Source organism: Nansenia antarctica, assembly GCF_963989245.1.
Source record: "Nansenia antarctica genome assembly, chromosome: 15".
Lineage (NCBI taxonomy): Eukaryota > Metazoa > Chordata > Actinopteri > Argentiniformes > Microstomatidae > Nansenia > Nansenia antarctica.
The window spans coordinates 18,490,077-18,562,165 of NC_137685.1; the positions used below are offsets into that span (position 1 = coordinate 18,490,077).

The 72,089-nt window shown below is 43.5% G+C and overlaps 1 protein-coding gene across 1 annotated transcript; it reads right to left on the reverse strand.

The window, feature by feature from the left end:
- Window positions 1-10,334: 10,334 nt before the first annotated feature.
- Window positions 10,335-36,715, reverse strand: LOC308171215 (beta-1,4 N-acetylgalactosaminyltransferase 2-like; the record flags this gene model as incomplete). Its single annotated transcript, XM_080546059.1, has 8 exons — window positions 10,335-10,519; window positions 10,924-11,152; window positions 11,523-11,666; window positions 32,132-32,313; window positions 34,851-34,937; window positions 35,552-35,729; window positions 36,256-36,400; window positions 36,576-36,715. The coding sequence occupies 8 exons, from the start codon at window positions 36,713-36,715 to the stop codon at window positions 10,335-10,337; spliced, it is 1,290 nt and encodes a 429-aa protein (XP_080402185.1).
- Window positions 36,716-72,089: the final 35,374 nt, after the last annotated feature.

A 72,089-nucleotide genomic window follows, 5' to 3' on the forward strand; every position in this document is an offset into this window, starting at 1 on the left:
GTGTTGGCTCGCACCCTTTCCCGCCAACAGGTCGCCATGACTGTGGCCACCAAGATTGCCCTGCAGATGAACTGCAAGATGGGAGGAGAGCTCTGGAGTGTGGAGATCCCAGTAAGTCGCACAGTGAATTGAAATAAACCCAAAGTCACAAATGTTGTTGGGGCCCAATATATAAAAAAACGGCTGTGCACATACAGACCAATGCTCATGATAAGTTTAAAGTGGAATTTTATTATTTGTTGTTTTCATTATTTAATAGACACATTAAAAACGATGAAGATATATATATATATAAACGGTCAAGATATCTCGCTTTGAATGCCGTCATCAGTCCTGATGTTCCAAATTGCTCAAGATTCCCGATTCCAGATTATATTAACTCTGGGGCTTTTTTAGGAAGTAAACATAGACTTTGAGTTTTGATAGCTATGATACGTTTTGAAATTATGATAGTTTGAGACGGTATGCATTATGGATTGACCAGAAATACACATGAACATGAATTTTGGGTAAACTTTCCCTTTTTAATGTGGATAACATTTATCTGACTGACTACCTCACATGGGTGCAGGTACAATTTCTACAGCGTGTTCTATTTCTACAACCACACATTTCACACCTATGTGATCTCCATCCACAATCTTATGTTCCACCCCATGTATCTCAATAGAAGCATGTGCTAAACCAAACTTTGTAAGGTGTAACTTCACCTGCCTCTGTTTCACAGCTCCAGCAGCTGATGATCGTGGGCATTGACTGCTACCACGACATAGCTGCAGGGAAGAGGTCCATTGGAGCTCTGGTGGCCAGTCTCAACAAGGGCATGTCCAGGTATGTGGATGAGCATGGAGAAGCATGGCCTTGGGTTATGAATGTGCTCTTTACCACCAATGTTGGTAGCCAGTACCAACTGATTCCTCTTGTTTTCCAGGTGGTTCTCCAAGTGTGTGGTTCAGAGCCGTGGTCAGGAGATCATGGATGGCTTGAAAGTGGCTCTGCAAGGCAAGTTCAATGAAACAACAAAGCATTTCAAATAAGATACCATATCAAAATTGACCACTGACTGCCACATTGTAACAATGTCTTCCAAGTCTTCTTTTCAACATAATCCCTCAGAGAAGCATGAGAATGATCCCTAGTATCCTAAGTGCAGGCTCTCTTTCCCAGGTGCACTGAAGGCCTGGCTGAAGCACAACCAGTGCCTGCCCTCACGCATCATTATCTACAGAGACGGAGTGGGAGACGGGATGCTGCAGAGTGTGGTCAACTACGAAGTGCCACAGATCATGGACTCAATCAGCACCATGGGAAAGGACTACACGTAAGAGGACCCTAAGGACCTACACCTTAATTGAGGATTTCTAACATAATCAAAAATGTTCATGTCTTTCTACCAACATATTTTAGTACGAGATGGCAATTAGAGCGTATTAAGGCCTACATGTCTTCAGTGTTTCCTCTAGGATTTTTCACATTAGTGGCGGAGTGGTAAAAAATATATATATATTGCACGCGCATGAAACGCGCACTGGCGCTCAAAACAAATACGTAATTTCACCAAAAACTAAAGGGTGGCAACATAAAAAAAAAAAACGAACCGGTGATTTTTATATAGAAGGTGATCAAATACCAAGATATCCTACAGCTGCAGCAGAACATGCGGAACGCGCATACAGCACTGAACATATACATGTGACTGACAGATACGCCCAAGACACACACACACACACACAGAGAAAGATCATCAGCTCATCGAATATGAAGTACACAGGGAACCGGGAACGCGCATACAGCACTGAACAACATCCGTAGAATATAAACTTGCGACTGACAGTCACAATGAAAGATCAGCTCATCAATACAAAGTATTGCAAGACTACATGAGAGTACACGCACAAAACCGTCTAACGTTACTCATTAACTGTTTACACAAGTAAAATCACAGTGTGACAGTCAGATGGAGCATTCGGTAAACAACCAACAGCAAGGTAATGCTATCAGCTGAGTTAAAGAAAACCAACTTTTACCTTTGATGACACCGACATGAGCCCTGCTTACCCGTACCTCTGCCGTTCTGTTCATGGTGATTTTAGAGGCTATAGATAATTTTTGCCCCGCGCATATTGCCCTGTAATTAGACCATGCGACCACACCTTGTGTCTCTTATTGTCCAAATGTTCCCTGAATTTTAGCTGCATGTTTTTCCAGCATCCGTTGTCAATAAAAATTAGACTCCCCTTCTTTTCCCCTGCCAATACTGTGTCGTTTATGACATTTACCAACGTTTATGCTATGAATAGTTCGATGCTAGCGTTAGGTGCGAGGCTGCTCGGTTAACCCATTTGCGGGAACATTATTTGTTTCACAAAATAGCCTGATTTAGTTGACCATGAACATCAGAGACTACATTACGATGTTCATTTAAAATACTTGTATACTGAGCACTGGTATAAGCACATGAACCAGAGAACAGCAGTAAATGCAATAACCCACAGTCGTCGCTGATGTTGCATTTTCAATTAGGATACGGGATTAAAGGGACCGGCGAAGGGAGAGGAGAGGGATTTCCTGAAATCCGCGAAATTCTGACCAATCACAAAATTGCTTTGCAAGCGCGTTGCCGACGAGGTTAATTGCAACATCGGAACGAAATCGGAACGAAATGTAGGTCTGAAAGCGGCCTAAATCTAGCTTAAATCTGCTTTTTCTTTTTCTATTCTCCGATCATAATTCCTCGCTGCCGTTCTCGTTGCGCAGCCTGAATCAATTAGTGGCGGAGAAAATGTATTTGTGGCGGCCCGCCACGAATCAATGCATAGAGGAAACACTGTGTCTTAATAACCAGGGTTCCCTTTAACACATTCAATCACCAATCATTCTGATCGTATTTTCTCTCTTCCCCACCTAGACCCAAACTCACAGAGGTCTGGGTCCGGATTGGACGGCGTCCGGGTTCCGGGTTCCACCTATTAGTGACCACTGTTGTTTCTTTTTCTATTCTCAAGAAGTGACAGGAGCGCAAAATCATCCTCACTGCTTGATGACTCCATTTTAGCATATTGCGAAATTTCGCAACGTCAATATAGCCTAATATAATACGCACCGGACGTCAGTGTGCAAGGTCTCTATGCGTGATGTTTTTCTTCGGATGACGGATTTTAAAATACGCATACGCCTATACGAAAAAAACGCATCAATGTGCAAAGACCTTAGAAACAACCTTGATGCACAGTGAAGTGATCAGTGGAGAGAGGAAATGTACTTGATCTAATAGCTCTGGAAAGTTAGTATAGGAAATCAAACCAAAATTATATTATTATTATTATTATTATTATAATTATTATTGTTATTGTTATTGTTATTATTATTATTGTTATTATTATTGTTATTGTTATTATTATTGTTGTTATTATTATTGTTATTGTTATTATTATTATTGTTGTTATTATTATTGTTATTGTTGTTATTATTATTGTTGTTGTTGTTGTTGTTGTTGTTGTTATTATTATTATTATTATTATTATAGAGGCAAGGACATATCAGAGAATCATATAATTTTTCAACATAATGACACAAGGCATTTGCTTATTGACTCCAAAAACAAGCATATGCTGTTACTTGAGTAATTGCAATGTTACAACATGCCCCGCTGTGGCGATAGAGGGTAAACTTCTGCCTATTCAATGTGTCACCCAGAATTAACAAGGCATCTACCAAAGGCTTTGAAGAGGATGTGGGGACCAGAACCACTCACCACATCATGTACCCAGAGAGTGCTGTGGACCTGGACAACACCACTCATCTGGTTTTGTTCCCTTTCAAGACTCTGGACCTCCAGTGGCTCCTCGGTGCCTTAACCACAGGCTCTCCTGTCAAGCAGTGAGTGACCATGGACTTCTAACTTTCTCTGAATTCAGAAGTTCATTTACTGATACCCTATTCATAGCTTTCATGTGACGTCACAGCATAGTGGAAACGCCCACCTGACGGGCAAAAGGCACTTTTTGCGGGCAAAACCCACGGGCAAAACCCACTTTTTGTGGGTTAATAACTTTGATTTCCCGTGGGTTAGGAAAATAATTCCAACGTGTCCGGATAGAGTAGAAGACAGGGAATCCAACACCATTTGAATGGAGTCGATCCTCCACTCCTATCACCGTGGACACAGCAAGGAGCGAATTCCCGGATATAAATATTCCCTCGCCTCGCTGACAGCGGGAGTTGGGAGTTTCGTCCAGCAGCCGGTGAACGCCCGGTTGATCGAGTTTCATATTAAAAGTATATCTTCTCGGGGTGTCAGCGCGGTGGTTAAGGGCTCAAAATGACCGTATACTGATGGTGAATTTAGCAATAATAGTCTTATGTTTGTACCACCTCCATAACCGGTGTTATTCACGGGAAAAGCCGGTCAAGGAGGCACCCTTTGCAGGTCAATAACTTTGATTCTCCGGGGGTTATGATAATAATTCCAACGTGTCCGGATAGAGTAGAAGACAGGGAATCCAACACTATTTGAAAGGTGTCAATCCTCCACTCCTATCACCGTCGTGTATCTTGATAGTTCTTCATGGGTGAGGTGGTCTAAATAGTAGGCAGCCATGTTGAGCGATGTTGCTATGATACTTTTTGCCCGTCAGGTTGGTGGTTGCTAGGGAAGAAACCACGTGACTGAAAGCTATGAATTGTTAATTACATGTTTTGAAGATCTTTAAATGCTCTTTTAGAACATTATGACAGGTATACACTAAAAGCCATGATTACACAAAAAGGACATCACATCAAAATGATCAACTGAAGTGTTTTTGTTGTATTCAACAGCACATATGCACCAATTAAATAAACGATCAAAGCCAACAAGGACTTGGTGAGTCAATAAGAAATAGTTCCTGTATGGTTTCTCTAGAGTTGAAGATGTCAAATGAATGAGAAAATATGACCTCCTCTTAATTAAATGAGTTAGCAATGTCTCAGATGAATCAACTACTATATGGTCCATAAATTGAGGTTAAAAGTTTATTTTGCCAATAGAAATGAATTACATTACTTTAACTGCAGAGTGATTCTCTACTACGGTACTTTCTCCCTGACAAAATATCAACAGGACAAAATATGTTGTTATCTCCATTTTGATGCATTGTGTGTCCATCATTCTAATGTTGTGCACACAACCACCTTTTAGGGTGTACAGTCTATAGCTTCTGTGGAATAACTGCACTGATTGAGATAGCTAATGTAATTTATAATTCATGAAGGTAATGGTCCTGCATCCAACTTTCATGAAATATGTTCGTGAGATTTGGCTTAAAAAACATGGCCGATATCCATCCACTGGATTCATGGCACTGATACTTGCCATACACACATGTGATGAGGTAAGCCTTCCTTTCCATAAAAGTAAGAATGTTTTGCTAGTAATATGTTTATGTACAGCTCAGCTCAGGTAACAGCCCAGCTAAGGTAACTTGTATACAACCTGCACTGGGAATAGAACAATGACTAATTGTGACTGTCTAATGATGAGCATCATCCATAGAGATACAGTATATGACTAGAGAAGGCACTGGCCATCTTTCCCATTTATTACATTTGTGACATCATGAAGGGTGCCATGTAGTCAACTAGGGTGGGAAGGCATCAGCCAATTGGATCAACACATGGTTTATGTAGAGATTATGAATGGTTTATGGTTTTATAGGTTTATGTATAGATTATAAATGGCTTTCTTGTGTAGGATGCATATTTTCACTGTGAGAGATGCAGTGCCCCATATTTTGCTGATATTGACCCTGAATCTGATTCTTATTGACTGTGCTGTAAACTGGCCAGTCTGCCATTTGTTTTGTTTAGTTTTTATATGGCATTGGGCACATTTATGTTATATTTTGTTAATACCTGTGGTATTCCAGTTTACTGGTAATCTGATTGTTATTACGATAACTTAACTGTGAAGTTAATGCATTTGCTTTGTGTTTGGTTTGTGCAATGTCAGGAAATGAAGGGATTATGTACATGAGAGTTTCATTTTAAGAAATAAAGGCCTCCCTCTAATATAAGCCTGCCTCCAACAAAGGCCTGGTGCTCTCTGCGCCTCTGTAAATAAAGGCCCGGGACAATATTAGAGGATTTACGGTAAGTCACTTGTTTTTTTTCTTTTCAGGTGAATGTTTATGGATTTGGGGCAGACAGATTTGGAAACTGGAACCACTACTGGGATCCACTACCAACCAAGTTGATACGTATGGCTTCAGATCATAGTAGAAATTATGAGCATGCTGTAATAATGCAGCTCTTTAATAGGCAAAAAATCCAGATATTCAAAGGATCGTGATGAAGCTGCTTTTGGCATGGCATTGAACAATCGCCACTATGTAGATTTTGTTGTGAGGAAACCAATGCAGCAGAACATCTGCTTTAGTATTGTGCACTCCCCATGTGTCTGACTTTTGGTCTAATGTTCAGGAATAGCTGGCAAAAAGACAATATTAATTTAAAAAATATCCTTACAAAAAGCACTATTGGGTGACTAATACTCAATCAATACTCAATCTGTGCAGGCTCTAAGTGTTTAAAGTTTCAGGTAATATGTGACATATCACAGCACAAATGAAAAATATATCTATCAAAAATCTATTTCACTCGGTATAACCATGTCATGACGATTTTGTTCAGTCATACACGGTTCAATTATTATGTTATGATTAGACATTGTTGGGTGATTTTGTTATGATCAGTATTATACTCATTTATGACTTTGTGTAAAACTAGAATTACTGTGTATCAGGTGAATATAATTATTTCTATTTCTCCAAATAACTCCCTCTTTTGATGTATTTTTTGGGTGTGGCTGTGTTCGGAATAGCATACTAGCGTACTATTCATACTATGTATGACGTAGATTTGAGTATGTAGTGCGTTCACACTGCATAGGATGTGAAATTTGTGCACGCGAGAAATGCTCGGATGGTATATTAGATTCGCCTATATTTCTGATTATGCGGCGTGAGGATCATTTTCATACATAATTGAAAATGCATTGCGCGTCTATTCAGGCTCGTCAAACTGCGTCATACAAAGTTGTCATGCAGCTATTGTTTACATAGCTGCATGATGCTGCTTTGACTCTATTTGATACTCTTCAGCTGCAGCACCTTAGCTAAAGCCTGGTACACACATAAAGATAATCTGACCGATTTTGGCCCAATTTCCCCCCTTCCGACCAAGGACAGCAAACACCCGATTATCGGATGGCTCTAAAGATTATCCTAAACACCCGATTATCGGATGGCTCTAAAGGCCGATTTAAAGTTCTGCGTAAAGTCGACCCGTAGGCTACGCGTAAGCTTACGTAGTCCCGCGTGACCGTGCGTAGCCTTGACGCGCTCCTCTCAAAAAATCTAAGTACGCGTCAGCTCTGTGATTGGTCCGCTTGGTAGCACATGATTCAGACAAGATTCCGACTCTCTCGTCGGCCAAAATGCGGAAGCCATGATAGAAATGTAATTTACTTTTTCTGTAATTACTTATTAATAAAGATTTGAAAAATTATGATAACCATCGTATTATCTTAGTTTAATGTCATTTCAATGCATCATAGAACTTTTATTTACAACAAGCATAACAACAAAAAGGTCGCTATTATGCGCTTTGAGCTTTGAGCTCCGTTGCGTTCCTAACCGGAAGAGGCACAGCACAGGGGCATAGAAAACACACTGCCACCTAGCGATGTGACGGTGTAATTGCAGCGCGGCCTACGCAGAAGTGTAAAGTGCGTGAGCCCTTACGTAGGGAACGTAACTTACTTACTTACGCCTATCGCTCCTTTTGGAGGAGCATAGGCCGTCGACAACAGTTCGCCAGGGTCCTCTGTCCTGTGCTTTGCTTTCCAGCTGTTTCCATGTTAGTCCACTCTGTGTGATGTCTGTCTCCAAGTCCCTGCGCCAGGTGTTCTTGGGCCGGCCTCTCTTCCTTTTGCCTTGGGGGTTCCATCTAAGGGCCTGTCTGGTGGTGCTGGTGTTTGGTTTGCGTAGTGTGTGGCCGATCCATCCCCACCTTCTTCTCTTGATTTGTTCTTCCACTGGTTGTTCGCCCGTTCTCTGCCAGAGATCGTTGTTACTGATGGTATCTGGCCAGTGGATGTTCAGGATCCGCCTCAGGCATCTGTTGATGAATGACTGCACTCTAGTCATTGTGATCTTGGTTGTCCTCCACGTCTCTGATCCGTATAGGAGTACTGGCTTGATGTTGGATTTGAAGAGTCTGATCTTTGTCCGCTGACTGATTACCTTGGAGCTCCAGATGTTCTTTAGTTGGATGTATGAGGCCCTTGCCTTGCTGATTCTTGCTCTGACATCTGCATCCGTGCCACCCTTCTTGTCTATGATGCTACCTAGGTAGGTGAAGGATTCTACTTCCTCGAGTGCTGTTCCCTCCAGGTTTACTGGGTCTTCGTTGTTTGTGTTGATCTTTAGGATTTTGGTCTTTGCTTGGTGGATGTTGAGGCCTAGTTGTGTTGAGGTGTCTGCCAGTATGTTTGTCTTCTCCTGCATCTGTTGTCGACTGTGGGATAGTAGGGCAAGGTCGTCTGCGAAGTCTAGGTCCAGTTGTGTTGTGAGGGAACGTAAGCTACGCAGTAAATTCGACGCAGAACTTTAAATCGGCCTTAAAGATTATCCTAAACACCCGATTATCTTATTAATTTGATTAATTATTACATTTATATTTAATATAAATACATTATTATATATAATTATTATTATTAAATTATTATTATTAAATAATAATATATATTTATATTATTATATTATTATTAAATTATATACATTTATATACATTTATTTGTTATTTTATTTACTATCAAAAGTCTTCTTGTCTGTGGTCAAAACTGACAACTCCAGAGTCTTTTGCCTTTCTCCCAAGTCTATTTGCCCTGTTGCACATGGCTGCCTCATACAGGTCAGTCAGCGTACTACTACCCTGATCACGCGAGATTTCTGGCTTGGGGGACGAAACTCTAGACTGTTGTAGGACAGATCTTTATGTATGTGGTGTTAGGGTTAGGGTTAGGGAATATCGGAGCACACCACACACAATACGATCAAAACGGTTAAATCCATGATTTTTTATTTACATGTGTGGGGTCTCTATCAGATAAAGAAATCTGTTAAGATTTAGAAAATCTTTATATGTGTGTATCAGGCTTAAGTATGATCACGGATGAGCGGTGGTATTTTCAATATTTTGGGAATTTACATGGTGAAATGCATTCTTAGACATGTCTACGTTGTGATGATTACAAAGATGCCACTTGAAATGCTTTATTCATTTATTTGTGTGTTACACACACACATACACTTGTTTGCCTAGTATTTGACTGCCTGTAGTCTCACGAATGGTCCCAGTATTGTAGCTGTAACAAGATGTTTACTTTATTCTCTTATTGTGATTGTGTATCCTGCTGCAATGCCAATGTTGAAGGACCTATGCCAAAGAGTTTTACTGTTGTGTACCTGTACATTGGATGTAATAAAAGCTATTCTTTTTTTGGTAATAAATTATTTATTACAAAACAGTACACATGAAAAAAACAATTATAACACCAAACAAAATAAGTGTCTGTCCTGATCATTATTATGTTTTCCTTATCTTACCCCCCCCCCCATGGCGATAACATCCCTTCCACCCCCCCACCCCCCATAGTTCTTCATTACACTATATTTGGTATATCATACAATCATAATAGAACATCAATTACAGGTTACATTCACATACAACACATCCTACAAACACAGTCTGACACTGACTCCATCAGCTCTTTTATCTTTTGCACAGACATTTTTACACCTCTTTTATCTATTGCAGAGGTCCATGTTTGAATTGTCCTTTCTTTAGCTCCATGTATTCTGGCTATAGATTGTTCCATGTATAGTATGTCCAGGAAAGACAGCAGCCATTGTTTACGCGTAAGAGTATGTGGAGGGTTCCATCGTAATGCTAACATCTTTTTGGCTGCGGTAAGACCAGCAAATAAAACACGAGACATGGAGGCTGACAGATCCAATGATGAAGTATCATTCAAAATCAACAATCTCGGACAACAAGGTATATGGATCCCCAATAGATTAGATAAAGTGGAAGATATTAGTTTCCAAAATGCCTCCACCCCAGGACATTCCCAGTACATGTGTAAAAAGGAGTAATAAAAGCTATTCTGATTCTGATTCTGATTCAGGACAGTTGGCTGACGTGGACAGAATGTTTGGGGCGTAAAACTAAAATAACCAGAGAAATTCCTCATGCCACATATGAATATATTTCCTGGGACACTAGACTTATATCTATCCATAACGAATGCATTTCAGATGGTTCTTGAAGAAGTGATGGCCCAGTTTGAATTCACGATCATCCTTCAGGTAACGGAAGTTAGAGTACAGCTTGTTTCCTGCCTTCTTGGGCTGATGTGCGATGTTGACATGACTACAGGTGGCCACCAGGAGGCTGCCCAGGCCGTCCATGAAGAACTCTGAAACAGAGGGAGGGAGGGATGAGGAGAAAGAAGAAGGATGGATGAGTATACTGTAGCGATAATTCCCAATAACTGAATAATACCTGAAGCATTCGTAATGGGGTTAAAACAACAACTTGTTCAAGGTCAAGCAAAAAATATATATTTAAAAGAGACAATCTGGGATTGCTATATCCATATTTTATTTTTTTGTATTGGTACTTTGATTCCCAGATTGCCCCTTTCATAAAACCTTGGTGACTTTAAATAAACCGTTAGCATGGGAAGAGAGTGCAACTAAATTAGATGATTTGTGTGGACCCCAGGAAGAGCAGCCCTGCTGTTGCTTATGGAATAGATAATGAGGATAAACAAATAAAATATTATATTATATAATTTTATAATATATAATAATATTTCACCCGAGTGTGCCACTCTCTTCAGCAGGGGGTCGAAGCCAACTCTCCTTATAGCGTCTGTGCGACCCAGGAGGAAGTTGACCACCCCGTCGGTGAAAGAGCATTGTGGGAAACCAGGAAGGCTTTGGTATTTGATCTTTGACTTCCTATACAGACAGCCGCCATCTTCCCCGTCGCCTTCCTCGTAGACCAGGGAGAAGTGGAAGGTGTTGCCGGCCACAGACGCGCCCACCTGCTCACACACAGAGAGAGGTAACAGATTGAGTTGGTGAAAAGGTCAATGCTTGCAAGACAGACTGGGTTTGAATCCAGGTTTTATTTTTTGGTCATGGTATTGTAGTAGAAACCATTGGCATTTTTGTTGAAAACAATAAGAGTGTCATGTTTGTTAGTACAGACTAGTAAAGACCAGTAAAGACGGATAAAGACCAGTAGAGTCCAGTGAAGACCAGTAACACCAATCAAGACCAGTAAAGACGGATAAAGACCAGTAGAGTCCAGTAAAGACCAGTAAAGACAGATAAAGACTGATAAAGACCAGTAGAGTCCAGTAAAGACCAGTAAAGACCAGTAAAGACCGATAAAGACCAGTTTTTCCTCACCACGTCCAGTTCAGGCATCGCCTCCATCACCTCCACCAGACTCTCGATCTTGGTCTGCGCTGTAAACAGGAAGTCATCATCCACCCACAGCAGGTACTTTGTGGTTACCTGGGAGACGCCCAGGGTCCTGCCAGCGAACCAGCCCTGAAGACAACAGAGCCACCAGGAAACAGTTAATATAAATAGTTATTATTATAATACAAATTCTAATTTGTATTATTAGGGGACTAATACTACCTAATATTGGCCTAATGGGGGTGCTATAGCAAGTGTTAGAAATTGCCAACTTTGAAAGGCCTATGTCCTAGTGTTGTGTCAATGCCATATAATACCATGTAGAAATAGATAATCTTACTAGTGAATTTTGTGTTAGAAAAATTTGATTCTGCAGACAATTTTTAATAGTAAATTACAGTAATAAGTGGAATTGACCTCATCGTCATATGCAGGCTGCAGGATTTGACGATGAGCCACAAGAGAGACAGCATTTGCTCATCTGACTCCCTGCTTGTCCAGGCTCTCAGTCCCTTCCCATTTGATCCAGAGGTATGATCTTGTATTCTTAATTACATTATTTGTATGTGTGAGCGTGATGATCTTAGTTGCACTGTGTGATTACCACTTTTTGCACTATTTGCTTGCTGTATTTCAGAGTGTGTATACACGTGATGTGGTAAGTTGCACAAGTGGATAGCCCCCAGCTTGTATAGCTAGTATACCTCCCCCCAGTTAGCCCAGTATTTTTGTTTATTGTAATAAAGTAGTGTTAGCATTTTGCCAAGTGTTTGTGTAACAGAGTTGGGAATGTATGTTTAGCTGTGGTGAATGTAGATGAGTTTCGCCGTGCTTTGAGCAGCCCTGGTTGTTGTTGGAGCCCCCCTTTGGAGTTTGGGTGTACTGCAGGTCTGCACGTTCTTTGTCCTTCTCTTGTTGCCGTACTTGCGGTGGTGCGTCAGAACATGGCCGCCACCTCAATGGGTATGTGCGCTATGTAAAATGCTCCTCGTGTTTTGTTGTTTGTATGAAGAATCTTGTAATGTAGGGTGAAGGTGTTGGTGTAGTACTGTGCTGTTTGTTTTTACATGTATTGTGATGATGTGATGTATTGTGATGATGTGAAACAGAACATTTATTGTATGTTGTTTTGAACATGCAGATTCACAAGCAGACCAGAGAAGAATTGTGTTCTATATGTCTTCTCTGCAGGTATGTCGCTCCACATGTTGTTTGTAATTGTTATTTGTAATGTTTGAGGGAAGTTTGTGTTCTTTCTGTGAACAAATTGTCCTGATGTGAAATGTACATAGATGGTGGTGGTAGAACATGGCCGCCACCTCAATGGATTCACAAGCAGACCAGAGAAGAATTGTGTTCTATATGTCTTCTCTGCAGGTCAAATAAACGAATTAAATGAAAGAAGTTTGGCTGTTTGACCATCGTTACACTGGTGCCGTGACCCGGATCTCAAGATCAGCTGAACGCCGATCTCCGTGGATGCTGCGTGGATGCCAGGTCTTAGTGTGATAGATCAAGTGTGGTCAGAGTATTATAGTAAATGGTCATTCAGTCTGAGGTCTGTGATTACATCAGTTTAAAAAGTGCTTTGATTGTTTTGGTTTTTATGTCCTGCTGTAACTTTATATATTTTTTTAAACATTATTATTATTATTATTTTTTTCATTCAGTAATATTACACAACGCAAGTCTGTACCACTATGGCTCAGAGGCCAGGTTTTAATGATGAGATTTTTGCCAGTCCAGTGTTGCCTATGGGGAGGGGTGCATGGGGGGCATGTCAGAGCAGAGCAGACAGTGCTGTCATAGACATTGACAGTGCTGTCAATAGTAGGGAGGTGGGGTGTTCCCAGTTGTTTACTGACAGTGGTAGAGGCACAGGGTCAGGTCAGGACCCAGGTTGTGCTGCTGTCGGACAGTTTACAGGGGAGGCTCCTCCCACATCCACACCCAGTGTTAATGACACTGAAGCTCTTCATCACCTTTCAGACATGATGGGTCAGCTAGGTGCTCAGATTGGCGAGTCCATTGTAACCAAGTTAATTTCAGCTGGTGTAGTTCACTCAAGTAGTATGAGCAGTGCACACCTCAACTGCACATCGCCTCCAGATCCTGTAACTGATCCTAATGTTGTTAGACAGGAGGTTCCGTGCGTTACTGTGAATGTAACATCAGACAGGGAACCACCAATGTTCCGAGGTGATAGTTCTGATAAGTGTTCAGTCCAGGACTGGATTGACATGTCTAAAGCTTATCTGAGAAAGCAGAAATGTCCAATGCATGAACAGGCTGAGGAGATACTGGCAAGGCTGATGGGTAAGGCAAAGGATGTTGTGAGGGTTGGTTTGCGAAGCGATCAGACACTTGATGTGAAGCAGAACCCTGATCTCATCTATGATATCCTTCTCAAGTACTTCAGTGATGTGTCATCATGCCTCCCGTTGTCAGATTTCTATGCCACTCTACCCAGACCCAATGAGAACCCTGTAGACTACTGGTTGAGGATCAACAAAGCAGCTGATGTAGCTGGTGAGGGCCTTCGCAGACAAGGTAGGAGGATGGAGAACGTGGGTGAAGAGGTAGCACGGATGTTTGTCAGGCATTGCCCGGACTCTGGACTATCCCGTATTCTGGAATGCAAGTGTCACGGCCAGGCTCATGACCATGACAAAAACGGGAGACACACACACGATCTTAGTAAGTAATGATAAGAAAATGTTTATTGTAAACTAAATGAGGCCAATAATAAGATGAGGTGTGGTAGTCAGTAAATCAGTGGTGTAATGTGAGTGTAGTGGAAAGTGGTGAGGTGAGTGTTGCATGGTGTGAAACAAGGAACAAACAAAGAATAGAAAATAATGGTGCCTAGAAGGGGGCCTCAATACTGAGGCCTGCATAGATCTTTTATGCCCTGGATCCTGGAACCAGGTGGGGCACAATCAGCTGTCCACCAGCTGACCTGCATTCTACTGATTAGTAACCCTGTCCAGCAGGAGTACTCTCTGCAGACAGGGAAACAGATGTTTATTACAGGCCAGGACACAATATGGGGCCAGGGCCGTCACACCCCCTCCCATAGAAACAGGGTCCCAAAGGGAACACTGAACAACAGGGAAACACACCACAGTAAAATAATATATAAACGAACAAACCCAGATCACCTGTATTCAGGACCAACCACCATTACTCCAACCTCGGCAACAGGTACCTATGAAGCCATAATTAAGAGGAGCAGGAACAGTAGAAGGGTAAAAACAGGAAATGAGTTAACACAAAAACAATTTTAACAAGGGGCCCTGGACAATGCATCTGCCACTACAATGTCCTTCCCTTTTATGTGACGTAAAAATGGATGGATAATCCTTAACAAGATGCAGCAGTTGGGTACGTTCAACCTCTGTTAAATGCCCCAACGAGCTCCCAAGATCACGAAGGGACTCTGAATTTTTCAATCTTCCAGTCAACAACTCCTGGCCGGGACTGGATAGGCCATCCTCCTCAGGCTCTGCCACCACCTGAGGGGAATCCCCTACTGTACTGGCTACACACGCCGGACGAACAGGAACTGACGCCTGCTCCACAGAATCAGACACACGGTCATAATACGGTTTCAATAAATTAATGTGGCAGAGCTGATTAGGCTTCCTACGCAAAGGTGTAGCAATCAGGTAATTAAGATCAGACACTTGCTTTACTACAGTATGTGGACCAGTAAATTTAGCACAAAAGGGGGAATCAACCATGGGCAAGAGTGCCAGAACCTGATCACCCGGGCTAAACTTCCGTGGCTCAGTTCGGCGGTCATAAAGGCGTTTCATTTTCTTTTGTGCACTAGCTAGTTTTTCTTTTGCCAGCTCACCGGCTTCATAAAGCCTATGCTTAAAGCCGAGTACGTAACTAAGCAAGTTTTTTGGTGGTTCGGACTCTTTCCAATCATCTTGGATAACGGCCAAGGGGCCACGTACTGTGTGTCCGAACACCAGATCATTGGGACTAAAACCCGTACTTTCCTGGCTCACCTCCCTGGCGGCTAACATCATCCAAGGAAGCCCCTCCTCCCAATCTCCGTCCAGCTCAGTACAGTAGGCGCGCAACAAAGATTTCAAAGTTGCATGGAATCGCTCCAATGCGCCCTGGCTCTGCGCGTGATAGGCTGACGCCCTGTTGTGCTTAACGCGCAGCTGTTTCAGGACCTGAGCGAACAGATGGGAAGAGAAATTAGAACCCTGGTCAGACTGGATGATTTTTGGTATGCCAAAGATTGAAATGAACTGAGTCAAGGCACGGACTACAGACTTGGTGGTGATATTGCGTAAGGGATAAGCTGCAGGATACCTGGTAGCCTGGCACATAACTGTCAGCAAATACTTAGCCCCAGTACGAGACGGAGGGAGGGGACCTACACAATCAATAATGAGATGGTCAAACGGTTGACTGGTTGCCTGAATCGGACTCAATGGAGCCGGTGTAATGCTCTGATTCGGCTTTCCTGTCAACTGACATGTATGACATGTTTTTACATAGGCTGCCACATCCCTCTTAAGGCGAGGCCAAACGAAGTAACGGAGGATGCGATCATAGGTCTTAGAAACTCCTAGGTGTCCACCCTCATCATGTGACACCTGCAGAACCAAGCTGCGATACTTGGAGGGCACAACAATTTGGTAAATGGGGTCTCCCACAAACTCAACGCCATGGGGAACCCACTTCCTCACCAATACCTCATTGTGAATGAAATAGGCATGGGCGCTGTTCCTCACCCCCCCAGCAGGGAGAGCTCCCTCAAACAGCTCTTTCAGACTTGGATCTGCCCGCTGCTCTCTCACCAGTTCACTGTGAGGGACAGACAGGGGAAAATCAGACAGTGATATCACATGCTCCACATCATCCACCATTTTGTCAGGGTCAGGCGTGGCACGGCTCATGGCACGAGTTACGGCACACGCAGTGAACACCTCAGGAAACTCCCGTTCACTTTCATCAGGCTTGCTTTTAAATACTGGCACAGACGTAACCACCACAGGTGGCGCCACATCTGCCCACACTCGTGCACCAACCAAGCCATTACCCATGATCATGGTCACCCCCTCACAGGGCAACGCTGGGCGCACACCCACAGTCATCTCACCCTGAAACAAATCAGATGAAAGAATTATTCTGTGCAGAGGAACATGCAATACAGCCAAACCCATACCACGAATGGGAATGGAGTCACCTGTGTCAGAGGCATCAGAAAATGGCAAAGCAGAAGCTAAAATAAACGAATCAAATGCCCCAGTATCCCGTAAAATGTTTACTGGGACCTTCTCATCCCCACCGACGAGGGACACCAAACCATCTGTAAGGAATGGCAAGTAAGATTCAAGGTCAGAGGATTGTGGAGACTCAACATGTGTAGAGCGCACCTGGGACAGCGAATCACAGGCTTGGGCAGCAGACTTAACCCGCTGCACCACCGGCGCCGCGCAACCAGCCCCTTTAGCCCCATCCCCATGAGACACTGGAGCCCAAGGCTTACCTCTAGACTTTAAAGCATAGCATTCAGATTTAACATGCCCCTTTTTATGGCAGTGACTGCACACTTTCTCATAACTCCTTGAACTATTCTGATTCTCATAACTCCTTGAACTATTCTGATTCTCATAACTCCTTGAACTATTCTGACCTCTACGACTAAAATCAGTTGCAACTGACTGACCAGCAGGTGGCATATCAAAACCAAAGGTACTCCTCTGAAACCCAGACTCTGGCACATAAGCGCGAGACTCACCAAACATGCGCGGCTCTCCAAACTTACCCCTGCTATGAGTCAATGTAAAATCATCTGCCAACGCAGCAGCTTCAGCAGGAGTAGTCACCTGCTTTTCACTAATATAAGTGGCTATATTCTGGGGAATAGCATTTTTAAATTGCTCCAGTACAATCAGATCACACAAATCATCAAAATCATCTACATCAGACGCCTTGCACCAGCGATTGAAATGCAAAACTAATTCTCTTGCAAACTCAAGATGTGTCTGACTCTTGTTTCTCCTCCAATTCCTAAATTTCTGTCTGTAGGCCTCCGGAACCTGTTCATAAGATTTAAGCACTGCAGACTTCACTTTCTCATAAATCAGAGAATCCTCACGGCTCAGGGACGAATATGCCAACTGTGCTCGACCTGTAAAAACACATTGTAACATGAGGGTGCGTTCAGCATCTGGCCAACCACGAGTGTCAGCGACGCGCTCAAACAACGAAAAAAACAAGTCAGGATCCCTTTCATTAAATTTAGGTAAAAGTTTCAAGTTTCCTGCTATATCAAATAAGCCTCTATTTGCTCCCCTGGAAGCAAAAGAACCCCCACTACTTAAGACTTCACTACTGATTTTACCGCCTTCAATCAAATTCAACCTATGTCTCTCTAACTCCACAGTTTGCATTTGGATTTCACATTTCATTTTCTCAAGTGCAAATTCCTGGTCTAATCTCAGTTTGAGCAATTCTTTTTCCTGGTCAAATGTAAAAGGGTGCTTAGCAACAGGCGAAGATGAACCCTTGACAGGCTGTGGCAAAATTGCCATCTCGACCAGTTTCGACTCTAAACATGCCCTAAGCTCATGTTTCTTTTGTTCTACCACCGCTACATCATAATGTTTTGCAACCAATAACAATTGAGCTTTAGTAAAACGGTACAATAAGTCATAGGATGGAGCTGCTATAAACCCCTCTACTCCAGACATTTTTATTTAATTAAATCACAATATTAAGTACAGGACAATGTAGGCCTATGGACCCAAGATGACGTATACACTGACAACTCAGCGCGCATCAGAGGAAATTGACAACCTCGCAACGGAGCATGCCCCTATCTGACTGCCTACCCCAGGACCTGACTGAGTAAGCTCAACCCTAGTCTTCATGCGTTAGCGGGAGGATCTTTAAACACTAACTCGTCAGCCCGGTTAGACCCCCAGCAAGCTGGTCGCCCACCTGACAGCTAAGAATGTGTCCCCGAGACAATTGCTCTAGCCGCCGTACCGCAACACTACAGAAAAACGCTCAGCCAGACTCAAAGGAGAGAGACCGTAAGCCTACCAGGGCAGCCCCGTAGCCTACATGTGCGCAACTGACAGCCAATTGTATACACCCTCTTGCCCCAATAGAAAAAAAACTATCTAAGCACCATTACAAACAAAACGATCGCGCAGATCAATTAACAATAGGCTATTATATACAAAAATGCGATAAGTGTGTCTCCAAAATGCTTAATATGCCACTCAAGGCTTTCAAAAAAAAACACCCGCAGGCGATAATTTTGAACTGGTGGGGAATCGACTACGACACCAGTTTGCAGTTCATTCACCAAAATCTCTGCCTAGGCTACTAACAGAGACACGCGCTTATTAACTTAACAAGGCACCCCCTGCCAATCAAGGCAACAAGCCATGGGAGTCGCACCACAAGTAATGATGAACCACAATGTTTTAACTATCAATTAAGCAAAAAAGTACCGGGTAGAATTCAATAGAAAAAAAAGCAATATTTACTTACCAAAAGGTGATCAAAAATAATGCTAGAAAAACGAAAACGGACGAAGCCCCCAATTTGTCACGGCCAGGCTCATGACCATGACAAAAACGGGAGACACACACACGATCTTAGTAAGTAATGATAAGAAAATGTTTATTGTAAACTAAATGAGGCCAATAATAAGATGAGGTGTGGTAGTCAGTAAATCAGTGGTGTAATGTGAGTGTAGTGGAAAGTGGTGAGGTGAGTGTTGCATGGTGTGAAACAAGGAACAAACAAAGAATAGAAAATAATGGTGCCTAGAAGGGGGCCTCAATACTGAGGCCTGCATAGATCTTTTATGCCCTGGATCCTGGAACCAGGTGGGGCACAATCAGCTGTCCACCAGCTGACCTGCATTCTACTGATTAGTAACCCTGTCCAGCAGGAGTACTCTCTGCAGACAGGGAAACAGATGTTTATTACAGGCCAGGACACAATATGGGGCCAGGGCCGTCACACAAGGCTATTGAGGAGTGGAGCTCACGAGACATACAGTTGAAGATTGATAATTATCAGAGAGAGCTGAGAGCCTCTGGCAGGACCGGTAGTTCTGTGCCATTGAAGAGCCATGCCACCGCCCTCCACACTGTGCAGTCTCATTCAGAGCCTTCGATTCAGTCTGTGTCTGAGCAGTGTTCCACCCAGTACCCCCCTGCTCCTGCCCATAGTCCAGTGTACCACACACAGTGTCCGCCTTCTACCCTCATTCCTTCCCAGGGCCATGCTTTAGGCCAGCTTCCGTACCACTCCTCCGCGACTGCTGTGGCCCAGAACACTCAGCAATCTGAAGACAGGATTCTTGCTCGCATTATGGAGAGGCTGGAGCAGATGATGGGGAAAGTGCAGCAGCGTGACAGTGCTCCTCGTGGCGGAAGATACCAGGGTGGCGCCCGTGAGAAGGCCTGCCGAGTCTGTGATGACAGTAGACACACTACCATCTCACACTGCATGTCAGAGAGGCTGTGCTTTGTCTGTTTAGCCCCAGGTCACACAAAAGTTGAGTGTCCCACCAGGTCGTCCCGAGCACCTCAGCCTCAGGGAAACTAGGTGGCCTGTATTCAGAGGGAGAAAGTATAGGTCGCCAAGTAAACTCCCATTGTGAGGACGAATCTAGTGCTGAGACAGTGTATATAGCTCTCAAAAGCTCAAGTGATAACTCTGAAGATATTGTTTATCAGAATACGCATACAATTAGTGGTAGTGACAGCCTTTTCTACACACCTGTGACAGTTGGTAATACAGTGACTCTAAATGCTATGCTAGACAGTGGGTCTATGGCTTGTACAATGAGTAAGACGGCAGAGGGAAAGCTTAGAGAGGTTGGAGTTGCTACAGAGCATAACCAGTTCAGTTCAAATGTGGTGCTTGTTGGCTGTGGTGGTCGCCGTGTCAAGCCTGAGTCAGCTTTCAACGTGGAAATGGAGGTGTATGGCTGTAGGATTATGGTTCCCACTCTGGTAGTTGAAGGCCAGCATGATGAGTTGATACTAGGCACCAATGTTATTAAATATATCCTCCGGCAGTATAAGCAATGTGATGGCTACTGGAAGGCTGTGTCTACGCCCTGTCCTGCTGGCGATCCAGAATCTGAACAGTTTCTCTCGATGCTCGCTGGTCTGAACCGTTGGCGAGGTGACGTCATACCTGACAAGATAGGCACAGTCAGGTGCAACTCAGCCGTGTGTCTTGAGCCTGGTCGGGAGTACCTGATGTGGGGCAAGCTACCCAAGTCCACTATTGTGTCTCCTGGTAGCGCTGTGATGACAGAGCCCACATCGTGTCGCTCAGCTCCAAGAGGGGTTCTGGTGGCCAGAGTTGTTACTCCTTTGTGGGGAGACGGATGGGTTCCATTGAAGCTGATCAACTCGTCCGACAGGCCCGTCTTGGTAAGACGCAATGCTAAATTGGCCGACGTCTTCTCCTGCATTGCGCTCGAGGACATGGATGAGACCGGACCTGCTGAGGTCCCACTACTCAGTTGCTGTCAAGTAACCCCGTCCAGTGAAAATGCGGCCCGCACTGTTGATGAGGAACTGAAGTACATGGGATTGAGTGGGCTCGACATACACTCCTGTGACGTGTCTGAACAGTGTAGAAGCAAGATGGCTGACCTGGTTGTGCGCTACAAGGACATCTTCTCACGCCATCACCTGGATTGTGGAGAGGCAAAGGGCTTCATACATCGCATTCACCTCTCAGATCACAGGCCATTCCGGCTCCCATTCAGACGAGTGCCCCCCAGTCAGTATCAGAAGTTGCGCCAAGTACTGAGTGAGATGGAGGAGAAAGATATAATCAGGAAGTCAACCAGTGAATATGCATCTCCGTTGGTTCTTGTATGGAAAAAGAACGGAGATCTCCGTATCTGTACAGACTTTCGCTGGCTGAACAAGAGGACCCTGAAGGATGCTCACCCTCTCCCTCACCAGGCCGACTGCTTAGCTGCACTTGGAGGTAACTCCTTGTTTAGTACTATGGATCTAACCTCAGGGTTTTATAACATGCCACTACACGAGGATGACAGAAAGTACTCTGCCTTTACAACACCTATGGGCTTGTATGAGTATAATCGCCTCCCGCAGGGCCTCTGTAATAGTCCTGGGAGCTTCATGCGTATGATGACTAGCATTTTCGGAGACCAGAACTATCTGAGCTTACTGGTTTATCTGGATGATTTATTGGTGTACGCCCCTGATGAGAGGACAGCTCTGGAACGCTTGGAGATGGTGTTCAGTAGACTGCGTGGTCATAACCTGAAATTGGCCCCCAAGAAGTGTTTTTTTCTCCGGAAATCCGTCAAATTCCTCGGCCACATAATTAATGACAACGGTGTGTTGACTGATCCTAGCAAAGTTGAGAGCATCGCAAAGATGACAAGTGCTGACCTGATGGAAGCGGACGGTGTAACCCCCTCACAGAAACGAATCAGATCTTTCTTGGGGATGATCAATTATTACCAGCACTTTGTGCCTAGCTTCTCCGCTATTGCAAAGCCTCTCTTCTCTCTGTTGACGGGCCAGAAGAGAAAAGGGAAGGTGAAACAGTCCAAACAAAGGTCACAAAGCAGGAAGTTGAAGGTTACTGACTGGACCCCCGAAACGGAGCAGGCTTTCCAGAAGCTGAAAACGGCGCTGGTTGAGACGGCTGTCCTGGCTCACCCTGATTTCAGCCGTCCCTTCATGCTGTCAACGGACGCGTCCCTTGATGGCATCGGTGCTGTCCTGTCGCAGATCCAAGAGGGTGAAGACCGAGCGAGGCCAATCGCATTCGCCAGCAAGTCCCTCTCTCAGTCTCAGAGAAACTACCCAGCCCATCGGTTGGAATTCCTAGCCTTGAAGTGGAGTGTCTGTGACAAGTTTAGCCATTGGTTGAAGGGGCATGATTTCACTGTTTGGACGGACAATAATCCATTGACTCATATCATGACGAAGCCCAAGCTGGACTGCTGCGAGCAACGATGGGTGGCTAAGTTAGCGAGCTATAACTTCGACATCAAGTACGTGCCAGGCCCACAGAATGTTGTCGCTGATGCCTTGAGTCGTGTGCCTTTCGTCAAGCAGAGAGTCAGTCACAGATTACTTGAAGAGCCCTACAAGAATCTCCTCTCCGAAGTCCAGGATGTGTCGAGTGCTTCTGTACAGGACGCCTTCCGGTCGTCCAATGATAGTGGTGACACTCCACGCCAGGCAGAGAGTTACGCTCAAAGTGTCCCATCACCTCTGCATGTCCACGCTCAGTCTATGGAGATGGATGAAGTGTCTGTTGTTCTACAGTCATATGACGATCTGTGGGAGGTCGGAGCAAGAACGCGTGCTGTAGCAGTCTTGCACCATTTGCCTCAGTTAGTCCCAGGTGGTCAGGACTCACTTCCTGCTTACAGTGAGAAGGAACTCCGGGATGAACAGCTCAGAGACAGAACTCTCTCTCGAGTCTTGTACTATGTGGAGAGACATCGGAGACCCTCCAGGAGAGAGAGAGATAAGGAATCAGTCACAGTCATGAGGTACCTGAAGCACTGGGAGAAACTTGTTGTGAGCAATGGGATACTCTACAGAGTCTCGAGGGATCAAGTCGTGAAGTCAAAACGCCGCCAGTATGTGGTTCCTGAGTCTAAGAAAGTTGAAGTTCTGAGAGGTGTTCATGACCATGCTGGCCATCAAGGTCAGTTCAGGAGTCTTGGCTTGGCCAGACAGAGGTTCTTCTGGCTCAACCTCGACAGAGACGTAAGAGACTACGTCCGTAACTGCCAGCGGTGTATTGTCAGTAAGACTGTTGAACCTGCTGCGAGGGCGCCTTTGCAGAGTATCACATCAACCAGGCCACTTCAGCTGGTTTGCATTGATTTCTGGTCAGCGGAGGACTCAAGGAACAAGTCAGTTGATGTGTTAGTTGTTACTGACCATTTTACAAGAATGGCCCAGGCATTCCCCTGCAAAGATCAGTCAGCCAAACAGGTGGCGAGAGTTCTATGGGACAAGTTCTTCTGCGTCTTTGGGTTCCCAGAACGTATCCACAGCGACCAGGGAGCTAGCTTCGAGAGTCAACTAGTGAGTGAGCTGCTCAGAGTCTCCGGTGTCAGAAAGTCGCACACAACCCCGTATCACCCGATGGGTAACGGTAGTGTGGAACGTTTCAATAGAACTCTCGGTAACATGATCCGAGCGCTTGAACCAGAGGCAAAAATCAACTGGCCGAGGCGTTTGCAAACTCTGACGTTTATGTACAATAGCACAGCGCATGAGTCAACTGGCTATGCACCTTTCTATCTGATGTTTGGGCGTACTCCTCGTCTCCCTGTCGATATACTCTTCCGGACAGTCCTGAATGATCCAGCTGTGGTCAGCTACGACAAGTATGTGATGTCTCTCACGAAGGATCTGAGAGAAGCTATGGTCATAGCCCAGGAACATGTCATAAAAGAACAGCACCGTCACACAGAGCTCTACAACAGACGAGTAAAAGGGCCCACCATTGACGTCGGAGACCGTGTGCTGTTGGCGAACAAGAGAGAGAGAGGAAAGAGAAAGGTGGCTGATCGTTGGGAGTCTACTGTATACACTGTGGTGGATAGGAACTCTGAGACTCACACATATAGGATACAAGACACTGTCACTGGACGAGAGAAGGTAGTCCACCGTAATCTATTGTTGTTGGTGAACTTTCTGCCGGTGTATGATACGAGTGTGATCTCTGACCCAGTTTCATCCCTGTCTGCTGTTCATACATCAAATGAGCCAAGTGATATGTCCGTGTCGGAAGTGGAACAGGATTCCTTGCCTGGGGAAGTGAGTAGAGGAACCGCGTTCGAGTCGGAGAGAGTGGATTCCTGTCCTGGGAGTGAGGGAGGGGAGGTTGAAGACATGGAGTATGGGGGAAGAGCTGTTCGGGAGAGGGATGTTCCCTTGACTGTTCCAGAGCCCAAGGATCCCAAGGGAAGAACCCTGGAGTGGGTCACCCAGTTACCATTCCCTGACCACTCACGGACAGAGGCTACTAACACTGTAGTGTCTTCAGTCTCGTTTGCCCCTCAGAGGGTTCCCGAGCAGATGGCTGAGGAGCAAATGGTAGATCAGTCCATTAACTCTGATTCTAGATTTGTGGTTAGCGCTGATGATTGTACTGATGTTTCTGGTAACACAAATCAGACAGATGATGCTAGTGACACACAGCGTACTGACACTTTAGCTTCTGTCACACAGTGTGAACATCCTAGTACAGTCACACAGGTCAAGTCCAAGTTTGGTCGCCTTATCAAACCGGTTGACAGATTGATATATACTATGTCAGGACAAGACATTATTCAAGACACTAAGTCAAACATTCGAGCTGTTTGCAGGTCAGTGTTCCAGGCTTCCCACAGTTAGATAAGCCGAAGCTCAGTTCAGTGCATGTATACACTGTGCACACTGACATCCTATGACATATAGGTTTGTTCGTTATTCTGATTGTTTCATAAGAGGTTGTGGCCTCTTGAAGGCTAGTAATACACAGTGAAAATAGGGTCTTGTGGGGTGTAGAACGCATCCTACCGCCAGTAGTTGGTTGGAGAGGTAGTTTACCTCTCTTTCCACTTCATCCTTATAGGATACTTTTCAAGTTGGCTGTCCTGTCCTTTGGCGGCCCTATGTAATAGTGTAAAAAGTAAAAAGTAGTATTTAAATGTATAGTTGCTGCTCAAGGTTGGCGAAATTCAGGGGAGGTGGGTGTAACAGAGTTGGGAATGTATGTTTAGCTGTGGTGAATGTAGATGAGTTTCGCCGTGCTTTGAGCAGCCCTGGTTGTTGTTGGAGCCCCCCTTTGGAGTTTGGGTGTACTGCAGGTCTGCACGTTCTTTGTCCTTCTCTTGTTGCCGTACTTGCGGTGGTGCGTCAGAACATGGCCGCCACCTCAATGGGTATGTGCGCTATGTAAAATGCTCCTCGTGTTTTGTTGTTTGTATGAAGAATCTTGTAATGTAGGGTGAAGGTGTTGGTGTAGTACTGTGCTGTTTGTTTTTACATGTATTGTGATGATGTGATGTATTGTGATGATGTGAAACAGAACATTTATTGTATGTTGTTTTGAACATGCAGATTCACAAGCAGACCAGAGAAGAATTGTGTTCTATATGTCTTCTCTGCAGGTATGTCACTCCACATGTTGTTTGTAATTGTTATTTGTAATGTTTGAGGGAAGTTTGTGTTCTTTCTGTGAACAAATTGTCCTGATGTGAAATGTACATAGATGGTGGTGGTAGAACATGGCCGCCACCTCAATGGATTCACAAGCAGACCAGAGAAGAATTGTGTTCTATATGTCTTCTCTGCAGGTCAAATAAACGAATTAAATGAAAGAAGTTTGGCTGTTTGACCATCGTTACATTTGCTGGAACCCAGTTGTTATATGCCCTGTGTGGCTGGAACATTTCTGTGGTTACTGTACGTCAAAGCAAACTCCAATGGCATTCTATCAAACTCCAATAAAACTTTTTTATGGGTGTAATTCCCACGGTGGCATTGTCTTGCTAAGGTTGGTCCCCCAACCGCACCCTCCTGTTACATAGGTACAGTTACATTAAAAACTGGTCAGATTGGGAGTCACGTGACCTGCAGAAGAGATGGCTGCGTAGCGCGCTCGCTCCTGCCCTATTTCCCTTATTTCTTTTGAAACTACTCATAGTAAACTTTTATTTAATAATTCTGATACAGTAAATGTTATTTAACAACTCATAGCTCAAAATGCCGCACACAAGAAAGTCCAAGCCATCCTCTCCTGACCCAGAATCTTCTCAAGACGAAGTGGAGACAAACGAGCTAGCGAACATGCTGAGTAAGGCTATGGCGGACCAACGTCTTTTCATTGAAAACCAATTCTCTGGTATGAACGGCAAACTTGATGCAATCAAGACCGACCTAGCTAACTGTACAAAAGACGTGCAGAAACTCCGCGGTGAATGCACTGAACTTCGCAAAAAGATGGAGAAAGCTGAGGAAACTACATTTGATAACAAGGCTAACCTCGAAACTAAGCTAGCTGATTTAGAGGACCGTAGCCGACGTGACAACATACGCATTATGGGAATACCTGAGGGAAACGAGGGTTCCAATGCGGTCCAATACATCTCCTCCAATCTTCCCAAATGGTTCCCCAACTTGAGCGGAGAGGCGTTAGAAGTCATGAGGGCACATCGTCTCCCTCTTCCCCGTAATGCCAATGCCAATGGCTCACGGACCCTCATTTGCAAGATGTTACGATTCACAGACCGCGACAGAATCCTCAAAGCTGCCCGGCTGACACCGCTCAACCTCGGCGAGAGGAGCATCCGCTTCTCCGCTGACTACAGCCAACACACCATCGCTCGGCGCCGACTCTTCTCTACTGCCATGGACATCGCGAAGAGGCGAGGGTTCCAATCTTTCCTCCTTTATCCGGCCAGGCTTAAAGTGATCCACGGTTCCCATCAGCGTGTCTTCGACTCGCATGCCGAAGCAGAGGACTTCCTCAACGCACAGAAGCCATTGGAGGCTGGGGACTGAACGCAATTTTGTGATCGTTCTCGCACACGCAGGAGTACAGGTTGGATGGTTGGTGTTAAACCACTGAGCGGACCGAAAATACAGCAATTATTAAGTCTATCATAGAAAATTATGCATCAGAATAATATCGTTTTTTATTTTTATGGGATAGTTACCCAATACTGCCTATGTAGGCAACTGTTTTGGTTAAGGGAACGGGCTAGGTGACTGTGTTTATAGCCCCCGTTCTCAGCGTCAGGTTTCTAATGTTTTTTGGGGATATGGGGAATATGTTTGTTTATTTTATTATTATTTTTATTGTCACACGTTATTTGGTGGCATTTCTGGGTATTTTGGCGATATGGGTGGGGGGTGTTATAGTTCTTCTTGTTCTCACTATATTGATGTTCATTACAATGTACTGTCTTTGTTTACCAGACCCACAGGTCTACTCCTGTTGTTCATTTCTAGGGAGTGGGTAATTCCTACTGTTGCCCCTCTTTCTACACAGCCCAACTCTCATCTAGTATGACAACTCTTCAAATAGCCAGCTGGAATGTGAATGGTTTAAATGGCCCGATCAAACGTGCGGCATGTCTAGATTACCTCTATAGGAAGAAGGTTGATATAGCATTTGTACAGGAGTCACATCTTAAAGCAGCTGATGTACGTAGTTTTGCTAACAGACACTACTGTATAGCAGCGTCGGCTTCATATAATTCCAAATCCCGTGGTTCTCTTATTGTAACAAAACGCTCCCTATCTATAAATGTTCTGGAGAAGTCTGGCAGTGCTGATGGGCGGGTCTCACTGATCAAAACCATTATTGCTGGGCGAAAGCTGGCGTTCTTGTCTGTTTATGCCCCCAACCCTTTTGACAAAGAGTTTTTCCAACAACTGTCAGTGATAATGTCAGAGTTACAGGACTATGCTTTGATCATGGGTGGGGACATGAATGCGACCCTGGACCCTGCCTTAGATCGCTCACATCCTCAGGACCAACATTCTCACTCCCAAAATTCAGCATCGGCCTTTCTGTCACGTTTTATATCAGACTTTAACCTCCTGGACACATTCAGAGTTATTAACCCCTCGGTTAAACAATACAGCTTCTTTTCCAACAGACATAAAACATACTCGCGTATAGATTACATTTTCATTTCTCCATCCATTTCTGAATTACATGATGCATTAATGTTTCCTTGTCCACTTTCTGATCACTGTGTCATTATGGTCAAATTGACTTTAGCTAATACACCAACTAAAGCATCACGCTGGCGCTTCAATACAACCCTTCTGAAAAATATTGATTATTGTACTTATTTTAGGAGCGAGCTTGATAAATTTGTATCTGAGAATGTTGGTAGTGTTGATGACCCTCGTATCTTTTGGTATGCGTTGAAAGGGTGTATCAGGAACGTTTCAATATCTTTTTCATCCCACCTTAACAAGACTCGGTTGGGCAGAATTGATGAGATGGAATCCGATCTTGCAACACTGGAAAAACAGCAGCAGATATCTTTCTCTGAAACTAGGGACCGGAATATCCGTATTACCAAATTAGGACTTAACTCTCTTCTTAGACGACGAGCTGAATTCTTAATCCATAAGACTAGACGAAATTATTATTTTAACGGCCCCAGACCTAGCCACCTCCTAGCCCTTAGACTGAAACACGACGAAAAGTTCTCAACCATATCAACTATCAAGCCTAGTGATTCTCATGATACCATCTTCGACCCCAAAGCAATTAACTCTGAATTCCGTAACTTCTATTGTAAGCTATATTCTTCCGAGGTCATTCTAGACAGGGACAATTGTAAAACTTTTTTGCAGAGCCTAGATCTTCCCTCCCTGAATAAGGACGAATCTGACCAGCTGCAGACTCCAATATCCCTGGAACTGATAAACGCTATTCAAAAGATGAAGAAGGGTAAATCGCCGGGTTGGGATGGCATCCCTCCTGAATTCTACCTTACCTTCTGGGATGTGTTAGGCCAATTCATGTTAGACATGATTACTACTTCTGTTGAGAAAGGGTGTTTCAATAGGGACACCAACTCTGCCATTCTATCTCTCCTTCTAAAACCTAACAAGGACCCCACCCTCTGTAGCAGCTACAGAGCATTATCAATATTGAATGCCGATGTAAAGATTTATGCCAAGGTGCTGGCCTCTAGACTTGACGTGCATATGACCAAACTCGTTCATCATGACCAAACAGGCTTCATAAAAACTCGCCAAGCTGCGGACAATATTCGTAGATTGCTCCATGTACTCCACTTCTCTCAGGATATTAAGTCTCCATGTGCAGTCCTATCATTAGACGCTGAAAAAGCTTTTGACAGCCTGGAATGGGACTATCTGTGGCTGGTACTAGACAAATTTGGCTTAGGTTCAGACTTCACTAAATTGATCAAAGTTTTGTATTCAAACCCCTCAGCTATGGTCTCTACAGGAAATATAATTTCACCTTCTTTTAAAATTTCAAGGGGCTCTAGGCAGGGATGTCCGCTCTCGCCAATCCTATTCTGTCTCTCACTCGAGCCATTAGCTCAAAAGATTCGGCAACACCCTCTTATCTCCTCTATCAAGTTTTGTAATACATCACACCACATTTCATTATTTGCCGACGATATTCTGTTATATATGGATAAGGCTCCAGCATCCATTCCCAGAGTGTTGGACACTTTTGAAGAGTTTGGCACTCTGTCAGGCTACAAGATCAATTGGTCCAAGTCTTCATTAATGCCTCTCAGTACTTCTCTTGATCCATCTACCCTACCATCTCACATTCCAGTCGTTAAGTCTTTTAAATACCTCGGGGTAGATATCTTTCCCTCTCTGTATTCAGTTGTAACCAAAAACTTCCAAGGCATCTTAAGCAGAGTGGAGGCAGACATGAATAGATGGTCACTTCATCCACACTCCCTACAAGCACGTGTCTCCATTGTCAAAATGGATGTGCTTCCCAGGGTAAATTTTTATTCCAATATGTTGCCAATCTCACCTCCCAAGGGTTACTGGGACAAGATCCATAGTCTTATATCAAAATGTATTTGGAAAGGCAAGCGCCCTCGCTTAAAACTATCCACTCTACAGCGCAGCAGACAGGATGGAGGTCTAGCTGTCCCCAATTTTAAAATGTATTTTTGGGCGTATGTGCTGCGCCCTTTATCAACCTGGTTAGATTGTAATGCATCGGTTTCATGGCGAGCGATAGAGGAAAATTTGGCTTCCCCTCACCGCTTACAGGACTTAGTGTACTCAAGTCTATCTACTAAACAATCCAAATCTAAGCTGGGCCCTATAATGTCCTCTCTTTTATCAGTATGGCTGGCTGTCGAGAAGGCAACTCACTCTCAGTTAAAGTGGCACACCCATACTCCTATCTTCCACAATTTCGCTCTTCTAACCGGAAAAGTTCCCTTTTCATATCCCCAATGGAGTGATAAAGGTATACATGTTCTTTCTGACATTTCTAATGATGAGGGTCTTAGAATGTTTAATGATCTGCGTATGACCTACAATTTACCAGGGTTCTCATTTTTTCTTTACCTGCAACTTAGATCTTCCATGCGTGCATATGGTGTTCCCTGGGGACAATCTCTATATACCCATGAGCTTCACACGATGTTAGATGTGGGAGTACAGACAAGGGGTTTAGTCTCTAAATTATACACTAATTTACTAGAAGCTTCCTGTAAACCTCTTGCTGTTCACCAGGTATGGGAGAGAGACCTTGATTTTTCTGATGGGGATATTGATTGGATGACTGTTTGGGACAATCTGGATATCACATCTAAAAATCCTAATCATAAGCTTATTCACTTTAACTTCTTACACAGGTTATACCTCACTCCGAGAAGACGCCACCTCATGAAAATCATACCCTCCTCAATTTGTGATCTGTGTTCACTCGGTCATGTGGGCTCCTTTTTACACATGTACTGGGAATGTCCTGGGGTGGCGGCATTTTGGAAACTAATATCTTCCACTTTATCTAATCTATTGGGGATCCATATACCTTGTTGTCCGAGATTATTGATCTTGAATGATACTTCATCGTTAGATCTGTCAGCTTCCATGTTTCGTGTTTTATTTGCTGGTCTTACCGCAGCCAAAAAGATGTTAGCATTACGATGGAATCCTCCACATACTCTTACGCGTAAACAATGGCTGCTGTCTTTCCTGGACATACTATACATGGAACAATCTATAGCCAGAATACATGGAGCTAAAGAAAGGACAATTCAAACATGGACCTCTGCAATACATAGGATAAAAGAGTTGATGGAGTGACTGTGTTGTAGGCTGTGTTGTATGTGAAGTTAACCTGTAATTGTTGTATTATTATGATTGTATGATATACCAAATATAGTGTAATGAAGAACTATGGGGGGGGGTGGAAGGGATGTTATCGCCATGGGGGGGGGGGGGGGGGGGTTACTCATGTGTTTATAGTGTGTGAGGGGGGGGAGTTAAGATAAGGGGGGGGGGGAATCAGGGCAGACACTTATTTTGTTTGGTGTATTAATGTGAGTTTTTCATGTGTACTGTTTTGCAATAAATAATTGATTACAAAAAAAAAAAAATGGTCAGATTGAGGATGGTTTCACAACAACTCTAATGGCATTCTAACAATGAGGACACTGCTTTGATAGAATGCTGCGGAAGTGGTTTGCTTTGATGTATAGTAGCTGGTGGAACGAGAACTGTAGAATCAAACTTGGTATGTAGTATCAATAGAGTGAAGTGCTCCCAGGTTCCATTTTGTTTACTATTTGAACAAACAACATGGTCGCTTTTAATTATGAATTGCCATGGGGCCTCTCACATAAATTGTGAATAAGGCCCTGTTAATTGCTATTATTTTTACTTGTATTATTATTATTATTATTATTATTACATATGTTATTATTGTTATGATTATGTGTCACTTCTGAAACTTACAATTAACAATTAAACAATTAACCGTTTTTTCCACATCATTTTCCACACTCAAATAAATGATTAAACAAGAAACATTTGTGTGGTTTGTACCTGTGCCGGGGGCATGATGTACTGCTCTATATTGGATCTGTTGACTTTCTGAGGCTTCAGGCTGTCGTCAGCGATGATGATCTTCATGACTGGGTAGAAGGTCCTGATGCTGCTGATGAGGCGTTGGAGCTCGCTGTACCGCAGGAACGTCTTGGTCACGATGGTCACCTGGGAGTTGATGTCTACAGGGACAGATTATCACTGTGGTTAGATGCTGTAGTGATGTCTACAGGGACAGATTATCACTCTGGTTAGACGCTGTAGTGATGTCTACAGGGACAGATTATCACTCTGGTTAGATGCTGTAGTGACGTCTACAGGGACAGATTATCACTCTGGTTAGATGCTGTAGTGATGTCTACAGGAACAGATTATCACTCTGGTTAGATGCTGTAGTGATGTCTACAGGGACAGATTATCACTCTGGTTAGATGCTGTAGTGATGTCTACAGGGACAGATTATCACACTGGTTAGACGCTGTAGTGATGTCTACAGGGACAGATTATCACTCTGGTTAGACGCTGTAGTGATGTCAAACACATCACATTGGAAGGTGGAGATCCTGTTTGATTTAAAGGTAGATATTTTGACAATAGTTTGTTTTGTCCTCCCTTCAATCCTATCATGTGGTAACAGGTTACAATTAGGATACTAGGATACAGGTCTGTTGAAATTGTTGTTGTGACTGTCCAGGAACATTTTGTCTTAAATAAAACAAAACACATTTTGTTCACCAAAAAAAAGCTGCCAGTAATCCTATATTTGTGTTAATTTACTTAGCAAAAATTACATTGCATACAGAGCTCTTGGTAAAAGCAGTCACACCAAGATACAAAGACTGAAACAAAATCAACATGTCTAGTACACACTGTGATGGAAAAAGACTGCATCAATAGTTTGCAAATTCAGCTAGGATACTGTAATTAAGTTCAGCTAAGATACTGTATTTAAGTTCAGCTAAGATACTGTATTTAAGCGGTCCATTTAGTGATATGGCCCGCTTAGGGGAGGGGGTGGCATCTACGTATGATTCAGAGTTCAGTGGGGCAGATGGGAGGAGGCGATACTATGGAGGCTCAGGCTGGGTGTTACGTCCACATGTGTTCTTGTTGTGTTTCCTTCCACTTCTATGTTCTCCTCTGTCATTCTCCATCCAGGTGTTGTCAATTGGCCAATCATTCCCTCATTCATCATCCCACTCCTGTGTTGTGCCTCCTAATCTGACACGCCCCCGTGAGCCTCGTTCTGGCGCCCCCTCCCGGCCGGATTGAGTGGGCCGGATCTCTGGCTCTGTTTGCAGCAGGTGTGGGCTATTACCTTTCAGCCCAGCTGTCCCAATCACCACCTGGACAGCCGCCTACTTAACCCTGCTACAGACGGAGATCCAACGCTTGAACATAACTATCTGTATGGCTCCCTCCTTACCCCTGTGTCTCGTTCCGCCCGAGCTACCCTCTCCTGTGTCTCCCTGGACCCTCTCGGACTGATCTCCCTGGCTCGACCCCTGGACCCCCTCTGACTACTCTCTTCTGGATTTCCCTCCCTGGCTCGACCCCTGGACTCCCCTCTGGACTACTCTCTCCTGGATCACTCTCCCTGGCCCGACCCCTGGACATTCCCCTTGACTACCCCCTCTGGATCTCGGACTTTGCTCACTAGGGTAGTATCGCAGCACATAATACAACACCCCTGACCTCATACACGCACACACACATAGTATAATTACACACCCCATAACTATCGCCTGCATCACACCTTGTGTTTGTTTTTCCACTAGTTAGTGTAGGGCCTATTTCTTTGTGTATATCATCCTTAATAAATCATTGTATATTCTCCTGGCCTCTGTCTCTGTTTCTCTGGGGTTCCACCACATTTGGCTTTTCCAGTTTTAAGGTGTGCATAACATCCTGTCCAATCAGAAGGCTGCTCATCATCCAATCAGAGGGCTGCCTGTCTGTTTAAATGTTCCTCATTGTGTCTCCTTGTTAGTTGACTGTTTGGTTGTGTTTTGTTTGTTAGTTTGTCAACTCTTAGTTTCTTAGGTTGTTTGTGTTATTTCGTGCGTATCTTTTCCATTTTCCATTTAGTTGTTTGTTTAGATGATTTAGTATTTGACTACAGTTTATTTTCTATTTGTATTGTCACACACTAGCCATAGGAAACAGGCGTAGGTGAGACCCTTGGGTATACATTACATCACGTAGGCTCATCTATGTTAAATACATTAGGCAAAGGAGCAGCTGTCATTATGTAGAATTGTAATCACTGGTAGGGTCTCACTTTATAATTTTGTTTCTTTGGGTTGACACCGCTCATAGTCTACCTGTTGTCCTATGGCTTGTGTTTTTGTACACCACCATTTGTTTATTAAATCATTGCACTTTAGTTCGTTCGTGTTGTGCCTTTCTTTAGTTATTTTCCCTCCCACATCTAAGTGGCAACTTACTTACACCCTTTATGTTACGGCTCCCCCCCTACACCCCCTAGACGTAGAGCCATAAGATCTGGGGTTCGTAACACTGGGGCACATGGGGTTAAACATCAATGACACCTTGAGAATAATTGGGAAACATCTGACTGGAGAGTGTGATCCTTGCTAACAGAAAGAGACAATTGAACATGTTTTTTGCTTTTGTTTTGCTTCCTTAGAGGGACAGGTCCTTGCGTACCGGGTGGCAAAGGTAACAGCCCCTTCTATCCACCAGTAAAACAATCTACCTTTTCCCATGTCATATAAAACAGGAATCGATGGTCGCTCGATGACTATGGGGAAGACTGCCTCGTGCTGTTCATATGTGAAGTGAGCTGGGGAGAGAGGAGAGGAGAGATGACAAGTCTAATCATGTACAGAAGGATATATTTTAAGTACATTCAAACAGGCCCCTTGTTTCTTTTTACATTTACATTCATTTAGCAGATGCTCTTATCCAGAGTGACTAAAACAACAAAGTGCATTTGTCTAGACTAGGAAGTGAAACAACTACATATCACAATCATCAGCAGTATGACCTTCTATAGGAAACAACTGCATATCACAATCATCACCAGTATGACCTTCTATAGGAAACAACTGCATATCACAATCATCACCAGTATGACCTATGACCTTCTGATGCCGGTAGCAGATTCATATACAGGTCCGGTATAACCCAGGTTCTAAACCAGGTTCTAACCCAGGTATAACCTAGTTCTAACCTAGGTCTAACCTAGTTCTAGCCCAGTTCTAATCTTGATCTAACCTAGATTTAACCCAGATCTTACCCAGGACTATATAACCCACGTCTAACCTAGTTCTAACCCAGGTTTAACCCAGTTCTAACATAGTTCTAACCTAGGTCTTACCCAGGACTATACTAATTCTAACCCAGTTCTAACCCAGGTCTAACTCAGATCTAACCCAGTTCTAACCCAGGTCTTACCCAGGTCTCCAGTGTGTATGTGGTACACAGTGCTGGTGTAGGTGAGTCGTTCCAGGAGGTTGTTGAGGTCAGCGAGGCTGGGGGACTGGAGAGTGATCCGACCCTGACCCTGACCCTCCACCTGGCCAGGCCCAGGGGCCTCTACAGCCAGGACACCGCTGGACACACGAACACTCACCTGCAGGTACAGAACAGGGCTCACACCATAGACCGCTTATATTCCCTGGATGAGACCCACCATAGACATCTTATATTCCCTGGATGAGACCCACCATAGACATCTTATACTTCCTGGATGAGACCCACCATAGACAGTAATAGCGAAGCACTGTACTATAAGGGTCAATCATAGACATAATTTCAGTAAAAGCATTTATGTATCATTCATTCATTCAATGTATTTTCAGTATCCATGTTGAAAAACCTTTACTGAAAACAGGTTTTAAGATTCCGAACCATCACCAACTAACGTGTTGTTTTTACACCCGGTAGCGACGAAGACCCTTGAAGCCCCTTGAGTTTCCAACCAACCTGGTAATTTGTTGTTGTTGTTGTTGTTGTTGCATGCAGAGCTAAACCTGAAATGATGTTGAAAATAAAGTTACCTGAATAACAAGTTTATTAATTTCCTTTGAAGGAAATGCCATTGATAACTAGTTTAGGAAGTAACGATGACTAGTGGTGTGTGTGTGTGTGTGTGTGTGTGTGTGTGTGTGTGTGTGTGTGTGTGTGTGTGAGAGACCTGGTATGAGGCTCTTCTGGAGAGGGACCACAGTGAATCCCTGGATGGGGTACTGTAAAGGGGAGTTAGACGGAGCGAAGAGCAGCCTGTTCAGACTGGACTTGGTCCTACAAGAGACAGACATGGTATATTTGGTAGATTTTAATTCAAATATTTGTACACACACACACACACACACAACCACAACCACACACACACACACACACACACACACCATAATAAATGCCATCCTGCGCTCATAACAAGTCTCTACAGTTACACTATAAATGCCATCTCTCCCACCTGAGGAGGTGTTTCCTGTACTCCTCTGCTCTCCGTTGGACGAGGTCCTCATACTGGCCTTTGGGAAGGTGATCTCTCAGTATGTACGAGCCTGCTGGACAGGAGCACGGGGACGGTGGTGTGGAGCTGGTGGATGGCATGGCGCTGGAAATACACAGGAATGAGCTAAACAGCATGACATACAGTGCCCTACATAAGTATTGGAAAGAGTTTATTTTTAGATCTATACTCCAACAGTTTGGATTTGAAATCAAACAATTACTATGAGGTTAAAGTAAAAAAAAAAAATCTGCGCAAGATTTATAATTATAGCATACCACCTCGTTTGTGAACCTTGGCCATGCCAAAACTCAGAGGCTAACCAACAGCTACTTCCCTCAGGCGATCAGGCTCATAAACAAGCCTACTGTAGACTATTGACATATATATATATACAGGCAAATTCTTAGGATGGTAAGGATTATGTAAACACACTCATATTGACATTCTCCACCTGAGAGGATGAGTGACTGATGTGTCCTCCTCTGTCTTGCTCTGGGGGAACACCTGACTTGGGTAATACATCCAGTAGTACATCATCCCCAGTGGTGAGAGAAGACACAGGAGAAGGACCACCAGCCTGCTGCGTCGATCCATCTGTCAGGAACGAAAGCAATGCAACAGGTTTTAGATAACTTCAATCGTAACGCTGTAGACTTTAGTCTGATACAGTCTAAACACGCAGTTTCTTTGCTCAACCCTTTATGTATTTAGCGTTCTTCATTCATTCCTCATTAACCAGGCCTCTCTTGTAAACTAGATTGTATTTCAATAAATTGAATGAGTAATAAGTTAATGCTGTGGGATTGAGTCTGATATAATCATTCAGGGCAGTTTCTCTGTTACCTAACTTAAGACAACCGGCACACCGGCTTGCCTTCCTCTGCCCGGTGGCTGTGCGCACGGAGAGGAACCCATTTGAAATAAGCACAGTGTTTTGTCATGGCTATAACTTCCCAACATGGACCAATGACTTTGTAGGCTACTCTACAGTTAGTGTTTTCACATACATTCTTTTGCACTGATTGATTTTGATTGTACCAGATCGATGATAGGCCTATTGGGTTGCATCATCCTTTGCAGTTTAATATGGAGGACGAATCGTGAAATACAATACACACATCGAAATGCAATAGGCCTGCATGTGTAGGCTATAGAAATGCAAATGGCAAAAATACGGAATATTTGTGCCAAAATGAAATCAATAAGGCCGTATTGTATTTCGAGATGTGTGCATTACATTTCGAGATGAGTGCATTGCATTTTCGATGCGAGTTTTGGCAAGATAGGCACATGATAACATTCTGGCTGGTTGGTTGGTTGGTTTTGCGGCTGGGGGGGGAGTGGCTGTAAGAGAATTGTCGGCACAAATATTCCGTATTTTCGCATTTGCTTTTCGATACACATGTATTCAGGGGTGAAAGTGGTTTGAGTTTCTTACAGGAACTATAGGCTACTACCCCAACCTTCATGGTTTCATATTGTTCTCCTCCTGCCCCCAGCTTCATGCATCCCTGAACACACACATCGTGGTGTTGGTGTCGAAATTAGAAACACTTTAGGGCTGCCATGTTTCACCAAAAGTTTGGAATGAGAGTTTTTGGTGGTGGAGCGACCCAAAACTGTGCACGTTTTGGTAGCGGCGGCCCCTCTCTCCCACACAATTATTTGTGCTAGTTTCCTGCAATTTTAAACCCACAAGAACAAGAAATGAAAATAATTGGAACATTTGATAAAACAAGAGAAATTCAGATAATATATCTTAAGTCTTAATAAACAAATACAGTAGCCTACAGAGTCTAAAACAAAATTGGGCCTCATCAAGTGAACTCAACCCCTTGGTCAGCAGCAGAAATACCCTTGGTCATCATCTTATATACAGTGCATAGATGGCTATCATGTTATACAGTACATACCAGGGTTTTTCCTGGGTCAGAATCAAGCCTTGGAGGTTGATGTTGTGCGCGCGCAGTACGCCCAAATTTTCTTTGAGGGACCCCCAATTGTTGTATTTGTATTGTAAATTGTAATTATTATTATTAATAATAATAATAATAATAATAATACGATGCGATTTGAAAGTACCAGTAGGCTACCAGATACGTATGCACATATTTTGCTACCAGGGTTGCCAGATGGAATTGACAATTTCCAGCCCAACCAGTCTAAAAGCTGCCGAATCCACCCGTCCAGTGTGACCAAAAGTAGCCCAATCTGGCAACACAGCTTGCTTATGGAAGCATATAGTGGACTAAATTCAAATGTTAATGCAATTTGAGATTGCATTTGCATGTTCCACTTTTGCATGCATTCTTTCAGACAATATTCAAATTCAAATGCAATTCTAATGAGCGGATGTGTTTCCTAGAACATATAAATGCAATTGCTAATCACATTATTGCATTACAATTTGAATATTGACTCAAATAACGCAGGCAAAAGTGGCAAATGAATATGCTATTTTGGGATTGCATAGTCATTTTCACATTAGAATGACAATTTGAATTTTGTCAGCTACAAAGCGGATGTGTTTACTAGAACATGTAGGCCTAAATGCAATTGCGTATCACATTATTGCATTACAATTTGAATATTGACTCAAATAACGCAGGCAAAAGTGGCAAATGAATATGCTATTTTGGGATTGCATAGTCATTTTCACATTAGAATGAACTTTTGAATTTTGTCAGCTACAAAGCAGCGCATGACTTTGAAAATTAAATGTCAAATGGCTTTGCATTATCATTTTAATATTGACAGCGAATGTGCACATCAGGTACATGAAAATGAAAATGCAAATCATTAGAATTGCATTTGAATTTGAATATTGTCTGAAAGAATGCATGCAAAAGTGGAACATACAAATGCAATCTCAAATTGCATTAACATTTGAATTAGGTCCACTATATGCTTCCATACGGCGCAACTGTAATCCCGGTCGGACTGTCTCAGTGCCCAGTGCTGCCCACCCAACCACGTCGCGTCGCATCGGGTCTACTGTAAAGCGGGTTAACATGTCCTTTTCAAAGGTATTAAAATAGACGCAACGAAACATAACGTCAGCCATGTGTTTCCTTGTTGGAAATTATGGATCGTGAATCGTGATTGCTTCTGCACTCTGCAGCAATCGGATTTTGATTGACAGGCAGCTGCATCTCTTCCCCCAACGGCGTTCCGGCACAGAAAGTCTTGCCGGAACGCAGCACCTGACCGTTCCGGCCCACTTTCACCTATGCATGTATTGCATTTCGATGTGTGTATTGCATTTTCGATGTGTGTATTCTATTTCATTGTGGCACAATTCGTCCTCCATAGTAGTGTAATGTGATTGCCTAGGGAAGCTCACCCAATTAGTAATTGGCTGCACCTGTAGCCTTGCCGGTGAACTCTGTCAGAGGCTGTGTTCGGAATAGCGTACTAGCATACTACTCATACTAGATATGACGTAGATTTCAGTAGGCGAGAGCGTTCACACTGTACAGTATGCGAGATTTGAGTATGCGAGAAATTTAGTATGCGAGCAATATTTCCAGGACAATTTAAGTGTGTTACGACTGTACACTTCTGGTGGTTAGTGTGAACGGAACACTGTCCCCCCCCCTCCCAGTGACCTGCGGCGTTCCACAAGGAAGCATATTGGGACCTTTACTGTTCCTAATATATGTGAATGACATGTCATCAGCATGTGATTGCAATTTGTTCCTGTTCGCGGATGACTCGGCTCTGCTGGTCTCTGACAGGGACATATTGCAGGTGGAAAAAGCGCTAAGCACTGAACTGAGTAGAATCTGCATCTGGCTAGCTGACAATAAACTATCAATACACCTAGGTAAAACTGAAACCATCCTATACGGATCCCCATCTAAACTCAGAAAGGCTGAAAATTTTAAAATAAAAGTGGGTAACATTAATATCACAAGAAAAGAGGATATTACATACCTGGGCTCCATCTTAGAGGCAAATCTTTCCGGAGATAAAATGGCAGCAAAAGTAATCAAAAAAGTGAACCATAGAACTAGATTCTTGTACAGGATATCCTCACTTGTCAGTAAAAACACACTGAGGACCCTATCAGGAGCTCTCATTCAATGTCACTTCGACTATGCCGTAACATCATGGTACTATAGAACCACAAAGGCCCATAAAACAAGACTCCAGACAGCCCAAAATAAACTGGTTAGGCTTCTGCTAGGCCTCAACCCTAGGACACATCTAACCGCTGCTCATTTTTTGAGCCTTGATTGGCTACGAGTAGTTGACAGAGTGCAGCAGCTTGCACTGGGCCTGGTCTTCAAGATACGCTACACCACAAAGACACCCAAGTACCTGTCAACATACTTCCAAAAAGTGAACAACGTCCACACATACAACACCAGAGGAAGCTCCACGAACCACGTTCAACCGCGTTGCACCACAAACAAGGGGTTAAACTCGTTTGCAAACTATGCAGTAAAAATGTGGAACGCCCTTCCTATAATCTTAAAGGAGTGCAAAACACTGCCCACCTTCAAAACCACTCTCAAAAAACATTTACAGGAGGCTGCAATCCGTAACTGGACCCTCTAAATCAAAAATCAGATTAAAAGACCCGAACTACCCACTGTACATACTTTGTGTTTTGTCCCCCGCCCCCACCTGTGGTGTATGTCCCCACCTGTCCTACCCGCTGTACATACCTTATGTTTTGTTGTATTGTTCTTCCCATGATGGATGTATGTTTATCTTGTAGATAGTAATAGTTATTTGTCTGTATTATCTTGTAGATAGTACTAGTTTTTTTTGTCTGTCTTACATGTAACGATGAATTGAGAATCAAGGACCCCAATTGAAATAAGCCAGTGGCTTTCTTGGGTTTTTATCCTTTTAGTTGACCTTGTATGTAATATGTACTTTCATGTACCTACTTCTGCAAATCTTCTAATAAAGTTTTCAATCAATCAATCAAAACTGATTCCCCAAAATGCATTTCGCGTCCAGGGTTGCCAGATGGGGCGGGTTACCGCCGAATGGGCTACTGGATTTTGAGGTTATAGAAAGTTTAGGCTGTAAATTGCAAATCCCATCTGGCAACCCTGTGCGCTTTCAGCCTCGTCAAACTGCGTCATACAAACTTGTCATACAGCTGTTGTTTACATTGTCCGATAGCCTGGGGACCGAAAGCTTGCAATAAACATAGTTTTTTGCACAGATTTGAGTGTGCAGATGCTGCTTTTTTGCACTCTATTTGATACTCTTCAGCTGCAGCACCCCAGCTAAGTCTGATCACGAATGAGCGGTGGTATTTTCACTATACTGGGCATTAACATGGTGAAATGCATTCTTAGACAAGGCTACGTCATGATTACAAATATGCCACTTGAAATGCATGAAATCCACGTTTATTTGTGTCATACACACATGTTCACCTAGTATTTGACTGCTTGTAGCCCAATCACGAATGATCCCAGCAGAGTAGCTTCAGACGGACAAGTTGGTTGTAGTTCTTGCTGCAGCAAGCCCACGATATGTTATTGCTCATGTATATTTATTTTAGTCATGTTATTTTACCAACTGTTAAGACAACAATATAGTAAGCTAGTTACTTGAGCTAGCTAAAGATATTGCCCCCCCAAATCATTTTACAACTTGTTGTAATTATGTTACAATGTTTCTGTCGAACTCCGTAAGTAAGCAACATATGTAAGCAACGCAGGGTGCGTTCGTAAATTCGCTCTGAGAGCGCCGGAGCGCACACTGGGTTCAACGTCATAAAGGGACCAGATCATTTGATTGGACAAGAGTGCTGATCAAATTTCCAGGGCGAATTTACGAATGCAGCCGTAATGTAGCTAGGAACAGAAGACGAAAAAAACCGTCAGATCAGATATATAAACGGGTTATATTGATAAACTGGACACATTTTGGGAATATATGTGGTTACTTTCTCGCCTGAAAACATATTAAAAATTCATAAAATGACATGTTAACACTTGTAAAGCCAAAATTACATCTTTTAGCCAATGGAGGTTTAAAATGGAGGTTTAAATCCCCCGCTCCCGGCGAAATGCATTCTGGGAGGCAGTATGCATACTGTGTAAACGGTCGGCTGGTTTTCGCATACTTATTATGAATTTAGTAGGCAGTATGCAGTATATACTCATTGAGTATGCTAGTATGCAGTATGCTAGTATACCATTCCGAACACAGCCTCTGTCAGAGACTCTGCAGGACATTTAAGTCAGAGCCGGGAGACAGGCAAGGAGAACGGGTGCGCTGCGGTCTGGGTGTCTCTCACCCACGTTACAGGACTCACACTCATCCCGGGGGGTGGCGTGTTCGTGTACCAGTTAGGGGCACCGGCACAGAAGAGCCAGTTAGACAGGGGGGTTTAGGGGTTTTTCAAGTTAGCAATTCAAGTGAGCAATTCAAATTCAAATGTCAGTAATTCAAAATCAGTTTCTAGTGGCACAGATCTCTGCCCATAGGGCTGTCCTAGACCAGGTCACTGAATACAAATACTACTAGGTATCTGGCTAGACAGCACCCTATCCTATTGTATCTCTTTTATCTTGTTTTTTATCTTTATATTTGATCTGTTAAGCACTTTGGGCGGCTCTTGTTGCAGTTGGGCGGCTCTCGGGCGGCTCTTGTTGTTGTATAAATAAACGTTACTTACTTACTTACTATCCTTCTCACACCACATAAACAGGTTACAATCTAACTTAGATTCTAAGGTCAAATCTAAACTCGGTTTTCTGTATAGAATGCGTTCCACCTTCACTCACTCACTTCACTCACTCGCTAAAATAACTCTTGTCCAAATGACAATCCTTCCCATGTTAGACTATGGGGATGTCGTATACAGGACAGCATGCAAGGGCGCACTCCAAAAGCTGGATGTTCTCTACCACTCTGCTGTTCGGTTTACCACTAATGGCCCTTTCACACCACTGCACTCTATACTCATGTTAACTGGCCATCCCTGCACACCCGTCACAATATCCACTGGCTCATGCTCATCTACAAAACCATCCTTGGTCTGTTCCCCCCCCCTACCTGTGTCACTTGCTGCAAATTTCATCTGCTGCCCACAACACCCGGTCTACTCACCATATTCTCCTAGAAATTCCCAAAACAAACACTGCACAAGGTAAATCTTCTTTCAGGGCTGCTGCAGCCAATGACTGGAACAATTGACAGAAAACACTCAAACTGGACACTCCAACATTCCATTTCCAAATCAGCTTTTAAGGACTCTATCATGGACATTCTCACTGACACATGCAACTGTTTTTCAACCCTCTAGTGTTTTTTCCAAACCTGTTTGGCTGCTTACTGTCTGTCCCCCCCCATCCCCCAATCCTCAACTTGACGATGACCTGAATGGAGACTACTGACACTGTACATACTTTGTGTTTTGTCCCCCGCCCCCACCTGTGGTGTATGTCCCCACCTGTCCTACCCGCTGTACATACCTTATGTTTTGTTGTATTGTTCTTCCCATGTTGGATGTATGTTTATCTTGTAGATAGTACTAGTTATTTGTCTGTATTATCTTGTAGATAGTACTAGTTTTTTTGTCTGTCTTACATGTAACGATGAATTGAGTATCAAGGACCCCAATTGAAATAAGCCAGTGGCTTTCTTGGGTTTTTATCCTGTTAGTTGACCTTGTATGTAATATGTACTTTCATGTACCTACTTCTGCAAATCTTCTAATAAAGTTCTCAATCAATCAATCAATCAATCCCATGCATGCCTGTTTGACTTCCTGTGTCTGTCCAAATTTGCATACTGTATATTGCTAGATCTTTAATGCTGTTAGTGTGCTTTCTGCTGTGCTTAATGTGTGCGGGTTTATGTGGATGTGTGACGCTGTCCCTTTAACTTGATGCTGTGACTGTAAGTGGAGGAGGTGTGATGTATGTATGTATGTTTCTATCGTTTAACTGTGCTGGAAATGCTTGGATGTGTGCCGCTGCCTGTCGTGTGTTCAGCCCCTCCCCCCAAGAGGCTTTTGTCTTTTGCCAGGCCGCCAATGCAAATAAGAATGAGTTCTTATTGGCCTGCCTGGTGAAATAAAGGTGAAATAAATAAAAATAAAATAAAATAACCTTTCAAAACTGGGAAACAAGTGTTTCCTCTCTTGCCATTGTAGTTATGCTCTAACTTCCCAATGTTCGTGTTTTCGCTTTGTTATTATGAGGTGTTGTATGTGGATTGAAAAAAAAAAGACATAAAGCACAATTTTATAATTGTTAAATTGAGTCTATATCACAACAACATGTGCAGGGTTCAGAATAGTTTTCGAAGCCACTTTGTGCATAGGCTATGTTTGAGTGTAGGCCTATACGAGTCGTTTATATTTTAATTGTCGTTAAATCGTTTCCTCTATCGATATCTATCTATCTCCGCTCTCCACTGGCAAGACGGCTGTCTGTGGCTGCAAGCACATATGCATGTATGTCGTTAATTATCCAGGAAATACAATTAACCGCCTATACTCACAAACATTTTCTTTAAAGTTGTTGGAATTAATTTCAGTTCCCTAGTACAGTGTTAAACTAAACACAAAACATAATTCTGGTTCAATGCATTGCATTATTGTCTTGATATTCAAATGAGTCAAGACTAGGCTAAATCGAATTAGAATAATAAATATAAATTAAATGAAATTAAAACATAAATATCATAATTTACCTAAAGCATTAACCTGTTAAACTAACCTAAAAATATTGGTCCGGATGAGAAAAAACAACAGCGATAGATATTTTTTTAAATTATTATTATTATTATTATTATTTTTTTACCGATTATAGTGCCTCCCACACAGGTGTATGCTCTCTAATACAATGCCAAACTGAACACAAAACACCACCATATTTTTGTCTTTCTAATTTAAATAACTTGCTTAGCCTCTTCTTTTAGTTTTAATATCAATACAATAATGCATTACATCACGAGACAAATAGCCTATTGTTTTAAAGTTCCAAAACTATACAAGCTGGATATATAGCCAAAGGTGACATTTCAAGACTCAATATCATGAAAAAACAAGCTGATTCTCACAATCATCATATCAATTTACCTTTTCAAATATCATGATTTAACTAAACTGCATGTGAGAGGTATTACCTGTGGCCGCCTGCGATGAAAAACGTTTGAATGAAAAAGGAATGAGCGCAGATGGAAAATCCAGGGCGTTCGCGTTACGCCTTTGCAGGTGGGTGTTTTTAACACTCGGTATTTCCCCCATCTTTTCAGGATTAATACATAATTGTATCCAAAAGCATGGGATAAATTCATGAATTGCAAAATAAAAATATCTGAACAATATATAAATATGTTTAAATTCCAAGTGTTTTGCCTCAACTACAGCAGGCTACAGTAAGGTCACTGAATCAGTAGCTTTACTACAGTATATTGAGCAGCCCATGTCTGTCAACTGCCAAAGATAAACTTTACTTTTTTGTGGTACTCTGAAAACTTACCGGAGCTTGTAGTGCTTATTTTATTAATTTCAAAGGATACCGTTTATTTTGAAAACCGTAAATTGGCCAAAAGGTCCGTTTTCTTCTTTGCACCCTATTAAGATGTTTTTTAACATCTTTTATATGGCCTAAATGCTAGGTATATATACTGATCATAAGATAATCATCTTTTTCAACTCTAGTGGCAAATTATTTTGACAATCACAAGGCTTGACTCGGTGTGATATGAAATGCAGTAAGCAAGAGTTTATAATGATAAGGTTCTATCTCCGTTTAGGGTCGTTCAGAGATATTGAGCGTCAACGTTTTTACATTCCATTATGTTTTGTGAGATGGAACCTTTGTATTTTATGAATTACTAACTAAAAAATGTCAACATTTAAAAAATAACACCACACAGGCATTAATAAACACCTAATGGATCAGATTATGTAAAAAACTAAATTTTGACCAAAATGGAGATAGAACCTTATAATTCTAACGTCACGATTTGCTACACTGAGCTGGCTTTTATTCATTTGCTTCACTGAGCAGCCTGTATAGTGATACTATATATATATGTGTATGTTTGTGTGACTAATACATAGCAAACCCCACACTTATGCATACACAATCTATTCTTTAACCTCTCCTCGGGGACCCACAGCCGCTCCACATATTTGATCTGTTCCACGACCAGCACACCTGATTCAACTAATCAAGTACAAACCATCAGGTGGTGGAACAGATCAAATATGTGGAGCGGCTGGGGGTCCCCGAGGAGAGGTTTGAGAACCTCTGCTTTAGATCTCAATACAAAACATTATAAAAAGACAAAAGAAAATATGTGACACCAATGTGTCCATGTCTAGCCCATGGATGTGATGGTTATTATTTTTATGACCAAGAGGAGGATCCAGGGTCTCCATGTCAGGGAAAAGCAGGAAAAGCGGGAAAAGCGGGTGTCCCAGTAGTGGATGTCTCAGGAGGAGCAGTTAAGGTGTAACCTGAAGAGATGGGTCTTCAGTCTCTGACGGAAGATGGGTGACTCTGCAGTTCTGACAGCCGTGGGAAGCTCAATACACCAGCGGGGGGCCAGTGTAGTTCTTCTCCTTCACATGAATGCAGGGCTGGACTGGGACAAACATTAGGCCCTGCCATGTGGCTCAGACCGGCCCAACACAATCGGTCCGACACCGCCGATCAACATGCTGGCAGTCTGTTGAATATACCATTTGTAAAACCCCCTATAGAGCGGAGTAAGTGACATGGACAGCAAGTATACCAATGCAAGTGTGAACCAGTGTACTCACTCACCGTACTCCACGGTGATGAGACATGGCTGCTGTGCTGAGCAAACAATACCGATACTCAATACTGTTAAGTAGTTGTATAACAAAAAGCTCGGCAGTCATAGGAATAATTACAATTATTTATTAACATTTTAATACTGTCAAGTAGTTGTATAACAAAAAGCTCTGCAGTCATAGGAATAATTACAATTATTTATTACAATTTTAAATACAAACAATATCAAATATCACTCAATATAACACCACTGTAAAAAAAGTGCAGACAATGCAATAGGGAAGAGAGAGAAAGACACACACACACACACACACACACACACACACACACACACACAGGGGCGCCGCTAGAGATTCTGGGCCCCATGACAGAATATCATTTTGGGCCCCCCCACCTAAACCACCCATCAACCTAGACAACCCAGTTGAAGTTGATGAACTATTGATGCACTGTAAGAAATTCAATGATGGACATCTTTTGTAAATGTAATTTAAAATTACAGTTAATACAGGAATCAACAATTCAGCAAAGAAATCTCAACATTCTTTAACTTATTAAATTAAGACTTGAACAACACAAGGACAAAAGTATAATTAAATGAAGATTTGAACCCAATTATAAAAGTATAAATCACACAAAAAGCAAAAATATAATTTTAATGGGGTGGTATTGTGTCTAAATAAATGTAGATCTTTTAAAGATCAGTTGGCCATAATACTGTCAGGATTAGATCAATGAAGAATTACAGCAGAGATATTTACTGACTCAGCATTGCTTGTTTCACACAAAGACAAAAGTGTCTTGTACAAGAGGGAGCAACACAGACATGGTGCCAGCGAAATTGAATAGTGAAATGGGAAAGAGGTCATTTTTACACATTGCGGCAGTATTGTGGAATAGCATACCTGGAGAGCTAAAAACTATATCTAGCCTATTGCACAACGAACACATATAAAAAATCATTCATTCCCACTGCAACCACCGCCCTGAACATTTTAAAATAGGAAGCACACTGTTTTTCTTTTAAACCACAACATTTTAGCATTTTAGCTTTTTAAATCATAATACTGTTTTTCTTACTATTATTTTTAAACGACTAGACTTTTTAAATAGGCACTACATTTTATAAACACTGTTATATCTGTCTGTTTTTATTGTATGTACGTGACCTATGTGTGTTTTTAATGTGGATACATTAATTGGATACATATTCATGAACTGCACAAAGCCTGTCAAAGGAGAATTTCTGTCACTCTGTGACAGACAATAAAGCAATCTTGAATCATGAATCTTGATTCAAGATAGGAGTAAAGAGATCAAATCAAATCAAATCAAATCAAAGCTAAACGCTGGGCCTTCTTAGTAGCAACATCTTTAATAAGATCCTTGAAATCTAGTGATGAAGCCAACTTGCTGTGCGGCTGTCATTGTCCTTTGTTACTTCTTGCTCTTCTTCTTCTGCCTCTTTACCTCTGCTCTCCTCTCTGGCTGCCTTGCTTGAAGAGGGCCCTGGCAGTGGCGATTCTAGAGATGTATACTTGGGGTGGCAAAGGGGTGGCAAGCAGATATTTTAGTGTGGCCATAATTTGTGGCCATCTTAATATGTGATTAATTATGTATATTTATCATCCCTTATTGCCTGTTCTACATATAGAACTAGTGTGTGCACACCAGTGTGTATGTGTACAGGTTTCTCTCTTATCCAGTAAATTATTACAAAGACATAGGTTTGTGGGAGATTTTTTTATTATTATTATCTCTTTCATTCAGAGAAAATAAACAAGGAACATGAACAATGCGCGACGGAGTGTGGGCGCGCTGAACTTGATCGTCAGAACAAACATAATAAGAATTAGTTGGGGGCCTTAGGGATATTTTTGTGCAAATTTGTGCAAAAGCACCAAATTTGGCCCAGATGGAGCTCAGAGTATGCTCTAATGATTTAGCCAGGGCGCCCGAGCCAACGACCACCTCTGAAAAAGGTTTCGGCTATAACTTTTGAACCAAATGAACTAGAAATGCAAGCCTGGTGTCTATTTTATGTATTAGAAACACATTAGAATGCTTATTTTCATGATTGGGTGTGTCTGGACCCCTAATTTGCATAATGGCATTTTTTTGTTTTGTTTTGTCAGGTCGATTGACAAATGTCCATTTCCTTGCTGTGACGTATTGCGTCGGTCTTGCAGGTGTGATGGGTGCCGCCAAATGCATTGTACTTCTGACATTGACATTCTCGGTTGCAGGTTGGCATCTTCTGTATTAGCTGCACAGGGTTTGAGGAACTCTGGACCATGGAGGACGATATCATTGAACACTCGTAAGGGTTCAGCAACAGATGTTGTGAGACAGTTGAACAGGAAGGAGCCGTCAAATGTGTGGCCTCATTGTAAGCAGTACTTGTGTAAAACCAAGGCAGCCCTCATCAACAGAATTGCCTCATCCTGAGCCAATTGTTCCTCTTAGCCACTTGTTCCTTGTTTGCGATGTAGGTTTCCCTCCCCTTCTGGTGTTCACTCTATTCAGGCAGATAGCTGAGGAGATGTTGCTTGAAACACCTGCGTTCTTTCATAAGGTTCCTGTAGAGTTGCCGTAATAGGAGATTGTGAAGGAGGATCTGAAACCTCAACCAGGGCAACAATTTGTGCAATAGTTAGATGGTCAAAGATTGTCCCCCACTCACTGGTAGATGCTTCCCCTTCTGACACCCTGGCCTGGCAGTGTCATGAGATGCTTGCCGTTTTGCTGCATATCGCAACATGAGATAACATTTGGCATGTAGTACACACCTGCTGCGTGCACATCTGAAGCTTGTGTAACTAATCTACCAAGAAGCAAAAAATGTTTACAGGATTCTGCCCAGCTTTTCAGATTGGAATCAACATTATCTGTTACTGCCTTGTGAAGGTCATCCATATCTCCCCCTCACATATGACACAATAAATGCCACAGGCTTTGGGTTGACATGATCGAAGCTTTTTAGGACTCACTACTAAGGAGGAGCCAACATCATACTTTGGAGCCCTTTTGACACGACAACTACTACAGTAGCTTCTACAGCGTTTGTGATACATAGCATTATGTGTTTTAAGCGTTGCTGCAATACCTGAACCGTCATTCAACTGATCAATTGTAACATTAACAGAAGAAGGAAGAACATTAGCAATAGCTAAGAAATCTATTTTTCCCATTCTAGTGATACAAGTCGTTGTATCTTGGGTCTTTGCAATGGTTCATCAGCATCTCATTGGCAGAGACAGCATAGGTCCCAATTAATGGTGCCGTCTCCTATCAATTGAAATGATAAGAATGCATATATGACAATGTGCTGTGTTCATGTAAACAGAAGAAGGCATCAGTCATTGTTATCTTGATAGCTGGCTAAATCATTAGAGCATACTCTGAGCTACATCTGGGCCAAATTCGGTGCTTTTGCACGAACATAGCCTCATATAGCCTTAAGGCCCCCAACTATCTAGTCTAGCTCGCGCACGTTGGACTGAACCATGCAATGAATAAATAGAGGGGTAAATAATAAGGCTTAATTTTGTCAAACATAGAGAAACAAAACTCCAGTTTGTTTCTTTTGTGACTTTTTTTAATACATAGAATTATAATTTGAAGTCGGCTACATTAATGTCCATGATAATAATAATAATATTATTATAAATATAATATATAAAAAAATAAGATTCTCTTGAGCCCCTGTCAGTGCTGGGCCCTTAGAATCGTCCTAACTTACCACCCCCTAGCGGCGCCCCTGCACACACACACACACACACACACACACACACACACACACACACACACAAGAGAAATGTGAGACATGGTACAGCAACACATGTAAAAGATGATACTCACCCAGTTCCGAAAGGCTCAGCCCTTTCAATCTCCACCTGGACAATTAATGGCCATATCCGAAAGATAGTGAAAGGAACAGAGTAGAGGGAGGGGCAGAGATAAAGAGACAAGGAGTGAGAAGACATGATAAGTGATTACATAACTGATTCAGATCAGAATCTTCTGGGAATCAAAAAACAGATTTGCAGCATGTCTATATAGTGTATACTCACCAAGTCAAAACGCTGCCTGTGAACTCCAGATCAACCAACACAAACGGAAAGGCTGCAGTCTTTAAAACATGACAAGGGAAGGCATCCTATGAGACATAGAGAGAAAGAGAGAGAGAGAGAGCAAGAGAGAGAGAAGGAGAGAGGAATGATTACATGACAGATTCAGATCAGAATCTTCTGGGAATCAAAAAACAGATTTGCAGCATGTCTATATAGTGTATACTCACCAAGTCAAAACGCTGCCTGTGAACTCCAGATCAACCAACACAAACGGAAAGGCTGCAGTCTTTAAAACATGACAAGGGAAGGCATCCTATGAGACATAGAGAGAAAGAGAGAGAGAAAAGGAGAGAGATTAGCATTTGTTTGGCAAGTCTGTGGCACACTCCCGCACAGTAGGTGGCGGTGTGTGGCACACACATCCCTGAGACTGGACTAGCCTAGTGATGAGAATTTAGATATTTTTAAATATGTCTCACCTTTTTAAGCTAGAGGAGCATCTTTCTCATGAGGTCACTCTTCTCAGCTACCCTGTCAATGATGGTGTCAGAGTCCAACCCCATGAGGACATCTTTTTCGGTCGCCATCAACAAGAACGTCTCCAGCTTGCCTGCACACAGGGTGCTCCTCAGTCTGTTCTTGATGAACTTGAGTGTTGAAAATGTTCTCTCGCAGGCCACCTGGGTTACGGAGAGCGTCAGCAGGTACTTGTAGGCAAGCCCAAGGACATGGTAGGCATCTGAGAGCATGTTGAACTGTCGAAGTACCTGAAAGCAGCAGAGTGGGCAGTTTCTGCAGGAGGCGCAGCTTTTGCTGACAATATCTGGCTCCTTATCCTCTCCTGCAGACCCATCTTCTTCCACTGTTCTGGCAGTGTATTCCTACATGTGGGATGCCTTAAGCCTGTCCCACTGCAGAGTAGGGGTGGGACGATTAGAAAATGTCATGTCACGATTATCGTGGGCAAAATAATCGCGATCCACGATATTATCGCGAGAATGAAAAAAAAAAAAAAAAAACTTTTTTTTAGAATGCCAATAAAACACACTGTAATCACTTTAACTTAGATTTTGTTGTATTTTTATTGAATCATGTTAATAACATTAACATCATTTTAAAAACATCTTGACAAAAATAAAAATCTTTAATAAAATCTTAAATAAGGTAATGATAAATTATAAGGTATCACTGCATAAATAAAGGAAAAAAATACTGTCAAACAAAACTTGAACACTGACACTTTTCTGTCATCAAACTGAGTGCTAGCCTTGTGGCTTAGAGACGTGAAAGCTTCAAGATAGGTTAAAGTGCAAAAATGTCAACATGTTCACTTTTTCTGCCTTTAGCTGTGCTCGGAGAGGTGTGAGTATGTGCCCACTGGCACTAAACACTCTCTCTGAAGGAACACTAGTTGCAGGTATGCATAGAAGCCTGCGTGCAACCCTGGAAAGGTGAGGCAATGGACACGGGGCCGATGCAGCCATGGTGAGAAGGCTAGCATACGTTAGTGACTGACTGACAAGGCTGACTTGACAGTCACGTTACCCATGCAGGCTGAACAATCGCGCGAGACAAATTTCTGTGAGGATATTCGCGCGCGGCTCATGTGAGAAATCTCAATTATATTACTATTTATTTATAACATACGATTATTACATCCTCCCTCTCGCCAGTTTGGGGCAACATAGACTTCTCCCCTGGTGCCACGGATAGGGGTTTCAAGCGGTGGGACAGCAAAGGGATGGTTACTATCGGACATTTATATGATACGGAAATACTACTTTCATTTGACCAATTATGTAAGAAATATGACCTACCACGAAATGAGTTTTTCAGATACCTTCAGATACGAAGTTTTTTAAATAGCCAAAAAGACACTGGCCTCTGTCACCAACCCTCTCCGCTGGAGGAGATAGTCTCTGCTGGAAAGACGAGAGGCATTCTGGGGCTTGGGTATAGAGCACTTTCGAAATATGATAAAGGCAAACCTGCATTTACGCCCAAAGACTGGAATAATGACCTGAACATTAATACTGATGCAGCAACTTGGTCACTAATATGGCAATCGGCAAACGACATCTCAATCTGTAATAGGACGAAGGAAACGCAATTTAGACTACTACAACGTTTGCAGATTACTCCCCAACTTAGACATAAAATGGATCATAACAAATCGGAAATGTGTACAAAGTGTATTACCGAGGTTGGGAGCTTTGTTCATTGTGTTTGGACTTGTAGATATATAGATGATTACTGGAAAGGTATAGTGGATAAAATTCATCTAATTCTAGATGTTACATTGGATAAGGACCCCATGTGTCTATTGTTTGGGTTGCCAGACAAACAACTTAAAAGTATGCATTCCAAAAGACTTCTGTGTATCCTCACTTTTTGTGCAAGGAAAAATATATTGCTGAAATGGATAGACTGCAAACCGCCTACAATAGCTGGATGGCACAAGGTACTTTTTGATATGATTCCTATGGAATATCTGACATATAGGTATAAGTGTAAGATAAAGACATTCTATAAGATTTGGTCTCCGTTCTTAGATTATATTGGTACCAGACTGGCTGCCATTGTAATGAAAGGTTTGGTGGATTACACTCAAGAAAGTACACAAGACTAATGTGTAACAGATCTACAATGTATGGGTCACAATATTATTTACTGTGCTGGTGTTGTGCTGCCGCTGTGTTTAGGACTGTAAGACATGGATGCTGTCTCCGATGGGGGTGATCCCCCCATATATTATGGCATTTGTTGTCATTTTCTTTTCTGTTTATTTCTGATATGTGACATGGCCTCCTCCCCCCCTGTTTTTTTGTTTTTGTTTTGTTTTGTTTGTCTTTGTTTTTTGTTTGTTAGTTTGTTTAAAAAAAAAAGAAAAAGAGAAAGAACATGTTCTGTTATTGTTTATGGACAATGTACTGCATAACAAAGTGCAAAACTAGTTTTCTACTATTAATGGGACAATAACCTCCCCCACGGATACTAGTTGTTGTTGTTATGTCCTGTTGTGTACATGTCTCTGTGAAACTCAATAAAAATATTAACAACAACAACAAAAAACACACATAGGTCACATACATTAATACATACAATAAAAACAGACAGATCAAATCATGATACAGGTGATGGTACTCCTGCTGGGCATTGCTGCCTGACGCACCTCCAACAGTGCCTTTAGAACAGGTGTGCTGTGACACCTCACTGAACACCTATGTGGGCCTAACTGGGTCATCAGCTGGGGACCACCAGTCAGACAAAGCAGTGTTTATAAAATGTAGTGCCTATTTAAAAAGTCCAGTCATTTAAAAAAAAAAAAAAAAAACGATTATGACGATTATTCAACTAATTAAAATTCTCCACGATAAAGTTATCGCGGGTGTTTTTATCGCGATTAACGATAAACACGATAATCGTCCCATCCCTACTGCAGAGCGAAGTTCTTCATTTCCATCTGAAGGTTTTCCACTGTAGCCCTGCTGTCAAATCTGATTAGACATTTGCTGAGGTCCTGGAAAGCATTGTGAGGAAGGTCTGTCGTCTTGAAATTGTTGAAGTTCCTGGGGTCCAGGCATGCCAAATCATTAATGAGAGTGCCGTTTGTTAAAAACCTTCTCTGGATTACCTCGCTGGCTGTGTCCAGAATTAGGTTGTGGACATTCACCTCGTATGCTCTGAGAGCATTGTCAGGTACCTCATCTAGAGCCTTCTCTCCCGGCATGTTCTTCCTCTTCCTTATTCTTTTCTTGGGGAGTGAAGTCTCCACTTCGATGTCTGCTCCTCCCTCTCTCTCTTTCAAGTTCTCGTTGGCCCACTTTACAAAGGTGTCTACAGCCGCCTTCACAGTAGTGAAATCCCGTGTGATGTTTTTGAGGCTGTCTTGTGTGGCTATCACCATCCGATGGGCGGAGAGGATTTCCATCCCACTGGTCTGGAGGTACTTGGAGAGTGGCGTGGTCAGCTCAAATATTCTGAGGAAGATCTGTGCTGTTAAGACGGTTTCGTATTTGAGGAGGCCCTCTTTGAATCCTCTTGCTTTGGCACGGATGGTTGGCTTCTCCTTTGCCTGCTGTTCTATGGCTGTCAGTGTGAGCACTGTTTCGAGGTAGAGGCTGCTTGTCGGTTTATTAAAGTGTCCAAACACTTTTCCAACTGCTTCATGCTTGGACAACCACCGTGTTTCTCCTATTGGAGATAGTCGTCTGTGCCTTTTGTCTTGGGCTTCATTGTCCCACAGTATGACCCTCTGATATGAGTCCTTGATGAAGACTGCCACGTCGTTTAGTAGACTGAACAGAGATCCACTTTCCAAAACACTTCCAGTCGTGTCTGCCAGGACAAGATTCAGTACATGGGCATAGCACCATACATGGACATGAGTAGGAGACTGGGATGCCATAAGTGCTGAAAAGCCTCTGTACTGACCCTGCATATTTGAAGCTCCATCTGTTGAGTTGCCGATGCACATGGCCTTGTCCAGTTTCAGACCATCCAGGACCCCAGAGAGCAATTCCACAAAGTATTGCCCTGTGGATGCATGGCACTTCACCACAGCAACCAGCCTCTCATGGACTTCCTCTGTCACGTACCGAATAACGACGGCACACTGATCCTGGCTGGTTATGTCCTGTGTGCTGTCGAGCTGAACAGTGAACATTCCAGCTTTTTGTATGTCACTTGCGATGGTCTCCTGAATGAGATGACCAATACTGTCTATCACTGAGTTTACAGTGGTATTGGACAGTAAGGTGACGAGGGACCCTCTACCTTTTGTTCCACTGGATGCATGCAATTCTTTGCTCTTTTTAATGCACTCCTCAAGATGCTCTTTGAGGCTAACATTGCACTTTCCTATTATAAGGATGAGCTCCAAAAAGTTGCCATGATCCAGGGTACTGTCGTCCCACTTGTATGCTGCCTCGTTCTCCACATGCCTGTAGCTCAAGCCCCTCTTGCCTATCACCTTCACCACATCCACAATACACTCCAAAACCTGGCGTTTCTTTCTTACTTGCTGCCTATGAGCAGACATCTGACTGCCAGCAAACTTGCTCTGGATATCTCCTTTTCTACTTCTTAGAAAATAGGCTTCAGCACACTTTCGGTGTGTAGCACTCTTTTCATGCTCCTCCACATTCTGTTGCGCACGTCTCCATCCTGTCATTCCAGTAATACATTTTCTGGGGTCAGTGCTATTGCCAAATGCCATACAGACAAAACAAAACAATGTATGCTGTTCTTCGCAATATGTGAGCCACTTCCTACTGGTGCCATCTGCACATGTGAAATACTTTTGTGCCGCTGTATTTTTGGTTCTCTGCTGAGGGTGGTAATCTAAAAAGTGATCTAGCATGGAAGGCTCAGGACAGGCAAAGTAATTGAAGTCCTGAACGTGGCACTCTGTTTCCTCTGTTTCATCTTTTTCTCTCTCCTTTTCCTCTCTTTCCCTGACACTCTGCTTTTCTGGGGAGGGCAGCAGCAGCTCAACCTGGTTCAACAAGACATGGACAGAGAAGTAAACTAACTGGTTGTCAAAATCAGCAAAGTTCTCATTTACATGTACACACAGGCTGCATGATTGCATTATGTTACACCAGAAGCCCAGTCATTTCAAATGGAAGGTTGCAAGACAACATTATAGGGTTGCAGACTGCATGAGTTTTATTTCTCCATGCAATAAAAAGCATTCATTAGTTCTGAAATAGGCTAGTGTAGATTTTGTTTTAAATATTTTTATTTTCAAATAAAAAGTATTATTAACACCCATTGTTGGTAGTGCATTTATGTCAGTGACAGTGATACCTCAACTTGCTAGCTAGCAACAAAATAGAAAGTCACAAAATGCAGAACACCCCCATCTAACGTTAGCTATAGAGTCCACAGCCAAGCAGCACTAACGTTACACCACGAGAGAGATCACTGTGTGTGCATGAATTCCAGCCAAGTCCTGGTGAAGCGCAATGCAATCATGCTGCCTGTACGGGTTAGCATAAGTCATAAGACATTCTCTGCTGCTGCTCCCTTAATCTGGCCAATGCAAGCGACTAACATAACTTTGCTTTTGTAAAACCAAGTAACAACATTGCTTACCTCTCTAGCTGTGTCCGCTGTCTCCTCCTCAATTGCTAACGGCACATCAGTGCTAACGTTAGTTAGCGGTAAAGATTTTGCTGTGGCAGCCGCAGCTGTAGTAGGCCTAGCCCCCACAGTCGATGCAGAGAACATATCTGTCAGTTTCTGACATTTTGAGGCATCCTCTGCTAGCTTCTTACTTTTTTTCTCCCTAATTTTCTGGGCACCCCCTTTCACTATCTTATCTACGGACATGACACTGTACTTGGGTTGTCGGCTGAGGGATCAGAGTGGGGGAGGGGGCCGATGGACAGCAGGTGTGTGATTGGGCCAGCCCATGTGTTAGTATAAACCGGGGCCGCCGCTTGATTCAGCGCTATTTTGGGCCGCGCTAGTTTGGGCCACGCTAGTTTTTTAATTTATTCTATTTTTTTATTTTTTTTTTTGGGGGGGGGGGGGGGGGGTCAGGCGGCCCGACCGGCCCAAAACTAGCGCGGCCCATCTGCCAGCGGGCAGAAAGATTGTATGGCCAGTCCAGCGGTGCATGAATGAATGAATAGTTTAATGACCACACGACCTAGGTCGGTGGAATTTGTTGTCGGTACAGCTCAAACAGCAGTGTCAAAAAACATACACACATTGTACATGACTATTACATGGACATGAACACACATAACCACAAGACAAGACAGGAACATATATTACAATTTACAATTTATACAGTGCAGTGAGTCAGGTGTTGAGAGTCATTATGGCAGAGGGGAAAAAACTGTTTTTGAAACGGGATGTTTTGGTGGCCAGGGATCGGTAGCGCCGTCCAGAGGGCAACAGTTGAAACAGGTGGTGAGCAGGGTAGGCGGTGGGCCGAAGCTGTCTATCTGCTTTCGTTTGTGAAATGATCGATCTACAACTACAGACTAGTTGATTTTTCCATATAAGCTAAATAGTTTTTTTTGGAACATGTTTCCGTCTGTTGGCAGCCGATTTTCGAACGACGTTTTATGAAAAGTAAACTTACGATCCATAAGTTAATAAGGAGAATGCTTGGGGCTACTATGCCGCTAACCAATCAAAACCCGTTAAAGCGTCACCTGACTTGACGTCTGCCAATGATATTCCTTCAAAATACGGAACTATGAAGTAAACAACGTATTATCTGGAAAGACGAGAAGACTGAGTTGTTTCGGATAACTTTACTGTCAAGTAATGTTTCAGGTAAGATTTGCATGTCATACTAATTCATATCACATATTAATGAACAAGTCCATGTCATGTTGTGTCAATACAAACATGTTCTAATATGCTATTTTACTGAAAAATCCGACCTAACGTCACCCGCGATTGTGAAGCTAATTAATTAACAAGCTAGTTATCTAACTTTAAAGGGTACAATAGCTAATTTACCTATGTCAACTATGTCTATTCTCAATAATTTCAGTAATAATTGTGCCAAATTGGGACCAGTAACATTAACTTGTGTGTGAGTATGTATGTGTGTGCAAGCATGTTTTTGATATTGTCAATAGTCTCACTTTTACGAGGTGAGCTGGTAAGACAAAACCCAAGACTAAGTATATATATACAGTATATATATATATAAGTGTATCTTCACTTGCCTTGCCTATAATTGACAAGACTAGACAAAGATTCAAGTGTTAGAGAACATTTATAACACTAGTGTGTTTTCGCAGTGCAAACACAGACACATGTCTGTACATGGTAGGTTGTTAGATTTGCATGTGCATCTCCCTTTCACACATTTTGTTTTTTTGCAGGAGCAGTATACAAGCTCTAAAACTGCGACTGGGGCTGGGGGAAGTGACATCCAGTCAATCTCAAAGAAATCTCCCTCTATCTTCCAGCCATGGCTCATTGGCGGAGGGATGTCTGGCTGGCTCTCAAGGGACCTCCTGTATATGGCTGCCTGGTAGTTTGCCCGCTGACTATGTTTGTGCAAGGCATCCTTATTTGGTGGTAGACTTCGGTCATTGCACTTCCCACTCAGGAGCCAACGGACCCCCATGGGGATCCGAAGTGATATAGAGAGTTTACCTCGATCAATTCTCTTCATCGATATCAATTTTTTTCACAACTTTGCATGCTATACGATGCCACCATTTTTTCCCCGAGACGGTAAACACGGCCTAAGTCACATCCAGTTTTCTCCAACTGGAGAATGTGTCATGTCCGGTTTCAACGCCGAATTTCCATACCATTGGTCGGCCAACCCCAAAAAATCCCCCCCCCCAATTTAAAAAAAAAATATCTGATACATGAGAAAGGTCAAAGGTCAAAGATGGTGCCAAAATATCTCCAAATGGCCTAAACATATAGGTGTCCGCCTAAACATAACTGTACTAAAACAGGTACAAAGTTGCATTTGCTCACATTACTAGCATCGACTTTGGCACAAGTACTAATAAGATCCTGGAGTACTGATTCCTAGATGATTTGGGCTTCGTTATCAGGTTTCCAAGGTGATATTCACTGTAAAAGCTGGGGGGTTTTTAGGCGGAGACTGAATTTGAGATGTTTTATAATGTTCTAGCTCTATTTGCTCTGACACAGTAACATAGATTTTGATTCTGACACTTCTACAGCCACCCCACAGGTGTTAGCTTTCATTTGATAACAATATCATTATGAAGGCCCTTGTGATTGTGGAGATATTCTATATTCACTGTGGGCATGTCATTTCGAGCAGAAAAACAGAAAAATTAGGTGGATAAGATCTGGTTAAACATTTGACACCTAGCTAAATTTACATCCCTACAGCCTTTGTGGTCGTAGAGGTCGCATGTAAATGCCTCAATTTCCTCATAAAGCTCTGTTGGCAGTTGAAAAGCTGTTCCCAACTTTTGGAAAGTAGCACAATGCTCTTTGTTGGACAGGAGTGTTTTTACAGCCTTCACTTTTCCATTGCCGTGCAGTGCACTCACTGTATCACAGCCGGTGAAACAGTGAAATCCAATTAGCGCATCAGAGACTTCATCTCCAAGATGGCTGTGTATTCTCTGTACGTGTATGGTGCGTTTGTTTGTCCCTTTTCCTGTGTGGAAGTACAGGTTTGCTCCTATTTCCTTACAGAAAGCGATAGCCAGTACAAACACATCTGTGTCAGGACTGCTGATCACAACATGTGAGCTATACTGTGAGGCATGTGCACAGTGAAGCAACAGCCGGGTGTCTGCCTCCTCCTGTATTGAGAACAGTGTGAGCAGTGGTAAAACCTCAAGTTCTGTGCCACTGCTGTTGACTCTGATCACATGACACTCAGACCCATGTCCAACAATCAAAGTGATGTCTTGAATTTGGTCTTTCCTGGACTTGGACCATGTCTCAAAAAGAAACTGTTGTAGATTTTCTTTGTTTTGGCCACAAGCCAAGAACTTGGACCATTGTCTTGGTGTCTTCTGGTCAGCTGAATATATTGTTGTCAACTGACATCCTTTTGTTGCTCGTCGACCTCGTTCTGCGTTCTTTATACTCAGTGTTTTGTAGGTGTCAGGGACAAAATGCACCACTTTAGATTTACTCACTTTGGCTGTGTTGATCAGGTACATTAGTGCACTGTTGGCAAATCTTCCAAATGTATCTTGGGGTTTCATAGCCTGTACTAGTGCCATTGCATCCCACACCCAGGTTGAGCCATCAGGGATTTCAACTGTGGCTGGTGGATTTACTGATCCTTCTAGAAAGTGCATTAATTTGGCTTTGTCAGTTTTCACAAAAGAGCCATCTATGTTCGCAATTGCTGCAGGAAAGGGTCCCAGACTATAGACCAGCATTTCCCCTATGTCTATCTTCCTCACTGTTCCCACAACAATAAGCCTTGCGAAGAGATCTCTGTCTGCTTTGAGGGCTATCTCCTGGCCTCTCACTTTGGTTACACTTGAGGTTGCCGTGTCCTTAAATGTCTTCAGTTTCATCTTTTTCACTGGAGCATGAAATTCCACCTCATCTGTTATGAGGCGTTTCTGAAAGAATTCAACAAATGCCTTCTCACCTCTCTCATTTGCACTCAACAGATCAGCAGAGACTTCTTCTGATGCTACCTGACCTGATGTAATATGGTAAAGGTTCTTTTTTTCAAGTGTTTGTTCGAATGGGTTCATCATGTTTTGTATGGTTGACATTATGCTCTGAACATCTTTTTCATCATCTTTTTTCATCCAATTCTGTTCTCTGTGTCATTGTCGTGTTCTGCCCAGCCATATCCTTGATCTCCATTGTGATGGCTGCTCTCTCATGCTGTGTCAGTGTCCACCTGTGGACTGCACCCTTGTTCAGTGAAAAACCGGTAAGCCCACCTTTGGTCTTCGAATCCCTGTTAGCCGTCTGCTCTATGACCTGGTCACATGCAGTGCCTGAGAAGCCATATGCTTGTTGCCTCTGTGCCACAAAGTCACCCGACTGTACCTGTGTGTAGATTATCGGATGAGTATCCTTTAGAATGCTCATCTCCTGCCAGTATGCTGATAGGTATCTACTGTAGTTGATTCTGTCATAGGAGAAGAACCATGGCAACATGATCCGGATGCTGGAAAGATGCAGACCCCAATTGGCCTCTCGTGTAGCCCTGATAAAGGACAGCAAGTCCTCTATCATTTCAATGTAGGAATTCCAAAATTGGAATGTCTTACTTTCTTGTTGTTTGTTGAATTTGTCATAGCCTTCAACGATTGTGTTGAACTCCTGTGATTCAACAATGGCTTCAAAGTGGTCTTCAGGGAAGGCTCTCTGGAGATCAGTGGCAACTGTTAAAGCAATTTCACGGCAGTCTTGAGGTAGGGTCTCAAGGTATTCATGCCAGCGTAACCTGTGTAGTGCCTCACATGTCAGCTTGTGGCTACGGATGCTTCTGTTATATTGGTGACCTGTTATAACTCCTCCAACTGACCCAGCAGCAATAACATCAGCCTCGATCAGGATGTCTTGTAAGCCAGCATCTCCAAAACGTTTGCCGATACAGGACAGAAATGCCATACATGTGTGAAACTCACCCATTCTAACTGTAAGCCTTTCCTTGTATCTTTCACTACTCCATCGTATCTCTTGAGCTTTAGCATAGATGGCTTGGTCAAAGACTAGAGCTATCTCCTGAAGTTCTAATTTGTCTGCAATTTCTGTCGACCTCTTAAGGATGGTTTCTACAGTTCCCAGTTCTGTAGGACTTGCATCAATCACTGGAAGGTACCCAGTGTTTGTTGGTGTTGGAACTGGACCTCCGTGAATGAGTGTGTTAAAACCAGTCCATCCAGGAAGGACTTTGCCATGGACTGCAGTCTTCATTAAGAAGTAGGCACTGTCTAAGGTTTGTGCTGCTTTCCTGGTAAGCATGTGGTTATCTAAATCTAGATTAACTTCTTTTCCAAAAAGTTGTGGGCCTCTCCGCTTTCCTCTGGTGTACGTCTCAAGATTAGTCGGGGGTGGATCAAGAGACCTCTTCCTTGTTTTAAGTAGATACTGATGATCAGGAGTAGGGGTAGGTGCAACACATGGAATCATTTTTTAAATAATTATGCCATTAGTGTTGTGTGTAGTCCCCTTGCCAGATAGTGTTTCCTCTCCAAAATCATTATTGTCCCAAACCAGAGTTGCTTGCAGCTTTACTTGGATGTTTTGAGGGATGTATGTGACACCTCTTTGTAACTGTAGCTGTGCTAAAGCTGTGTCGTGTTCTAACACCTGAGAATTTGAGGAACAATGACCAAGACCATTCAATACACTGATCAGCTGAGCTGATCCTGTCATGTGTCTAACGGCCATGGCTAACGAACAATGTTTGGGCATGAGCCATCTCCCTTTCATTGTTAGGTTCATGACATCCTGGCAAGTAGGTATAACCTTCTGAGTCGCCTCTTCACTTGTATTCACTCTTTTGTCATCAGTAGAGGGATCGGTTGACATGCCTGTGGTCCAGGCCATGAAATTGAAGACCTTATTTGAGATTTGAGGCAGCTGAGTCTGTTGTTGTGCTGTTGGTGGCCAGGTGAGTTTGGGGTTTCTTTTGCATGCATCCACTATCACATCTTTCAGTGTCATGGCTGCATGGAACAACAGTCTTGTCTGATTTGTGTCATCTGTTTCAGTTTTTGTGTCGTTGTTTGTGCTGTCTTCATCTGATGATGATGATGATGATGATGATCCAGCTGTGGCAACTTCATCTTGGACTACATGTGGTGTCACATTTTTCTTTAGGTACATAAATTGTGTGTAGTTGCGGTAACATCGGAAATGGTACATTGCCTCTGAGGCAACAAGATCCATCCCGCCTATTTGGATGAGCAGATTTTCATCTTCACGTGCCTTCAGCAAGCAGCTTACCAGCTGTCAGTGTTTCACACAGTTGAAGATTCTCCTTGACTCTCTTCCGGCTGTGGTGAAGTGTGAAATATTTGTCCCGTCTGCATATTATGCACTGGGCGGGAAGAACATGTGGTTTTTTATTTAGGCTGAACGTAGTGGTAGTCTTTGAGCGGAGAAGTCTAGGCTTTGGTGGTGTATCATTTTCAGTTTGACCTTCTGCTTCTACTACATTGTAAGGGGGGGGGGGGGGGGGGGAAGGGAGAGAGAGAGAGAGAGAGAGAGAGAGAGAGAGAGAGAGAGAGACATATGATACTCTATGCATTGTAATAGTAATGCTTCCAAAGTTATAGCCTAGTTTATTTACAACTCTCCTAATCTGTTTCCCCAGGTAACCCCAGATGCTCAGCCCTAGACTGCACTGCACATCTTCTGGACCTGACCTGACAGGGCTGACCCTGACCCATTAATGCCTTGTTCATATCTTGTTCATGTCATATCTTAGCTTGTTTATATCATATTGTTAATAATGTTCATGTCATATCTTAGCTTGTTTATATCATATTGTTAATAATGTTCATGTCATATCATGTCATATTAATCTTAGCTTGTTTATATCATATTGTTCTTATAAATAACTTATATTGCTATAAAACACACCTGCAGTCTCCTGTACTGATTTTTCCCTTCTCTTGCGGGCTCTTTCAATGTTTCGTATGTTGGCATACTGCATAGCATTGTCTATGCCTATGGTAGCCAATATTAGCTGGCACATCTGGAATGTAACTGTCTACTACTAGGTTATATTTTTTTACAGCCCTTTCTGCAATTTGGCTTTCTGCAGTGTGAAGATTCACCCACTGTAGAGAACAATGTACAAATTTGGTCCAACTTGCATCTGAAAATGCTATAATATTGTCCGTTCGGTTTGTTAAATGCATACAACACTCCATCATTCATCACATCTCGTTATTTTCCCGCGGGGTTAACAGCCAGTGTTTACATTTCGGGGTCTGATTGGTCTGATTACATTCCTCTGATTGGTTTATCAACTAGAGCGACCAGCGATGTGCCTGAGCAGACAGACTATTAAAAAATAAGTTTGTGAAAATCTCCGACATAAATACAGCTGAAAACAAATTGTTATAGACTTAAGAGAATTACTTAATCATATGTAAGAGATCGTTTACTCTGTAGATGGAAAGAGATAAACTTCGCGATAAACGCATTCGGCCCACCACCTATTACTTTGGAGGCCTCCTCGTGCAGGCTGCAGTACTGGATGCTGCGAGAGCGACCGCGGACAGAGCTCTGGGGCCTCTCTCTCTCTCCCAGGCCATACTGCACACTGCGGGAACGGAGCTTAGGCCTGCCCTGGCAGTGGTGGTGGTGGGGGTGGTGGTGGTGGTGGTGGTGGTGGTGCTTTTCCCTGGGGCGATGGGGGAGGTGGGGGTGGAAGGGAGGAGGAGGAGGAGGAGGCGGTGTGGAGCAGCCTGGCCGGGTGGAAGAGAAGGAGGAGGAGGAGGAGGAGTGGGGTGGTGGTGGGGGTTCCTCCAGGAGGATGGTGTACTGGCTGTGGCTGGAGGAGAGTGACCCGCCCAGACCCGGAGGCTTCTGCTGCTGCTGCTGCGGTAGCCCCACCAGGGGGGCCTCAGTCTCCGTGCGCCGACCCAGGGACCCGGGTCAGCCCTCTAGTGGAAAAGCCCCAAGTCATCAATATAGTGAACAAAGTCATTGTCTTCCTCGTTCTCCTCCTCCTCCTCAAAGTCATCAATATAGTGAACAACATCACACGTCACACGCAGCCTGGCAAAAAGGTACCCTTCGGCCCTATGGTTCCTGCTCACGATGGGTAGCTAAAGAAGCGACCCGACCCAGGCCGACAAATGGAAAAGCGCCAAAGAAGCAGGCCAGCCCGGGCTGACCCGGGTCAGCCCTCTAGTGGGAAAGCCCCAAAAGTCATCAATATAGTGAACAAAGTCATTGTCTTCCTCGTTCTCCTCCTCCTCCTCAAAGTCATCAATATAGTGAACAAAGTCATTGTCTTCCTCGTTCTCCTCCTCAAAGTCATCAATATAGTGAACAAAGTCATTGTCACTGTCACTGTCAAGCACCACAGTGTCACTGTCACTGTCCAGCACCACAATTGGACATGAGGAATTGCTCCCCTGGTTCTGCTCCTCTTCATCCTCACTGTCCAATAGTAGTATGTGTTCTGGCACATCATCATCATCATCATCATCATCATCATCGTCGTCCGATAATACGATCAGTGGAGGAGGAGCGTAGAACACAAACTCCCTCCCTACTTCATTCCCTCTGGTTGTCCAGGGGATCACTCTCAGGGGTGATCTGTCTCTGAAGCCAGGAGACGATACATGAGTGTCTCTCAGACGATGGTGGGACACAGAGGAAGAAGGATGACCTAAGAGAATAATGACATATTATCATATAGTCATCAGTGTTTCCCCTAGGTTTGCTGCCTTGGGAGGGTGGCATGGATCCTCCACCTCCACCTCCCCCCCCCCCCCCCCCCCCCCCGTTGTTAAATGTTAATTTCTCCTCGTAATCGTTTTTTTTCAATGCTAACATTTTATTTCATCGGTGAATCGGTATTGTTTCATAGTCCGGGTCTCCTTTTTTATGCGTTAGCCGCTTGGAACTCTGGGAAGTGGCCAATTTTCTGTGCAGCCTCCTCAGCCCAGTGGGCCTCCAGCGCAGCGACCGCTTCATCCACCTGGTAGCGCAGCGCCTCAGGAGACGCCAGCAGGCGCAGAAGATCACGGTTGTCCATCTCCAGCAGCATGCCCGTGACCTTGGGGGCGATGCTGGGGTGCTAGCTGAGGATGGATGGGAAGAGATGCTCACCTGGAGGGAGGGGAGAATAGATATCAGTAACAGTAACTGTTGTAACTTTATAGGTTACCTGATCGATTGACAGTTAAAAGAGATTGATTAATATGTTACATGATTGATTGACAGTTAAAAGAGATTGATTAATATGTTACATGATTGATTGACAGTTAAGAGTTATTATTTATCGTTAAGGTAGTTAAAAAAACAAGAAGTACATTTCTGTTGTATTAGTTAAAGAATGGGTTTCAGAACTGCAGGTTCCAGAATGCCTTGCAACAAGACGTCTCACAGAAGTCGACAGTTTGTTGTTTTTGAGAAATGCGAATTGTACCGTCCAGAATATGAAAGTGAATATCTAACAGCTTGTTTTATTGAATTGAAAGTGATCACAAGTGTATGTCAGCAGATTTGTATATAAAGAACATTCTCGCTTGATAACACCAGTCATAGCCATCATTTCAGAAGGTAGAAATTCTACAGTACCTGTAACAGCTAATGGGGATCCATAGAAACAGACAAATAGACTCGCCTATCATCTGCTTCTGGTCCTCATGGGGAACTGTAGCCAGTATGGAGGCAGTCAGTGTCTCCTGGTCCTGGTCCTGGACATGGACAGCAGGCTGCTGCACGGGGACTTGTAGCTGGGGAGCCGTGTGCTGCTGGCGGTCGTGTCCACCAGCTGTGGACTTGTTCTGGGGCACAGCGTGCAGCCGTGCCTTAGCTGGATCACCATCTGCAACGGCAGGGTGCTTTCTCAAGGCCTGGGTAGCTGAGAGGGGAAGATAAGCATAACCAAAGGGATATTTATGGCAAATGTTTGGATAGTGCTCTTGTCTCTATGTCAGGGGTCCCTACACCTTCTGAAACATCCCATTCAAGCACCTTTCAAGGACTTTCAAGACTCGATTCCCTCAAATTCAAGGACCCAACACGGCATAGTTTGAGACGGAGCTAGTTGACGAGCTGAGTAAAACATTTTTGAATATATATTATTTATTTTTTAGCGAGAGAGAGAGGGGAATTCAAGCACTTTCAATGGCCCATGTCTATTTTCAAAAAACCTTTAAGACCTTGATTTATTTTTCTCAAACTCACAAACTTTCAAGGGTTTCAAGGACCCGTGGGAACCTTGCTATGCGCAGGGATGCTTCACTAAATAAACTGACCTATGTGCTGAGACGTCATCCTACGGGGCACCTGGGAAGGTGTGGCGGGGGTCATAGCATCGAAGGTCTGAGGCCCGGTAGCCCATGGAGACGTGGTGGTGTCGTCGGGCGTGTTCTCGAAGTGCTGAGGTTTCGCCTCAGGTTCGAGGGTAGCCAGGTGATGAGTGGGTCTCAGCTGAGCTGAGGAGTATTGGGCGGTTCCACAGTCCTGGGTCTGTGGAATGTGAGAAGCCATGAAGAGTCCAGGTGGGGGAGCAACCTGGTAGGGTAAGTTAGGTAGGAAGTCTGGGTCGGGAACGGCGCAGACGCTGGCCATCCTCTGTGGCATGTTCCGGTTGGTTCTGAGAGCCTGGCGCTCCTCCTTGCGCTGGGCCAGGGCCACGTACAGGGGCTTGGTGGCCACGATGCGGCCGTTCATCTCGGTCACGGCCTTGGTGGCCACCTCGGGGGAGGAGAAACACACAAAGCCGAATCCCTTGCTGCGTCCTTCTTCCGTCATCATCACCTTCGCGCTGGTGATGGTTCCGAAGCGGGAGAACTCTTTGTGCAGTTGGTCGTCGTCCAAGCGGTCGTGCAAGTTCTTCACGTACAGGTTGACACCCTGCTGGTAGAGAGAGAGCATGTTTAGTGAGATGTTTTTATACCTCAAATACATCAGCAATGTTTACCGAGACTATCAGCTTCTTTTTCTAATACACATAATAATGTTAGCTGTAGCTATCTCACCCAGTGACTAACACTGACAGATATTGACAGCTGTCAATCTAGAGGGGGAGTGGTTGTGTTACCGCCCATTAGCTGGCTGTGTGAAGGTGTGAAAAACAACCAACTCTTTAAACAGCTTTTTCTCTGGATTGTGATTGTATGACACATCATTCGAAAGCGTACAATCTGTAGTTTAAGCACATGTAAAAAAAAAAACTGAAAAATGACTTTGCCTACTGGTGGTTGCTTTGACTACTTTTCACCAGCAGCCGTCACATTTTTTCCTTCATAAACACACACCTGGTATGTGGTCCTGTGGCCCTGGTTCAGTTGCTCAAACTGGCTCTTCAGGACAGCCTGGCGCTCTCCTCTCTTCTGGGCCCGGCCCACATAGACCCGCCTCCCGTTTATCTCCTGGCCGTTCATCTCCTCGACGGCCCTCTTGGCGTTCTCGTGCCTCTCGAAGTTGACGAATCCAAAACCCACGGATCTACCAGCGGCATCAGTCATGACCCGGACGCTCAGGGCCGGTCCGAATCTCTCAAACCTCTCCTTCAGGCGTCGGTCGTCCATATCCTCCCCAAAGTTCTTGACGTACACGTTAGTGAACTCTCGCTCTTTGCGAGACTTCCAGTGTCCGACAAACACTTTTTGGTCGTTCAACAACGTGCCGTCGAGTCTCTCGATAGCTCTCTCTGCGGCCTCCTGGGTGTTATACTGGACCAAGCCGAAGCGTTTAGAGAAGCCGTTCTCGTCAGACGCTACCTTGCAGGAAAGGATGTCCCCGAACTCGGAGAACGTGTCGTAGAGGTCCTTGCTGTCGAAAGCCTTCGCTAAATTCTTGATAAAGATGTTGCCGACTCCACTGTTCCTTCTAGAGGGGTCACGCTGACACCACATGATGCGCATGGGTCTCCCGTTGACGTCGTCGAAGTTCATGGTGTCCAAGGCGCGCTCGGCGTCAGCTCGCTGTTGGAAGTTGACGAAAGCGTACCCGAGAGACCGGCGTGTCCTCAAGTCCCTGCACACTCTTATAGAGGTGATCGGTCCAGAAGGGCTGAATTTCTCACATAGCATTCCTTCAGTGGTGTCCATGTGGAGATCTCCTACATACAAGGAGGCCGTCGGTTGAATAGGCGCACTAGGATTCATTGTCTGGTGACTTTCGGATAGCGAGAGTTGGAGAAAAACTGTGAGAAGAACGAATAACTAATCTATCTATCTATCTAGCTCTTCACAGAGGAATGGCAGGTAAATGAACGGCATGTGTACTGCAGCTGGATTCTAGAACCCCAGCTGCATGTTCTACATTGTTATGTCATCACATGGTGACATCCTTAATGACTGGATGTGATGTGGGGAATGTTTTAGAAGAATTCTAACTTTGGTCATTGTTACATCACAGCCCATAGCCAGGGTCCATTTTGTATAGAGGTCAGCAAACCCATATTAATAATAATAAAGTTTATTTGTATAGCACTTTTCCTGCAAACGTTGCAGCTCAAAGTGCTTAGGCTATATTAGGAATACTTGAGGAATCCTTTCCCCAGCGGAGATGTATTACACGTAAACAAGGATATTGTAACTGAATATGAGGGACAGAGGGACAGAGGGAGGTAGGGAGAGAGGGAGGGAAGGAGAGAGAGAGAGAGAGAGACTGAGATGGACGGACAGGGCGTTTGTGTTTGTGTGTGTGTCTGTGTGTGTCTGTGCGTGTCTCTGTCTGTCTGTGTGTCTGTGTCTCTGTGTGTGTGAGAGATAGAGAGAGAGAATCCGCTCCAATTTGCCCCTCAGCCATGCTACAGATAACAATAAAAGACAGTTTGGGGGTACTCAACGTGATTTATCTGCAAGGTTATATTTCATGTGTTTTAATGTGTTCTCTGTTATGATGGGAGTAATTCAACAGGGGCGGCTCTTTTTTTCTTCCCCAAGTCATATCGTTGAGTCGAGTTCCTTAAACGGTGCGAACGATACGATACTTCTGTTTCTGTTTTACTGCAACATGTACTGATCTAGCTCCAAACAAGAATGTTTGCTGGTCATGTATTTGCATAATTATATATCATAATCTGTGATTGCAACAAACTCAAAAACCTTTTTTTTTCTTTTTCTTTTGTCTCCCAGTACGAGTACAACGCTTGGGCAGCAGACTGGTCCAAAGAAATGAGGGGGATCCCCCTGATCAGCAGCCGGCCACTGGACAACTGGATCATGTTCCTTACCCACCGCAACGCTGACGTAGCCCACGCCCTCCTGGACGGCTTAAATAAGGTGTCCCCACCCATGAGCATCCGCATGCAGAGGCCTGTTATGTGAGTTCTCACTCTGGGTTGGAGGAGACTGGAAGGAGGCACACACACACACACACACACACACACAGTGCTATAGCACCACCTAGTGGCAGGGAGCAACATATGATACCTAAGTTAATTACAACAGTGAGTCCAGCTGTGAATGGGCACAGCTAGAATTAAGGTTCCAAGCTTGAGTTAATGAGCACTTTAAGCTGCAGTATTGTACCACAGGTGTTTTACAAAGCCTTGAGTATTCTTTGCCAATCATACTTGGGTGTTATCTCAAAATGAACATGGTATCATCAGTGGAAGTCCCATTGGTTAGATGTCCCAGTGCTTTGACAGTTTTGGTCTGTGTACAGGGTGGAGTACGAGGACCGCCAGGAGTCTCTGCTCAGGGCTCTGCAGCACAACGTTACAGAGACCACCCAGATGGTTAGTCTCTGAGCATAACATGTCTAGCAATCGTCTGAATCTGTGTCCAGGTAACCACCTCTAGGTGTTGAATGAGGACTAAAGCATGCGTGTTACCTACTCAGGTGGTGGTGATCCTCCCCAGCAACAGGAAGGATAAGTATGACAGTGTGAAGAAGTACCTGTGTGTGGACTGTCCCACCCCCAGCCAGTGTGTGTTGGCTCGCACCCTTTCCCGCCAACAGGTCGTCATGACTGTGGCCACCAAGATTGCCCTGCAGATGAACTGCAAGATGGGAGGAGAGCTCTGGAGTGTGGAGATCCCAGTAAGTCGACCCAGTAAGTGGTCAGAGATGTACTGCACCCCCTCCACGGCCTTCCACAAGGAGGGGGACAGGGAGAGGAGACCCTGGGCATCCCTGGGGGAGTTGCTGGAGCCTCCAGCCTTGGTGACGTCTGCCCGGCCTGGACCCCCGCCTCCGCCTGTGTGACGCCTACACAGGACAGGACAGCTCCGCCTCCTCTCCTCCCCCCCAGGGGGTGGGGCTGGTTCTGGGAGAGAGGAGGCTGTGGCTTACTGAGGCTTTTACCATTCAAGCTCTGCAATGAAACACAATGAAAATAGAATTGAATGAGCATTTTAGATTTTTTTGGGTGGACAAGCTGATATTTGTCTTCTGCCTTTGCTGACCCTCCAACACATACGCACACACACTCATACACACACACACACACACACACACACACTCATACACACTCATACACACACACACATACACACACTAGGGCTGTCCCAAACGACTATTTTTCTAACGATTAA